Source organism: Gossypium raimondii, chromosome 2, assembly GCF_025698545.1.
Source record: "Gossypium raimondii isolate GPD5lz chromosome 2, ASM2569854v1, whole genome shotgun sequence".
Taxonomy (NCBI): domain Eukaryota; kingdom Viridiplantae; phylum Streptophyta; class Magnoliopsida; order Malvales; family Malvaceae; genus Gossypium; species Gossypium raimondii.
Genome location: NC_068566.1, coordinates 30,735,319 through 30,807,407, shown reverse-complemented (window position 1 = coordinate 30,807,407; position 72,089 = coordinate 30,735,319). Strand labels below are relative to the sequence as shown.

The 72,089-nt window shown below is 32.7% G+C and overlaps 1 protein-coding gene and 1 pseudogene across 1 annotated transcript; both read right to left on the bottom strand.

The window, feature by feature from the left end:
* Nucleotides 1-21,832: 21,832 nt before the first annotated feature.
* Nucleotides 21,833-30,620, bottom strand: LOC105789821 (heavy metal-associated isoprenylated plant protein 30-like; annotated as a pseudogene).
* Nucleotides 30,621-62,253: 31,633 nt separating this feature from the next.
* On the bottom strand, nt 62,254-64,584 carry LOC105788151 (B3 domain-containing protein Os03g0120900). Its single transcript, XM_012614906.2, has one exon. It carries the CDS (start codon nt 63,973-63,975, stop codon nt 62,779-62,781), a length of 1,197 nt encoding a protein of 398 aa, XP_012470360.1. The 5' UTR covers nt 63,976-64,584; the 3' UTR covers nt 62,254-62,778.
* Nucleotides 64,585-72,089: the final 7,505 nt, after the last annotated feature.

Sequence of the window (72,089 nt, the reverse complement as noted above, 5' to 3'; positions counted from 1 at the left end):
TGCCTCTTTTCTCACTTTGGTACTTAAACTTTATTTTGTCCCAAAATGGTAATTAAACTATCATTCTGTTACTTGGTTCAGCCTTTTTTTGTAACTGTGTTAAAAAAATAGGTCGCCACGTGGTGCCAATTAGAATGTGCCAAGTGACACATCTAACCAATCACAATGTGCCACGTGGTAATTAAGTTTATTTAAAATAAAAATATTAAATTTAAATTAAAAATAATTTTGACTTTGACCCATCATTAATTGGACATTGATTGATGTTGACCATCATTGACCGATGTGGACTGGTGTTGACCACTGCTGACCGCCCACGTAGAGATATTAGAACACGCCACATGTCTTTTTTTTAAATATTATATATTATATTGATTAAAAATATTAAAAAATCATATCTAATATATAATAATTCAAAAAAGTCTAAAAATATTTTTTATAAATTTCTAAAGTATATAAATATAAATTTTAAAAGTCAAAATAATATATAAAAATAGAAAAATTATAAAAATCAAAAGAGGTATTTAAATTTTAAATAGTTGCAAATTAAAATTTCAAATATATTTATTCTAGATAAATTTTCATAAAATTTAAATTCTAAAATTTAAAACAATATATCTAAATTCAAAACAATTTAAGTTTTTTAGAATATATAATTTTGAAAATTTAAGTTTTATTTTTCAAAATTTTAAAATCTAAACATTATTTTCAAAATTTAAAATTTAAATGCTTTTCTCAAATTTTTATAAAATTTTCAGTTTTCTATATTATTTGAAAATTTATATTTATATATTTTAGAATTTTATAAAAAATTTAAGCTTTTTTTATTTTTATATATTATATATATGACTTTATACATTTTAATCAAAATAATATATAATATTTAAAAATATAAAAGGACACTTCGCACGTTCTAATAACGCCACATGGATGGTCAATGGTAGTCAGTGTCGGTCAACATATGGTCAACTATAAATCAAAGTCGGGTATTTTTTAAATTTAAATTTAATGTTTTAATTTTAAATAGACTTAATTGTCATATGACACATTGTGATTGATTGGATGTGCCACATGGAACATTCTAATCGGTGCCATATGGCAAATGATTTTTTAACGCCATTACAAAAAAAGGATTGATCCGAGTAACGAAATGATAGTTTAAGTACTAATTTAGGAAAAAATAAAAGTTTAGGTACCAGAGTGAAAAAAGAGACATAGTTTGGGAGTTAAATTGAGCATTGAACCAATGTAGAACTATATTGTAGATTGAATATGTTAAAAAGGTTTTAATTATGATTTAGAAATTTTCTATTATAATATTTGAATTGATAAGTTAATATATTTGAATTATATTCAATAATTCAAATAAAAATTATTTTATGTTAATTACTATAATTAAAAATAAAACATTTTAAAAATTGATTAAATATTAAATCAAAATATTTTTTTAGTTGATATTTAAAAAGAGCTAGTATATAATAAATTGCGAGTAAAAAATATATTTTTTTAGCTTTCAAATTGTACAAGTAAGGTTCAAATATTTTACTAAAGGGCAATGCACTATCCTTTGAATATGGCTTGTGGTGTCTAAAATTTTTATCGGCAATCATGACTAATAGAATTCGACTAGATTGATCTGGTGAATAAAAATCTAGTGGTTGAGTCGATACAATAAAAACCAGAGAAGGATTGTATCAGTAAAATATTAGTCGGACTGATTAAAAAATCGTTTAAATTGAGCTTAAACAAATATCTCTTTTGATCATTGTACTATAGCTAAATTGGCTAATTTAGCCATATATGCCTTTTGTTTTATTTAGCCTTTTAGGCCATTTTTATTTAAACTAGGGAAATAGGCCGATTTTGGAGAAAGTGTGTGAAAGCGCATCCAACTGGACACATTTTCACACACTCTCTCCTTGGCCTTTTTCTTAATTTTGTTAGGGTTAAGATTTTTTAAGAATTAAGGTTTTTTAAGAATTAGGGTTTAAGGTTTTAAGGGTGAAACCATTAAAGTTTCTAGGTATATTTGAGGGGCTAGGGATGCGATAATGCGCCTCTGAACATATATATTTCATGTGTTATGTCGGGATAAGATCATTACATTAGAAACTCATCCTATGGAAGTGAGGTTTTGGGGTGACAGTGCTTGATATAGTCACAGGTCAAAGTCTAAGTGGAGGTCCCAGTTGGTAGTTGTAATGCGATCACCGGTTCAAGTATAACCGGGGGCCAATTGACAGTCATTATGCGGTCACGAGTTCAAGCTTTTTGAAGACCCGAAAATAATGCCTTATATATACCATACATAAGATTGATGTCATAATCATAAGGAAAAACTGAGGGATTTCCAATGTAATCAACGTAGTTTTTTTTCTCTATTTCCAAGCAGCTGGTATCTTTAACCTTTCATTCTTATCCAAAGGCTAACACTGAGGTGGACATAAGAGGGCTCTCAAGCGGAGAGTGGATATTCCATCGGAGTAGAAGTCATACTCGGGTCGGTGCAACAAAGGTTGTAGTTAATAATGGGTTGTTTAATAACGACAACTGTTATCGTCCTGAAAGAAGCATCACCTTTACTCCAACATCACAGATGCTGCTCGCTTGAGAGTCCTAATTTTCTATAGTGGTGCCGGCCTTCGGATAAGAAGGAAGTTTAAAGATATCAGTTGTATGGGGATGGAGAAAAAAATATGTTGATTATAGTGGGAATTCCCATAATTTTTCCCTATGATTATGCCCTCAAACTTCTGTATGGTATTTATAAGGCAATATCTCCAGGTATTCGAAATGTTTGAGCTTGTGGCCACATAACGACCGTCAACTGGTTCTCCCGTTATACTTTGATCATGACCTCATAACTACTGTTGATCGAGACCATTATGCAGACTTCCACCCATAACCGTATAAAACAAAATCACCCCGAAACCTGACTTCTATAGGATAGGTTTCCGAGGTAATCGTTTCATCTTGGCAGAATATATGAAATGTGTGTGACTCGGAGTGATATCGCATCACCAACGAATTAAGAATACCTCAAATCGAAAATTTTATTATTGACAATTTTTTTTAACTTTGTAGTGGGGAAGAAAATTGAGAGAAAAATATTGTAAAGTGGAGAGATGGAGACCGAGAGAGAAGATTGGTTTAGGGATGATGGAGTATGGAGGGGAGCCCCCTTTTATAGGCGTAGGAAAGGGTAAGATTCCAAAGCCCCGTGGTCGAAAACCCGTCGCAAGACCAGCATTTTCATCAAATATCTTTAAAACGTGCTTCAAATCTTACGCTGGATTCCCAAAGGAAAGCTCGCCCAACTGGATGAGATTTCTTACCATTTCCACTAAAGTCTGCAAAAAGTAGCCTGATCCCGAAAATCCGGGGTAATATTTAAAGCACTTTTTAAAGCACAAAATACCCTTTAAAGCACGCGTCTGATAAAATTATTTGATCTGTGAAACATGTCTTTGAGAACCGAAGAACATTTCATTATTATTATTCGATGACAACGCATCTTCTAAAAAGCATTTTGAAGCACACATTCTCTCTCTCCTTGTTCTGTTTTTCTATTAATGTACCGAAATTCAGAACTTAAACATACAGAAAATTCATATCAAAAATTGAAGAGTTGCATTGCGAGTGTCCTCTGCATTTCTTTAGATCACCATTTGAAGATTTTTTTTGTTCAAAATAACTAATTCGTTTTAAATTGAAAAGAGTCGACGAGTGAAATTCGTCATTTACTGCGACGGTCAAATTTGTAATATGGAAGTAGTTGTATTTGCAAGAGCCTAATTCGTGGAATTGGCTTTCAACTGTAACATTCAATTGCGTAAGCTACAGACTAAAATCAGGAGGAGAGTTGGGTTCGAGTCGGGGAAAAATTTGAAGCTTGCAATGTAAATATGTAACATCTGTTAACCCCTTTAAGTATGAGCTATGTGATGTGAAGGGCGAGCTCGAGCTAGAGGCGATCATATCATCGCACTGCTCAAGTGATAATGTTGTAATAGAGTTATATGTCGAGTTTGCCAAGGTTGATGGAGCTAGTCCATCTTCAACCATTGTTGCGGCTAATGTAAGAACTGAAGTTGAAGCAGAAAGTCTTACTATACGGTTTTGTGGTGGGTTCACTGGTTTGTTACAAAACTCCTATTATGATGTCCCTAAAGCATCAATGGGTAGATAGTCTTTGGTTTTTGGCACCGATTTAAACTTCAGTGACCATTATCATTTGGGGTATGAGTAGAACCCAAAGCACGACTCCCGGGCATGACATTCAGGTAGTGCGTTCGATTTCGAATTTGGTGGTTCAATGTCCTAGGTGAAAGCACTTATACCGGAGGGCCATCAACCTACACCAATTCATAATTCAATACAGATTTTTCCGAGCACATGAGGTATAAAAGAACTAATGACTTATACCCTACGATCAGGTCTAGCGAGGGTAGATTGAACCCTTTGGTTGAAGATCACAATGAAGGCGCAACTTAGGAAGAAGATGCAGCCGAGAAAGAATGGGTAGCGAATATCGTTGATGGATCAAAGTCAGACCCTAATCCAATTCAACAGTTTGATCCAAATTTTTTAGAACTAACAATTTTTTCTGAACTAGAGCAAGTTTCAACTAAGTCAGAACCTTGCGATTCTAACGATGATAGTTTGGACAATGAGTCAGATCCAAATCCATGATTCAGGGCATGTAAAGCTTTGTCCCACATGACCAATATCGACCTCTCCACTGAGGTTGGTTTAAAGTTCTGATAGTTAGCGTACAGAATGCCTGGCCATGCAAGCTGATCGTCAAATGTCCGAGTATTGGAAGTTAGCATGGAATACCCCAGCAAAGATGTTTTTATTGTTGCACTAAAGTGGTACAACTTCAAGAACGACGTGAACTATCACGTCACAAAATCTCAGTCAGAGAAATTTGAGGGAAAGTGCGCAATGCACGACAGGAGGTACAAATGGAAAATCATGACATCTTTTTAGAAGAAGATGAGCTTGTGGATGATAAAGAAGTATTTCAGTTCACGTAATTATGTTGTAGTATGTGCATGATGCAATCACCCGATTTCCTAATATAATATGACCTGACTGGGGTCTTCGTTTTTGCCAATAACGTAACTTTAACTCTTAGTTTGTAGGTGTAAGTTACGATCATCCAAGGGTAGACTCTGACATAATATCTAACATTAATCTACCTATGGTGAAAACGAGTCACATGCTTCTCATTCCAGTTGAATGCATCAATTTCGTATTGAAGGGGACGTGTCATTTTTTAATAACCTCATTTGTCAAACAAACATACTTTCATCTGGCTACCTTATTTCCAAAGCGGACGGCGGCATACGCTGGGCAGATAGTGGGCGGTCACGTTTGGTGCGAGGATGCTATGAAAGAAATTAAACAAAATACAACGAGAGCGAACACTGATCTGCCACAATTTGTTCTAGCAGATTAGGCCCAATTCTATACTTAACGAGCTAGTCTTATAACAAATTAAGATAGTTTTCCCCTTCTTAGGATCTAGTGAATAAAATGAACATTTTTATGTGTTTTATGACTGTCTAGGCCAATCTGGGTCTAAGGGAATACTAACATGTTGATTAAGTGTGTAGGATATCATTCGAGGGCAAAAAGACAATGGACTACTCTCGATGTTGCAATACGGAGCTAGGATGTCACAACACAGCAAGCAGAATACACAAGGATCAGTCTGCCGAGAATGTCGTGACATAGAAGAGATGGTGTCGCGACATAACCCTGAAGATACCAATAATAAAGAAAATTGCCTTCGATGTCACGACATAGACTTGAGGGTGTTGCAACATGTAATGCTCTGAACTTGACCCGATTCACTGGTTAAGTGTTACCACGTAAACCACTTAACAAAATTTCGTAAAATAGTTAACAATTTCCTTTACTTAAAATACTTTTCTGTTTATTTTTTTAAAAACTCCAAATAAAAGAACAAAGGAAAGTATTTTAAAAAATAATATTTATTTAGCATCGGACTTATTACAATTTACTACAACAAATAGATTACAAAAGACAGTCTCTTAGAGCGTAGTCCTACAAAACATTAATCTTTCCAAAACAACCACTATATGCATAGTATTCTACTTGTTGCATCTTTGGCGCATTCCTGGCGTTGCCTCTCCTAGCACTCTCACATAAACAATAATACCTGAAATATAAACATAAAACTAGTAAGTTCATAGGAACTTAGTGAGTTTTGAACACAACTTACTTTTCGACCTTTCTTGATAAATTATTCATCTTGAATATTTGGATTTTCACATGTATATCTTTGGTGAATACCTTCATATTATCAGTTGTATAATTTCATACATATACGCTACTTATCATTCATATCATATCATCATTCTTCCAACTACTTGGCTGACTCTAGGTTTTGACAGTCGATATTACCCTTTTCTTTTCTCTGTAGACAATTTTCAACGGTTATTCTCGAACAATTAATCGCAAGCACTATTCTTGGCGGATACACTTACTGTTCATACTTTCGATGGATACTCATACTGATATTACTAAATCAAATCGTAGTTTAGACCATACCTTGATTCAACCTAAACATACTCATACTAATGAGGAACCCTCTAGATCGTTCATAAAAATTATGCACATTTTTATTACAGGGTATAAGACATCCCATATAACGAACAAATTAGATTCCATTAGACATCAGAACAAGACATAATACTATATAAACATAATGAATATCAGATAACTCAGAATTCCACCTTAATAGCATGGTCACTCAGATTGACAGACTCTTACATCGAATATGCCCATATCTAAACTGACAAAAAACCACGAAGGATACCCTTTTCTAACATATTGAATCGTACTTCTTTTCAAGAAACTTCTTTTACGACTTATTCGATTTATCACAAAACTTTTCACACTAAAGCTTCAGATAGATCATATCATTAACATAAGCCTACCAAAATACGCCACTAGTGCTAGACAGAATATGCCACAAAGGCAATATACATAATACGCCACAAGGGTAATATATATAGTATGCAACAAAGGCTAAATCAGAATACGCCATAGAGGCTATCAAAATGCCACCCAGGCACCCCATAAACTGCCATGTTTGCCATATGGATTTACTTAAAATTACATCACATAAGGTTTGCCCATCATCGCCCTAGAACACGCAGAGAACCCCAGTCGATAAATGCGGCTTAACCACATTTTCCAAAATGTGCCATGACCATGGACTTTTCTTCACAACTTTCATATCAAAATTCGTGTTTACTATCCGAACAAACTTCATCGATTACCACCGCGATGACCAAACTCACATCACAACCTCTCCACACTAAAATGCACCCCATTCCCAAACATTTTCAATCTAACCTCGCATATCTAATATAAAATACACATTCAGGCAGGCTAACTAATTTTCTTAATTAAATCCTACTTCAATACATACTTCATACTCATCAACACAATCATATCTCACAGTAAACATTCCAAGCGTATACACATAATTGTTTAACATAATTACATACACCCATACACACAGTTCATTATATTCTAGACTCACAAGGACCTATATCATGAATACATACTTATTTCCATCAACCATTCATGTACTAAATCATTGTTTCCGGAACATCAATCACAAGAGACTTATCTAAAAGACTTGTAAGAGTCTATATTAAGAACTCACCTAAGGCTCTTTTATTACAGTTACTAGCTTTAGACTCAGACATCCAATTCAAACAAGCGGCAACAACTGCTTAAAGAACATGAATTCACTATTATTACCAATTTATAGAAAAATTGCTAATGCTTCATCTACAGAAAATCCTCATGCAGGGCTTCTTATTCATATCTTATTGTCTATATACTTTATAGCATCATTAGTTTTAGCATGCAGAGTTGTAATACTTACCCGAAGATGGAATAACCATTCATTAACTAAGGACCCTAGCTTCCAGCTTAACAAGAAGAGATAAAATTTAGACTTAAAAAAAAAGAATCAAAAAAGAACATTAAAGGAAGAGGGAGAAGAACCTTTTCCAGAACTCTTCTCACACATATAAATATGACTCATCTTACTTAGTGGAACTTAACAAGTGTCACATATTTCAGAATTTGCCCTTTCTAATGGCCTACAAAAATATAGAAGAAACATAATTGATTCTTTTCCAAATACTATTTAACCGTTAGAGTAGTTGGTTTATAACTAGATCTAGTTACCAAGACTTGCTCTTCATAGTACTTGTACAAACTAGACGTAATATACCTTTGGCGATAACCTACATAAGACTTACTTTCCTTTTATCGAATTCTTTCTTTTACTGAAGGACACATCAAAGGCTAAATCCTAATATACTTCCATGGGCAGATATTCAATTCGCCAAAATATTTGTACACCAGAAACTACAATCTAGCGAACTAACTACCAGAGTGCACCAGAACAAACTTCACGTCTACATGCCTTCAATTCGAATAATCCAGATTTGGGGTGTGACACGACATAACTATGAAAAAGCCAATTGAATGAGTAAAGGTGTTTTCATCTATACAACCTAAATTAACATGCTTAGTAGTCCTTACTTGACCTAATTAGGTCATAATACATATAATCTATAAAATACTTGCTGATGTATGTTTTCCATACTAACTAAAAATACGACTAAGGCAAGCGCACCAATCAATAATAGTATAGCTACGGTGAGTAAAGATATCGTATCCACGAAGATTAAAAGTATTAGTAATTACTGTTTTCTTATTATTTAGTCGACAAATTGGAGAGATGAGTTTTAAACTAAAATTACTAAACTAATTTAACTAAGAAATCAATAAAGAATGGATTTAAAAAAATAATTGAATATTAACCAATGAGAGAGACAATACCCAAGAAAGAATCCACCTAAACTTCATCTATTATTATGACTCTGAATTAAATGATTTATTCACTTCGTGTCTTGATCTGTAGAACTCCCTAAATTATGCTAATATCTCTTTCGAGATATGTTTCTAATTAAAACCCCTATCATCGCATTAACTCGATCTATGGATTCCCCTATTAGATTTGACTCTAATCTGGTAGATTTATGTCAGCCTATTTTTAGGATTGCATGCAACTCCACTCAATTATGCTAGATCTACTCTTAAATAAAGAACTTTTGCTCCACTGAATTAAGCACATTAAATATGAATTAATATATTAAAAATATTAAAAAAGAAATAGGCACACATAATTGAGAACAAAAATCAAGTATTTATCATGTAAAACATAAATTAAATAATAGAATTCATCATAGGTTTCATCTTCCCTAGGAATCTAGGGAACTAGTTCATAATCCTGAATGAAAACATCTCAAAGACAGAAAAAACCCCAAGAAACAAAGAAAATCATAAAAACTTCAAAAGAAATTAAAGGAGGTCTTTGATCTTGACGAGAATCTGCTCCAAAGTTGGCACAAATGATGTTCTTTGAGTTATTTCTTCGATATTCTCTGATGGCTCCCATATATCTTCTTTTATTGGGTATTTATGGACTTCAAAATGCTCAAAAAGCCTAAAAATTGTGTTTTTCTGCATGTTTAGGAAGCATGTTATGAAATCGCCACGGGTTGGCACATGGGCATGTACCTAGCCCATGTGGCTCTTGAAATCTGCTCTTTTTCTCTGATTTTTGCTCCTTTTGCTCCCAAATGCTCACCTAAGTGTAAGGACATGAATTAAAAGGATTAGAAGCATCAAATTCACCATTTTGCATAAAGAATCATCCAAAAATGCATTAAGAATGAGATTAAAATATGTTAGTTTTATCATTTATCAAATATCCCCACACTTAAACGTTTGCTTGTCCTCAAGCAAAATCCTCAACTCACATTAAAATTAATCTTTCTCAACTTATAATTCTCATCAATAATGTTTTGAAATAATTCACCAATAATTATGCATTCACAATTCAACTAAAAGGGCACTAAAGATTCACTCAAATCACTTAAAAGTGTTTTAGGTTCAAGAATAAACACTCAACAGTCGAACAAGATTCATTACCACAAGCTTGCTTGAAAATCAAATCCCCACCACTATAAATGATATGATACACCAATCAAAAGGTCTTTAAGAGGTTGTAATGGGGTTTAGGTTAATGGTGTGGAGAAAGGCCGAAAAAGTTGGTTATAATCAAGATCGAGTTAGTAAATTACCAAACTAGAAAAAATAAACAAATGCTGAATTATAAGCAAATGCATCAATCAAGAATATTTAAGAACAAAAACGAGTTTCTTCTCAAAATATGAATTAATTGTTCAAGCTCAATCGACAAATAACTAATTAATAAACAATATTTTTTTGATTTTTTTTATTTTTATTTCAAGAACAATAAGAAATAATTCAACAAATCAAATAGAAGAACATAACTAGGAAACTATTCAAATCAAATCTCGACAAAAAGAGGAGTCAATAAAACAGGAAAAAGTCACAACGAACGAAAAATAGGTTATGGGTTAATATTAACGGGTCAATTAAGAAAAGGTGTGTTAGGCCCATTGTAACACCTCTAAACCTTATTCGTTACCGGAACAGGGTTACAGAGCATTATCAAACTTTTAACTCAAACAATCATACATTTCGTATTCGTTTTTTAATCAAACAAAAGCCAATCAAATTCATTCATGTAGTCCCTAATATGAGCCCTCGAAGTCCAAAATAGACATTAAAAGTGGTTTGGGACTAAACCGAGCACTCAAGAAATTTTTCCTAAAATTCTAAAAATATGCTTAGAATCAGGGGACACATGCCCGTGTCTCTGCCCATGTGGACGAAAATAGACCATTTTAAGGTCACTTTTCTCACCCATTTTGACATAACTTCACAAATATTTCTTTTACTTATACCTATCTATTTAACTCTTTTCGTTGATTTATCAAATTCTATTACTAATTACATGCATATGAATATTTAATATTCAATCCACAATTCAAACTATTTCATCACCAAACCAACCCTATAAATGTCATATAAACCAAAATTTACATTACAAAAATTACCAAAAATAACGGGGTGTAGTTTGATGTGATGATCTGATCCTTCAACCTCACGCTAATCTACAAGAAATATTAAAAAATACGAGTAAGCTTAATGAAGCTTAGTAAGTTCATAGGCCTTAAATATAAATCTTACCAAACATACTAAATAATTCATTTAGATTAAGCATTTCACAACATTTCCTGCCAATCAGAACTTCGATTGATGAATTCACATAATTGAGCTCAATATCAATAACTATTTAATTTCTTTCACATAATCCCTGTAATACTTACCAATCCTTACCAAATTAAAGAACATCTAATGGATTTGAGTACATCGTTTTCTTGATGCCATAGTCCAACTATGGTCTTGCACAATTGCCATGGCCCTGCCATGGTCTTACACTCATAATGTCATAACCCAGTTATGGTATTATCATTAGGATGCCATAGCCCAGCTATGGTCTTACACATATACATTTACTGCCATGGTCCAACTATGGTCTTACGTTTAAGATGCCATAACACAGTTATGGTCTATTCATTACAATGCCATAGCCCAACTATGGTCTTACATTTAAACATTTTCATGGTCCAACCATGGTCTTATCCGTCAATTCATCTTATGTCATGGAATGGTTGTACTCAATCCTGCATTCCACTTAATTTGAACTTTTCAATTCAATTTTCATATATTTACCATAACCATATTTCAAAAACAAAAACTTGAAATAATAAATTATATCATTCCTAAACTAACAATTAATCATGAAATTTCAACCATATGAACTTACCTGGACCAATTTGTAGAATTTGTTGTAATTCAGGGACTATTCAGCTCATTTCCCTTTTACCACGATTTTCTTCGGGTTCTTGATCTATAATATAAAATTGTTCATTCATTAGAATCTAATTCAATTCTAATTAACTTCATAATTTATACCTTTCAAATTTCAAAATTACACAGTTACCCTAACTTTTACAATTTTTTACGATTTAGTTCCTCACCAATTAACTCATCAAATGAGCTAATTTTTCAAAATTAACACTTTATCTAAATATTATAAGCTACTAATAGCCTTTACTAAAAAGCTTTAATACCAAACCCTAAGATTTAATATTTTTCACAATTTGGTCCTAAAATCAATTTCTATTGAAATTACTTGATAAAATAATCATATAACAAAATTAAAACTTCAAATCCATGTTAATTCATCATAAACACCCAACACTCATCAATGGTAACTTTCAAAATTACCCATTGAATCAAAAACTAATTAATTAGATAGTTGGATCTAATTGTAAAAGTCTTAAAACACAAAATTACAAGAAAAGAGCAAGAATTGAACTTACATGAAGTAAAATAAATAAAACTAGCTTAAAATCTTCTCCTATGGCATTTTTGGCTGATTAGTTGAAGAAGAATAGCCTAGAAAAGTATATAATTCAATTTAATTAAGTTAACTTGGCAAATTTTATAATTTTGCCCTTAAATCACCTAATTCCAAGATTTATTTTCTGCTTATGCCGCCTCAGCCATTCATTGGGTATCTAATTGCCCTTTTAGTCCTCCCTTATTTACCATTTATACTTTTTAATCACTTTAGCAAGTTTTGCACTTTTTTCAATTTAGTCATTTTTAATTAATTAACGAAACTTTAATACAACCTTAATGACACTTTGTAAATATTTATAAAAATATTTGCGGCTCGATTTATAAAATCGAGGTCTCAATCCCTCGTTTTCAAAACAAATTAATCTAACAAATATTTCTAAAGCATAATTCACTAATTCATAAGCCTTCCTAAATTCACAATCGACTCATAAACACTATATAATAAAATTTACGAGCTCACTTGTCAGATTTACTAGTCTCAAACCATTGTTTCTGACACCACTAAAAATTGGGTTGTTACACCAATGGGGTTCACTAATGGGTTAATTAAAAACGTAGGCTTTTTATGGGATAAATGGGTTAAAATGTAAGTGCCTTTATCATCTCAATATATCAAAATAAACGTGTAGTCTCGACATTCATAATTGAAGCAAGTTCTAGAATAACAAATCAAGTTGACACACTCATAACTAATAATAGAATGAGTATGAAAAATGTATGCTCTAAAAGCTCAAAATCTCACAAAAAATCATGGTTTTGATGTCAAACTTGCAAATTTCAAACTTCAAGATAATACCTTAATTTAGGGAAACAACCTAAAATTTTTAATTTCGAAAAATAAGTTATCATGCTTAATTCTCTCATGTCTTAACGTTTAAATCAACCAATGCACAAATATCTACAAATTAATCCAAAACACATCAACAAAAATCCCAAATCGAAAAAAATTCATTCTAATGGAAGTATGAGAAAATCCCTTAAAGACAAGAAATAATTCAGGAATTTTCTAATAATTATATGAATAATCTCCCCACACTTAAGATGTACATTGTCCTCAATGTACAAATAGATATAAGCACGGTATAAGCAGAATATCATAAGTGAGGGAGAAAACTAAAACTGCCCTAAATATGGATGAATTCGCCAGAACTATGAAAATTGGAAATGTAGGCAAATCTAAATGCAGTGCATGGTTCCGAGCAAACTAATAAGAAAATAAACACAAATAATGAAGAAGATTAAGATGTTACAAACTCGATTAGAAATAACCATAAAAATAAAAATATAGTTCAAAAGATAATAAATGAAATAAGTCAAAGAAAATAAAAATTAAACAACTAAAAGCAAAATAAAAAATAAAACTAAAAATAAAATCAGTGGTCTTCATCGTTGGAGGCATCGTGATTGTGAGGCGCCGGTGCTGAAGAGGAGATGTGAAGGTGCTGACAGATCTGCTGCAATGTCACATTAATACTGTTAAATTGCTCAAAAAAGTGTCGCTCGAAATGAGTGAACCATTCAAAAAGGTCCTCTAAGGTGGCACCAAATGTAGCAGGATGGTGACTTAGAGATGGAGGATGAGGTGGATCCTCATGGTGGAAGGGGACATAATCAGTGAAGTCCACATGTTAATCCTTAGGATCAGAATGATATAATTGGTATTGAAGAGGATCCACTCCACGTAGTCACTTGATCATCCTTATGTGACTTATACTCGAGGACCCTTGCGGGGTCATCTGTTCAACCAGTGTGAAGGAGGCGGACTGTTCCAAAGTGTTGAGGATGCTGAAGTGTCATGCGAGGCGAGTCACGTAAGGGCCTAAACAGAAAGGGCCCTTCCTACTGCGCTCTGTCTGATGGTGGACGGCTAGGGCAATGAAATAAGCAAGAGTAAAGGTGCACCCCGTGGCTATGCTACACAAAAAATATGCATCGATTGTACCGACGACGCCAGTGCTCTCCCTCTGACCGGTCAAAGTGTGAGCCAACATGACATGAATATAGCATAAGGCCAAAGGTAGGGAAGTCACCTTCGATTGACTCGTATCATAGGGCATCATACTCCCAGTAAGGTTGACCCTGCATAAATAAGGCGAGTAGTAGATTTGTATATATAAAGTAAGAAAACCCTCGGCACGTATGAACTTCTTAGTGTAGAGTCCTAATGCAATGCCGAACTCTAGGACGCTTATATGACGCATCGTGCCACCGAGTTTGAAAGTAATAGTGCCCAGATCACCATGTGTTGACATCACTTGTTGTAATAGGAATGCCGAACAAAACTCGAGAGTAAGCTCCAAGTAGGTGAGTTCGACTATGGAGAAGAATCGGTCTTAAGGAGCTGTGGCAATCAGTGCACATACTCTATCAACTAATTGGACCTGTTTTGCAATGGCTCAATCAATGCAATGGCCTAATCCAAACGACCTTTGTTGGAGATGCTGATATAGGTCCTCTTGAGGACTCTGAGAAAATTGGAAGCATGGATGGCGTGCATCAGCAGAAGCGCCCAAGAAGAGGTCACGGCAGGAGTCTTCCGCTTCTTCGAAGTGGGGACGATGACTTTGGATTTTCCTCTAGTGTTCATCATGAAAAATCTGTAATAAAATAAAACAATCAAATAATAAAACCAAATGAAGCAAATAGGCGAACCAATCATAATAAAGGCAATCCAATAACTCATGCAATAATCGAAGTCAACATCAACAACTCGACGAAATACAATAAATCGACAACAAAAATAATATAAACAATAATCCTAGAGGAATACCAAAAGAAATAGGACTTAATACTAAAAAATTCAAGGATGGGTAGTAATAAAAATAAAATATGGTTGGAATAATCGATAACAAAAAAAGTACTAAATAATAAAATAAAAAATAATAAGTAAAAATAATACTAATACTAATAATACTAATTAAAAATAATACGAGTAAACAAGGTATCGCAAACATGTTCCACTAGGATTAAAAAAAAGAATAATGACAATACAAAATAATAATCAAAACAGTAAACAAATAATAATAAACTAATGATAAGAAAAATGAAAATAAATAAATAAACAAACAAATAACTGATTAAATAATTTGAAAAAAAAGGAGGGAAACGCAAACAGTGGGGAACTGACGATGGTTGGTGGCGGTGATAAGAGGTTCGCACGACAGAGAGGGGTCAGCTGTGGTAAAGACGGTGGGCATGGTGCGATGCAGTTGTGCGGGGTGAGGGAAGAGGGGAAATGAGAGAATAGGGAAAAAGGGCTGGTGGCTCAGGGTGTAGGGGCACGGGTTTGTCTCGTTGGAAGGAAGGGAGAGGGTTGTGAGCAATGGGGTGGCAATGGGGAGGGGTTGGTGGCGAATGGGAGAGAGGTAAGGGGGTGGGGGCAACGGAATAGAAGGAAAAAAAGAAAGAAAGGGGGAGGGTGTGGAGGTAGGGGTGGTTTGGTTAGGTGAAAGGGAGTAGGAATTATGGAAAGGAAAAGGAAAGGGAAAGGGAAAGGGAATGTGGCTAGTGATGAGGAGGAGAGGACGGACGTGGGGATGACGATGGCCGAAAAGAGGGAAATGTTCGGCGACGGCTAGGGTTTGAAGGTTGGAGGGTAGGGAGAAAGAAGACAAGCTAAGGGAAAAGAATAGGGTTTTGAGGGTTAAAAGGGTGACACGGTCGTATAAGGGCCTGTATTGGGCCACACGGCTGTTTCGCATGCTCGTGTGGATCTGTCTCAGCCCGTGTGCGTTTGAAAATTCAAACTCAATCTTCACACGGCCTCGAACACGCCCGTTTAAATAATACAACTAAAAATGCTTAAAGTTAGCTTTTGATTCTAAGTACAAGAATAAAATAAATTGTTGTGTATTTATTACAAAAACTTCATACGAAACGGAAAAACAACATAAGAAAAAAAGGAATATAAAAATTTAATACTACAAGAATTAAAGAGGAGTTATTGTTATTATTAAGAAAAAAGATTATTAGAGTTTGTGTGACCTGAATCTCGTCACTTGTTGAAGAAATAAATAAAGTGACAAAATAAACTGGACTTGGCCTTCGCGGTATGGACCATGCCGCACAAGTAGAATCTGTATAAAACTATACTTATTCTATTTGAAATTGGTTAGAATATGGTTTTTCAACCTTTAAATAGATGTAGTCGAAACTCTTCTTGTATCATTCGTTTTTCAACGTTAGTGAATTTCTTCTTCTCTGCCCGTAATTTTTTCCTGAAAGGGTTTCTAAAATTTGTGTGTTCTTATTTTTCTTATTTTGCGATCATTCTATTACCATTATCGATGTCTATTATTACAAACTAGTATCAGAGCTTTTCGGATTGCTTATCTCGATCACAGTAATGGCGAAAATGATGTATGATATTCTTTTGTTGGATCGCAACACCGGATTCATGTTGTGTTAGGTAAAGATGCAAGTAGTTCTTGCGCAGATAGATTTGGAGGATGCCCTACTAGGGTTAGATAAGATGCCTCCGACATGGACGCTTGAAGAAAAGAAGCATAAAGATTGAAAGGCTTTAACGCAATTATATCTGCATCTGTCGAATGAAATTCTACAGCACGTGTTGAAGGAGAAGGCCGCCGTTGCGTTATGGGCAAAACTGGAGCAGTTATGCATGCCAAAAACCCTAACTAGCAAGTTGCATCTGAAGTAGAGTTTTTATTCTCATCATTTGGAAGAAGGTACGTCAGTGCTCAAACACTTAACCATGTTTAAAGAAATTATCCCAAACTTAATTGCCATGGAGGTTCAGTATGATTAAAAAGATTTAGGGTTAATTCTACTTTGTTCATTATCCTCGTCTTATTCAACCTTTAGAGATACAATTTTATATAGTCGCGAATCTTTCACAATTAATAAATTTTATGCTTTCTTAGCCTCATATGACAAGATGAAGCATCTTGTGGCTAGATCTAACTCTTAGGGAGATGGTATCATTGTTCATGGGAGACAAGAACGAAATAATAATAATAATTATGGGAGGAGACATGAACGAAATCCTCGCAGTAAATTTAAGGGTAGATCGAGATCTTCAAACAGAGGTAAAACATATAGCTTTTGTAAGAAGAAATGACACATTAATTCTAAGTGCTATATGTTACAGAACAAGATCAAAAGGGAGGCGACGAATCAAAGGGGAAAACAACCAAAACAATCCGGTGAAGCTGATGTTATAGAAGACTACAGTGATGGTGAACTCCTAATTGCTTTTGCTGACAACTCTAAGTGAGCATTGAGTGGATCCTCGAATCTAGTTGCACCTTCCATATGAGTCCCAATCGGGATTGGTTTACAACATATGAAACAGTGTTTGAAAGAGTTATTTTGATGGGAAATAATGCTTCATGTAGAATCACTGGTATTGACACGATCAAAATTAATATGTTCGATGGAGTCATTGAAACACCCAGTAACGTGCGACATGTACTAGAATTGAAGAGAAATTTGATTTCGTGGAGTACTCTTGATTCAAAAGGGTATAAGTACACATCTGAAAGTGAGGTTCTAAAGATTAGGAAGGGTTCTCTCGTTGTGATGAAAGGGCAACGAAAGACTGCTAAGTTATGTGTTTTGCAAGGTTCAACTGCTATTGGTGATTCAATCGTCGCTTCCTCTTCCTAGTCAAATAATGATGTTACTAAACTTTAGCATATGCATTTAGGGCATATAAATGAGAGTGGCATGATAAAATTAAGAAAAAGAGGACTTCTTGATGGACAAGACATTAGCAAACTGAAGTTTTGTCAGCACTACATTGTTGGGAAGCAAAAGAGAATTTGATTCACCAGAGGAATCCATAACACGAAGGGAACGCTGGATTATATTCATTCTGATCTTTGGGGACCATCTAGAGTGCCTTCGAGGGGTGGTGTTAATTATATGCTGGCGTTCATTGATGATTTTTCAAGAAAAATTTGGGCATTCTTCTTGAAGCAAAAAAGTGATTTGTTTTCCACGTTTAAGGCTTGAAAGACTACGATTGAGAAGCAAGCAAGAAAATAAATAAGACACCTTCGCATAGATAGTGGCTTGGAATTCTATTATGATAAGTTTAATGAATTGTGCAAATCAGAAAGGATCGTAAGACACTTGACATTTTGCCATACTCCACAGCAAAACGGCGTTGCAGAATGAATGAATAGAACAATCATGGTAAAGGTTCGATGTATGTTGTCGAATACTTGTTTACCAAAGTCATTTTGGGTTGAACCGGTCTCTATTAATCGATTTTCGTTCGTTGCCATTAAGAAAAAGACTCCACAAGAGGTATGGTCTGGTACTCTTGCTGATTATTCTGGTTTGAAGATTTTTGGGTGTTTTGCTTATGTTCATGTTAATAATGGTAAATTGGAACCTAGATCTATTAAGTGTGTTTTTCTTGGATATGAGGCTAGTGTTAAAAGGTATAAGTTATGGTGTCTTGAAAATAGAAAAGTTGTGATTAACAGAGATTTTAGTTTTTATGAAACTGTTGTGCTGCCTAACTTATTTCTTAAAGACTCTTCCAATAAAGACCAGTAGATATCAAACACACATATGAAGTAGGTGGTGTTTCAGATCGATCTAGGATCTACAACAGAGTCTACTCCTCAAGTTAGTACAGAAACTCGGAGTAGAGTTGCTTATTTACCATAATATTCCATTGCTAAAAACAAACCTAGAAGAGAAATTAAACCTCTAAAGAGGTTTGCCGAGACTGATCTAGTTACTTATGCTTTAAATGTGGTTGGAGATATAGATGCAAATCAAAAGCAATCTACTTATTCCGAGGTAGTTACCTATAAAGATTCAAAAAAGTGGATGATTGTTATGCAAGAAGAGATGGAATCACTCCATAAGAATATAACATAGGACCTAGAGAAGCTTCCTAAGAGTAAAAGGTTATGGGTATTCAAGACGAAAAAATGGACTCTAGGAGTTGAAGAACCCAGATATAAAGCAAGGCTAGTTGCAAAAGGCTATAGTCAGATTCCAGGTGTAGACTTCACAAATGTGTTTACTCCAGTTGTTAAGCACAGTTTGATTCGAGCCTTGCTTGGTATTGTGGCCATATATGATTTGGAGCTTTAGTTAGATATAAAAACAGTGTTCTTGCATGGAGAAATTGAGGAATATATTTACATACAACAACCAGAGGGTTTTGTAGTCTTAGAAAAGGAGGACTATGTTTGTTTGTTGAAAAAGTCCCTTTATGGCCTGAAACAGTCACCTAGACAGTGGTACAAGAAGTTTGATTCATTTATGATTACTCATGATTTCAAAATAAGCAGCTTTGACAGTTGTGTTTATTTTAAGAATAACAGTGATGATTCATTTGTATATCTACTCCTCTATGTTGATGACATGTTGATCGCAGCCAAAGATAAATGAAAGATAAGAAAGGTCAAAACCCAGCTTAGTAAAGAATTTGAGATGAAAGATTTGGGAGCAGGAAAGAAGATACTTGGGATGGAGGTTCTCAAAGATAGAAAAGCATGAAAATTGTACCTAAGTCAGAAATGGTACGTTGAGAAAGTTCTTTACAAGTTTAATATGCAAAGTGCCAATCCTGTTAATAATCTATTCATAACCCACTTCAGACTTTCATCGGCTTTGTCTCCGCAATCAGATGGTGAGATTAACTACATGTCACATGTTTCATATTCTAGTGTAGTAGGATCTTTTATGTATGCTATAGTTTGCTCACGTCTAGATTTATCATATGCAGTTAGTGCAGTTAATAAATACATGGCGAATCTTGGTAAAGAACACTGGAAAGCAGTTCAGTGGATTTTCAGATACTTACGAGGTACTACTGATGTTTTCTTTTAGTTTGGAAAAACTAGAGATGAAATCATTAGGTATGTTGATTCTGATTTTGCCGGAGACTTTGATAAAAGAAGATCTCTCACAAGGTATGTCTTTACTATTAGAGGTTGCGCTATCAGTTGGAAAGCCACTTTGCATACTACAGTTGTTTTGTCTACTACTGAAGCTGAGTATATGGCGATTGCTAAGGCTTGTAAAGAAGCTATTTGGTTAAAGGGACTCTTTGGTGAACTCAGTAAAGACTTTCAGATCATTACAGTGTTTTGTGATAGCTTGAGTGTCATCTTCCTTACAAAGGATCAAATGTTTCATGAAAGAACAAAGCACATTGATGTTCGGTATCAATTTGTGTGTGATATTATTGCTCGTGGTGATATTGTTGTGAGAAAAATTAATACTCATGATAATCCTACAGATATGATGATCACTTCCTATAACCAAGTTTGAGCATTGCTTGGACTTGGTTGGTGTTCGTTGTTGAAGAATACCCTTTAGGGGTTTCACTGAAGAGGTGGAGAACTTGTTCGTTGAGAATTTGTGTCAAGGCAGAGATTGTTAGAGTTGTATGACCCGAATCCTAGTTAAAGAAATAAAATACAGTGGCAAAACAATGAGATCTTTGTAGGGCTTAAGGTCAAGGGCTGAATTTTTCTTTTAAACAGATGTAATCGAAACTCCTCTTGTATCATTCAGTTTTCAACATTAGTTAATTTCTCCTCCTTTGCCCATGATTTTTTTCTAAAAGGGTTTCCACGTATAATCTGTGTGTTTTATTTCTCTTTTCTTATTACTTTGCGATCGTTCTATATTACCATTATCGACATTTAATTTTAACGACTACTATTTCATACTAAAAAAATATTATTAATAGCTTGCAATGAGGAGTAATCCCAAGTTACTAATAAATGTCTAAATTAAAAGGCTTATATAAGATTTTATTTAATGAATAGCCATTTGAGTTTCATAATTAGACCATGTAAAGTGGGATACTTATTAATTAAATATATATTTCAAAAATAGACGATTGACATTTGGACTTAAGTTTGATGGTAGAACTTAAATTTTTCTAAAGAAGATGTGAAACAACACGATGCGATATAGGCCATTGTTTCAATGATCTAATTGGCTATTAAGGTATGACATTGGGACATCATGTGTACAACGACCCGACGTGAACCTTCGTTTAATGTAAAGAGACATGTCCCTTAACACGCCTTTTATCTGTTGCCTCTATAAAGAAGTTGATTTGTTTTTGCCCTTTTTTTATGACATATATTCTTAACAATGTTCTTAGTAAATATACATTTCTTAACCTCATATTCTTAACAATATATATTTCAGAATTGAATTGTTTATATCAAATAAATACTTAGTAAATATTTTTAGTTTACTTGAAATTTTATGTGCACTATATTTATACTCAATTAATACACATTGATGAAATTATTTTGTCACTAGAAAAAGAGAGATTACTACTAAAAAAAGATATTACAACTAATATTACGTGTTGCCTTTTGCTGTTGATGATGATGGTGATGGTGATACTGTAAACGGACAACTCTGTTTCATTCATAGTAGTACGTACTTTTTATTACATGAGACAACAAGCATTGGCATTCTCATCGTTGAACATGTTGCGGACCGTGTCATCTCCACGATGAGTCACTCGGAGGTTGCCATGCCTGTGTCCAAGGTTGTAGCCATGCTTGTAATAGTTGTAACTTTCTTTGAACTTATTTGTTGTATCTTTAAAGTAATCATCGGTAGATGTGAAGTACAATGGAGAATCGGGGTAGGGCCAGAATTCAGCCCTCTTTCCAGCCCTCGTCACTTGCTTCAGCACCTTGCTCCGGTCGACGTACCCAACAACTGTTACCTTCTCCATTCACCTTCACCGAATCGATCCCTAACACACCATTTATATTATATTTGCTTAAGCTAATGTATCTATTAAACAAGATTTAGTAGTTTCTTCTATTAAAATGTAATGTATGCATAGAATCTAACAGAGAAATACCTCTAACCTTGTAAATGGCGTTTTTTACTACACTCTCGCAACCAGTGCAGCACATCCTCACCTTGAGGTCCACGGTCTGAATGTAAATTCATGCGGGTATGTGTCAGTTACGGATATGCTCAAATTTTTTTAAATTTTCTTTTTCTTATATTTGAAATTTCATTCCTTCGAACTCCATGTTTCTATTATATGTTTGACAGACTACACCAAAACAGGCTTTTAGCGGCATTTTTAGCGGCGGTTGGAGACAAAACGCCGCTAAAGATCGATCACTAGCGGCGCTTTATGGAAAACGCCGCTGAAAATAAGCATTAGCGGCGTTTTCCAGAAAGCGCCACAAAAAACCTAAGCCCAACGACGCCGTTTTCTGAGCTTTCGAGGGTTTCGCGGCGTTTTTAAGAAAGCGCCACTAATGCTCAGGTATTTAGCAGCATTTTTGGGAAAGCGCCGCAAAAAAACCTATGCCCAACGACGCTATTTTCTGAGCTTTCGGGGATTTCGCGGCGTTTTTAAGAAAGCGCCGCTAATGCTCAGGCCCTTAGCGGCGTTTTTAGGAAAGCTCCGCAAAATACCTAAGCCCAACGACGCCGTTTACTGAGCTTACGGTGATTTAGCGGCGTTTTTAAGAATACGCCGCTAATTCTCAGGTCTTTAGCGGCGTTTTTGGTAAAGCGCCGCAAAAAAACCTAAGCCCAACGACGCCATTTTCTGAGCGTTCAGGGATTTACCGGCGTTTTTAAGAAAGCGCCGCTAATGCTCAAGTCTTTAGTGGCGTTTTTGGGAAGCTCCGCAAAAAAACCTAAGCCCAACGACACCGTTTTCTGAGCTTTCGGGGATTTAGCAGCGTTTTGTAAGAAAGCGCCGCTAATTCTCAGGGATTTAGCGGCGTTGTTGGTAAAGCGCCGCAAAAAAACCTAATCCCAACGACTCCGTTTTCTGAGCTTTTGGGGATTTAGCGACGTTTTTAAGAAAGCGCCGCTAATGCTCAAGGATTTAAAATAATTTAAAATAATTATTAAAAATGGAAAAATTAAAATACTATTATTTAAAATAATTTTAAAGTTTTTTGGATACATTACCGATTTGTTTAGTTTATATATTAAATAATTTCTTATATAATCATAAAAGAGATAGTATTAATTTTAAAATATTGAATTAATTATCATTATAGTTTAGGGTATATGGTTTATAGTTTAAGGTTTAGGTGTTACCATTTTAAGGTTTATGGATTATAGGTTTAGGGGTTATGGTTTATGGTTTAAAGGCCGGGGTTTAAGGTTTAAAGGTTATGTGTTAAGGGTTTATGGGTTTAGGGTTTTAGGGTTTAAGTTTATGGTTTAAGGTTTAGATTAACTAGTGTTTTCTAATCTGTATATTAACTAATTTCTTATATAATTGTAAAAGATATAATATTAAATTTGTTCTTCAAAATCGTGTGAAGATTTGGTTCTTCAAAATCGATATAAGCTATATCCAAGGATATCCCCATCTTATCCCATCCCGGTTCAGTATTTTTAGTGCTCGGTTCAGTTTTTTATCCGATTCGAGTTTTTTATGTGTTTTGCCTTGCCTTTTGATCAAATAATTATATATGGATTTAGGGATTATGGTTAATTTTGAGGGTTGGGATTTAAGGTTTAGGGGTTAGTAGTTAGGGGTTAAGGGTTAAGAGTTAGTGATTTAGGGGTTAGGATTTAGGGATTTAAGGGTCGGGTTAGGGTTTAGATTAATTAGTTTTTTTAATTTTTATATTAAATATGTTTTTATATAATTGTAAAAGAGATAATAATAATTTTAATATATTAAAATTATGAGTATAGTTTATATTATCGGCCTTGAGTATGTGCTAGCAACCGAGTAAGTTGTAACCGCCCGGTTTTGTTTCTCCAAATTTTTGTCACTACTCTACAAAATCTAGTTCAGCCTTCTTTATAGTAGCTAGAAAGGATCATTCTAAAAATATTTGAACGACGGGATTTGGAGTGTTAGAAGCTAGATGCCCCCTTTCGGTATTTTGGCAATGTTCCTAGGGCACCGATAGCACATGTGAAGAATCCTACAATTGGTGGAGGTTCAGTGATCATTTAAGATATTTCAAAGAATTTATATTATTAAATTAAGAGATATAATATATATATATAGATTACTTTATATATATATGCATGTATATTGAATGGTTAAATTAGGGTTTAAAGTTTATTTGAGACTTGTTAAATAATACAATTAAATAATACTTTTATATTTAAAAATATTTAACCTTAACAATTCGATATTTTTATATGAATATATATAAGTAATTACTTATTTAATTGGGATAGGATCAAAATATAAGAAAAATATAAAAATATAAAAATGAAATAAAAAACTAAAATTTATAATTTTATCAAATACTTTTAAATATTACTTAAAATTTTAATAATTATTTAATAAAAATCCTAATGAAACATAGAAGAAATAAATAAATAAAAGATGTGAGATTTAGCGGCGTTTTGAGCAAAAACGCCGCAAAAAGTTATTAATAATTTGGAGAAAACGGTGTAGTTTTTGGCTGGGAATTTAATGGTGTTCGCGGCGCAAGGGCAAAAACGCCATTAAGTTGGGCATTAGCGGTGCTAGGAAGAAAACACCGCAAAGTGGCTCTGTAGTTTAATCAAAACGTTGTTGTTTTGTGTGGCATATTAACGGCTTTAGCGGCGCTCAGGTGAAAACGCCGCAATTTTTAATTATATATTGTGTTTTTTAAATATTAATTAAAAAAACAATGTTTTAAAATATCTAAAAAACGATACCGTATTAATAGAAGAATTTAATTTAGTAGTGGCGTTTTTGTAAATAACGCCACGATAATGGGCATTAGCGGCGTTTTATTTATCATCGCCGCAAAAAATTATTAATAGTTTGGCAAAACGATGTAGTTTTTGTTTGGGTATTTACTGGCTTTTGCGGCACAAGAGTAAAAACGCCGCTAAAGGTATGTTTTAGCGGCGCTATGTTGAAAACGCCGGAAATTTTCTTTCCAGTTTAAAAAAACGTTGTCGTTTTGTCTGCCACATTAACGACATTAGTGGTGCTATGTTAGAAACGCCGCAATTGTGTCTGTATTTTCTCCCCAAAAATTCCCCCCAAATTTTTCCTCAAAAATCCCCCAAATCTAGAACCCTAGTCTACTGCGCCCCAACCATCTCTGCTACATTGCCGTAGACTGACCCATCTGTTGTCACTCGTCGACCGTCACAGTCCTGTACCGCCGCACTCCTCTGCCGTTGCTAGGGTAAATCGATCGGTAAGGTTTTCCTCGTTCTCTCCTGCACTCAAATAGTTTTGCACCTGGTTCCGTCTATCTTACAACCTCACATACTGCGCTTTACACCTTCATTGATAACTAAATGCGCAAATTGTTGATGGGTTTTAGACAATTTTTCACCATCCTATTTGGGACAGAAAATATCGGGAAATTGTTCATTATTTGTTTATTTCCTGTTTGTAGTTTAAAATAGTTTGAAACTGTTCATAATTATGGCAATTTATTCTTTTGTAATACATGTTAATTGTATAATAACAAACAGAAAACAAAAAGTCAAATTTGTGTCCATGCTCAGTTTCCCACCTCCCAATTTCAAACATTTTAACTCAAGTTGATTTGGGAGATACTGGCAAATTTTTTTTTGCTGGTTTCGTTATTGAGACACTATTTTTTTAAAAGGTATCTAATAGCTGCATTTGACATAGATTCGAGTATATGATATGAAGTATTATCATTCAAATACTACATGAATCAAGTTGACAGATTTTTGTTGAGCGCATAAAACTCATCCCTATCTAGATAACATATTTTGCTGCTGTAATATCTTTTCCTAAAAAGTAATTTGACCCAACAGAATGAATCTTGTGGGTGATGAAACTTGTCCGTTCTGTATTGACAAAAACATGGTCAAATTACTCATCATTCTTCTTTCTTTTTCGTTTTCATTGTGGGTATAATCATCTATATTGCTATATGGTTCCATAAACAATACAATTTCGCTATCTTTGAAATACATAAACAAATTTTAAAATATAATTGTAATTAGACTTTGAAAATCAATGATTAGTTATAAAATAAAGAAATGGTAGTATGAAACTAATATATAATATTTATAGTTTGAAGATAAATAAGTTTAAAGATGATGAAAAGACCTTAGTGCTAAACTTGTAGAAATAAAAAGAAAAGCATGCAACTTTAGAATCCAAGGTTTTATTTCATTTCTATTTTAGCTTTTCTTTTATCTTTTCTCTGCAAATGCAAATCAGTAGTGTAACACATATACCTTTCCACCCCTAATTCAGTGGAAGATTAGTTTAAAAGCAAAGATTGCTTATGTAAGCTATATTTAAATTTTATTAATAATAAATTGATAACTTAAATAAGTATTATTATATTTTTAATATTATACATATATTAATTTACGTATGTAAGCTATATTTAAATTTTATTAATAATAAATTTTATAATTTTAAAAAAATTCTAAATCTTATTTTCTAAATATTAACATCTATATTTTCAATAATAAATTTTATAATTTTAGAAATGACTGTAAATGTTATTTTCTAAATATTAACATATATATTTGGAATAATAAATTTTACAATTTGAAAAATAATTGTAAATGTTATTTTCTAAATATTAACACCTATATTTTAATATATCACCCATATATATGGTATGGATATGTAACTTATATTTCAATTTTTTAGAAATAAATATTTTAGTTGTATAATTAATTATAAATAAGATACATAAAAGTGATATACTTACATAACACGTAAATTACATAACCAAAAATTGTAACATATAACTTACATAACTTATTAATATTTATATACATTTTAATATATATATATATATTTAAAATTTATATATTTTTTCAAAACTTTCAAAACTTATCAATTATATCATAAGTTACGTAACTGAAATTTATCAATCATATCATAACTTATATATAAACTTACATAACATCGACGACAGCTCAGAAACTTTGCCCTTTCCAGAACAAAACTTAAACGATAATATCCCTAGTACTAGTGCACAATTTCAATGGGTTCGTCAGGATACGGATGAAGATATTTACGAATAATGATGTAGTAAGATTTTACGATTGTTTAATTATATGTAATATCATAATTTAAATCTTGGTCTTATTATATATTTCAACTATTTTATATGTGTTGTTATTGTTGTAATTAGTTATTAAGTTTTCAACTATTTTATGTGTATTGCAGATAAAAAGCCTAGAAGAAAAATTCTAAGGGGAAGCATTGTTCAAAATGATCAAAACTCGACAGAAACAAATAGTACTGAACAACAGACAGCAATTGGATCTTCGAATGTTCCGATTACACCTGAGGATCCTACAGAAGTTCAAAGTAATTCATTATTTAATTTACATGCGTGTTGACTTATAATTGATTTATTTTTCAAATTCTTATATTATAATATACCATTTGTAGCTGAAAATGGTGGGACGCGCAGAGGTCGATGACGTACGCTACTTAGAGAGTTATACGAGTTAGATCCAGTCGAGCGTGTCAAAGTTGGACGAAACAGTTTTGGTCAGCCTGTTGGATCAGAAGCTCGACTTTTAGCAGGATACATGGGCATTTTAGCACGAAATGCGAATATGTTACCTATCAACTACGAGTCATGGCATCAAATGCCCGATAGCAACAAAAACCAAGCCCTCGATAATATTAAGGTAACAAAATGTTAATGTCATCTGTAATGCTTGGGAAATAGTTTCATTTATATTTACTTTATTAACTTGTGTTTTTTGTAGGCGAGGTTTGCTTTAGAGGTCTCAGATGCTTATGTAAAGAAGGCATTGGGAAAAAGATGGAGAGACAATAAAAATACTTTGAAGAAAATTTATTATAAGACAAAAACAACCCTCGATGAGAAATTGCAAAATGTCCCACCGGGTATGTTGAGGTACCAATGGGAAGATGCGGTTAGATTTTGGCATTCGAAGAAAGGCGAGGTATGACGTACTTCCAAACTCTTGTAATTATTTTGGTTTATAGTATTTACTATTTACGTACTAAAAATTTCATAACGTAGGATCGTGAACAAGTTGAAAAAAGCAGCAGGCAGAAATAAAAAATTCACTCACACAGCCGGGTCGAGAAGTTTTGCATGTGTAGCTGAGGCGGAGGTATTTTTAATTTTTTAATATTGTCAAATATGTATAACTTTCCTTTAAATAATATTTTTACTACTATATTGTAGAAACTGTCGTCCGGTCAAAAAGTTGGACGCCTTCAAATTTTTGAAATTACACATAAGAAGAAAGATAGATCTCCCATGACTCTTGAAGCTGGTGAAATAATAGTACGTTTACTTAATACGATTTGACTTGTTTTAGTTATTTATAGTGTTTATTTTCTAATGGTTTAATTCATTGCTTGTAATGCGACTATTGTTATGTTGCATATGTTTTTAATATATATTGCGTTCCTAACTATGTGATTTATTTATTAGGAAAAACTAAAGGATAAAAAGCGAGTACGGCGATTGCTTCTAGTGATAGTTCTGCTTATCTTGAAGACATTGATAACCGATTATTATCAAGTTTTGGGTCCCGAAAGGTATGGTCGGGTTCGATTTCAAGGATCTTTTGTTAGCCCAACCCAATATTTTGGATCCATTTCATGAAATACATGGCTTCGTGGAGTCGCTCAAGTCAAGTTCAGAGGTTAAAAGACCGGATGGCTCGGATGTAAGCGACCACGTTGAAGTTCAAAGGAAATATGAAGAACTCCAACTACAACTTAAAGCGTATAAAGAATAGGAAGCAAAGAATGCGAAGAAGGGAAGCAAAGGCTGCAGCGAGAGAAGCAGAGCAGAGCAAAAAGTACGACGAACTCCAGCAGCAGCTTCAGACTATGATGAAGATGTTTCAGTCGCAACTTCCGCCGCCATAGTGTATTGCATAAATATTTTTATCATTTTAACATTTAACATTTTTGCAAAAATAATATGAATTCACTTTTATTTATTGATATTAATATTATTTTATTCGTTTAATTTGAAATATTATATAAATTTATTACTTTTGGCTGGTTTAGATCTCGTTGCTTTTGATTAGTTGCTACAGGAGGGCTAAAAATGAAAATTTAATATAAAAAATCCCAAAAATAGTGGCATTTTTAGAAAAGCGTTAAGAAGACCATGTTCTTTAGCGGCTTAGAAAAACGCCGCTAAAGACCATGTTCTTTAGCGACGTTTTTCTCTAAGCGCCTCTAAAGAACATGGTCTTTAGCGCGTTTTCTAAGCGATCTTTAGCGGCGTTTTTGTTTATAAACGCAAAGCGTTTATGACGTTTTAGTTAACGGCCTTTTTTCCTAAGCTTGTGGAAGCCTTAAATACCTTTAGTGGCATTAAAAAACGCCGCTAAAGGCCTAAAAAAACGCCGCTAAAGACCTGTTTTGGTGTAGTGACACATATGTGAGAATGCACTAATACTTGGAGAAAACAAAAAATTCTAGTAACATAGCTTTTGATTTTAACACTAAAGATTTGAGTAACATAAGATTATTCTGCAGGCATGTTTAAATGAAATTAAATGGCTGTTCAAATTAAATTCTGTCCTAAACATTTCATTGTAACATGAGAGATAGAGGTAAGGTTTTAAGTGATATGCCAAATAAAGGCCCCTTACTAAAAGTGAGATTGTATGTTGCCCCTTTCATTTAAAAAATGAGTTAATTAGTCTTTGTACGTTATATTAAAGAGTAAATTGATCCTTTTATTTAAAATTTTCATTCATTTGTATTGTTAAAAATTAATGCGTGACTGATGGAATAATCAAATAATGACATGTGGCGTGTGGCGTGTCACGTGTACCTCATACTGATGTACAAGCACCAACTTTTAACAATAAAAATGGATGAAATATTTAACAGAATGATTAGTTTGCTCTTTGATGTAATCTACAAGGACTATTTTGTTCAATTTTTTAGTAAAGAGAGAAAAATGCAATCTGACACTTAGTACAATGACCTTCACGGTACTTTTTCCAAAAATATTATGTAAATAATAGGAATATCTTGTTTCAAGGATAAGCCTTCAACCAAGCAAAGGAAAGCAATAAAGCAGTGTGCCATGAAGAACCATGGTGAAAGATGAAGGTAAACAATTAAGATACATAGATGGATCAATACACACACAGACAAACTTTGGGGGAGGAAAGGGAAACCCGCAAAGAAAGGGATTGACCCTTAGGCATGTTGTAGTAATTGATGTTGCTACTGTCTTGGTAGGCTAAGAAACAGTATGAAAAATGGCATATATAAAAGAGCCAAATGTTGTGGCTCTTAAGGTAGCCATAGAAATAAGTCTGTTCGAGCATATAAAGAGAAGGACAAGGAGAGCAATTGATGAAAGACCTAATCCAATCCCAGCCTCCGCATCTAAGTGTTGGTAATATATTCCAAAGTAATCTGATACTATCCAAAAAAAGAATCATTCCTTGTGCTTATATATATTTATAGATCGTGGTTCCCACTAATATATGGAAATTATAATAAATCCTACGGTAAATTACACCCAAAGTCACTAATTTATTAGTAAGTCTAGGTTTTGGTCACTCAACTTTAGAAAAGTACAAAATGGTCATTGAACTATTTGAAAGTTTTCATTTAAATTACTAGACTGTTAAAATTAATGTTGTATGGCCTTCTCTATTCGCACTGCTTGTACCAATTGAAACCTCTCATTTCCCTTTTCTTCTACAAATCAATTTTTTTTCATGAAACAACTTTGAACGTTATAAACTTGTGAAGCAAATCCAAACAACCTTCTTTTTCGATCTCCAAAATTGACCATAAGATCGACTTGGTTCTAAAGCATGTTCTTCTACTCATTATGGGTACTAATCCACCGTACCGATCGTCAAATCGTCTGTTGAAACTCACTAGTCGGACTTTTTAAAAATTAAACTTAACAGCCCAGTGACTAAAGTGATTTAAATGAAATTTTTCGAATAATTCAGAGACTATTTTGCAACATTTTAAAGTTGAGTAATCAAAACATAAGCTTACTAATAATTTAGTGATCTTAAGTACAATTTACCCTGAATGGTATGAAAGTTTCATGTTAACGCTCGAAATGTGTGGGTCAAGCTAACATAACATGACTGATACTAACACATTGAAAAGGGAATATCAGCTGATTTCTGATATGCATGAGGCTTAAGGAAAGATGGGTTTTGATGCAAAAGGGGAAAAATATTTCTAAATTCTCATCTTTTGATACAACGTGCTAAGGATATTTTATTCAAGCCTTGAGAAAAAGGGAACCTTTACTTTTTTGCCTACTAGTAGCCATGAAAATTTCAATCGAGGATTTTAAGACAGAACAAATGCATTGTTATTCCACACAAAGAAGCAAATACCTCAAAATAATGTATCCATAGAAGATTTTATAATTTATGCCATTGTGGCTTATTCTGCACCACCTTTTTGGTTACTGATTTTCACAAGGTTCGATGCTTTTACTTTGTTGTTAAGTTAGTGACAATTTGTTGATTACCAATGGAATCGTCATTTTGTTTATTAAAGATAACAACAATCTTTTATTCTCCTTGCTTTTAAGATCAACTTTATAATTAATTAGGAAGAATCAACTCCCGTTTCTTTTTTATTATTTATTTTTAATATAAAAAATATTTTATTTAAATTTAAAAAGTTATAATTGATGTTCAAGACTAATTATATTTAAGATTCAAACCATCGTTAAATTCGTGAAATACAATAAAAAAAAGTTTATCTTAGGATTCCTTTAGATTGGCGGTGTGTTTATCTGTAGTTAGTGTAAAAATAACAGTGGTGGTGAGATTAGATATTGTAGCATGCGACAAAAAGAAAACTAAACGTATCGCATTGAAAGTAAATGTCCATCCAAAGAAACCCTAAGATATCACATTTTTTAGACCCGATAATAACATATACCACATCATATTATTTTAATGTTTATGAATAATATAATACATTAAGAAACAGCAAATTAATTCTATTACTATTATTTAACTCTAACAAACAAACAAATAAACAAAATTAAATACACAAAGGGTAAGTCCCAAGAGGACTCAACTAAATTTCAACTTTATATTTCGTATTTTGTCTGTGAGATTCAAGATTTAATAAAAGAGATTTATCTCAAATTAATATGATCCTAAAAGCAATATTTTAGATACAAGTAATAACATGCCACGTCATGTTTTTAGACTGTATGAATAATATAATGCATAATTAACTCTTATTACTATCTTTTAATTCTAATAAAGAAACAAACAAAATCAAATACTTAAAAGGGTAAATTTATTTTTAAGTCCCAAGAGGAGTTAAGACTAAATTTTAAATAAATTTTAAATTTATATTTTTTGGTGTGATTTTTAAGATTGCGATTTAATAAAATTAATTTATTTTTAATAAGATTTTAAAATTCCTAAAACTCTAAACCCTAGACACTAAACAGTAAAACTTATACTCTAAATATTAAATCATAAATCTTATTCGACCTTAAATTTTAATCCCAACCTTAATTTAGTTCTTTTCCTAAAAGTCTAATCCTTAAAATTCAAAAGTCTAAACTCATCGTATCATAAACCATAAATCTAGTTTAATATAAAAATTCATATTACTATAATTATTTGTTATTTTTATTTAATTTATAAAAATTAATTAAGGTTAAAATATTGTTGAAAAGAATTGATCTAGTATTAAAAACGGAATGATATTAATTAATTTCTTTTAAAAATGGACTAGCACATTTTTATTAAAGACTTATTATCCCAATATAATTTAAATTTATAAAGAATATATATTTGTATATAAAGCACCTGAAAATTATAAAGATTAATAACTCTACATCAAGAGAATAAAAAAGCTCAAAGAAATTTGCTTAATAAATGTGCACATAATTTGGGAAAAATATTCTAATCGAAATTTAATGGCTACCATAAAAATTTAAATTTTGAAAATTTAAGGATAAATTGAGATAACACCATTTCGTGTTTACATATTATATATAGAAATAATTATATTTATCTAATATAAAAATAAATTAATGTATTTATTTCTTTAAATGTGTACAATTAATAAAAATTAAAGTTTTATGTATATATTTCAACAAAAATCAAACTTTAATGTGTATATTTGCACAAAAATAAAAATTTTGTATTAAACTGTACAATGAATCAAAGTTTATACATGGTTTTAATTCTTATCTCAAAATTTTATGATGGAAAAATTTTAGAGAAATAAAATATTGGTAAAAAGAATTAATGAGCAAAAATAATTTTTTACAATGAAAGGAAATCGAGGAAAATTTAAGGTTGATTGTGTAAGGAAGGTGAAAGTTATTTTGTCGAAAGATTTTCATTTTTACTTTGATTTTACTTTTACGGTGTGTGTCTCTCCTTCTATGGATTCTTTTTTTTTTCACCTTATTTATATGTAATTTAAAGGAAATAAATTAATAATTTTTTATAGATTTAAAATATTTTAAAAATTTTAATCTTATATTTTAAAATTGTATCTTGAAATTTCTAGTTTCATAATTTAATTATTTAGATATAAAATATAATGCGATCATAATTTAAACATTTTGGAAAGTTTTTAATTTTGTACAATTTCTTTCTTTTTTTGTCACCTTTAATTATGTTGAAATTCATTTCCTATTTAATAGATGCATATTTAAATTCTCAAAAATAATCTTCCCCCACGCTATAACTTGAACTCACAACATGAATAATGAGAACATTTATAACCAAATGGGATGAGGTAGGAGTGAACAAAATCCGATTCGATTTAAAAAACTCGATAAAATATTCAATTTTGAATTCAATAGTTCGAGTTATTTGAGTTAATCGAGTTATTCGAATCAACTCGAATAAGAAAATTAAATTTTTCAGTTTAACTGAATATGAATTACACAATTCGAGTTATCCGAAAATCCGAATAAGAAAAGGTAAAACTATGCCGTTTTGATAAATATTTACCTTTTCTAAATTTAAAAGTCAAAACTATTAAGTTAAAAGACAAAACCATTATATTGTTTATGTAGTTAAATAATTTTGTACTTCGTATACTAGTTAAATAATCGGCCCATATAAACGCAACATTGAGTATAAATAATAGTATACGTTAACTCGACTCGACTTGACTCGAATTTTTTTGACTCGATTCGATTTGATTTGAAAAAAAATTCAAATTGAGTTCGGTTGCTAAAATAGGATTCGTCAACTCGACTAACTTGAAATTTTTTTACTCGATTTGACTCGATCGAATACTTACCCCTAACATGAGGTTCCTAAAAAAAATTAGAGATGTATTTTAATTTTATGATATTTGAAAAATTAAAAACCTTTTCAAATACTTTGCATATGATACATTTCAATACCATATTTATTTATTTTGCATCTCACCATGACATGTTGATGTTATTTTTTAATTATAAACATACAAAATGTAAACAAAATTACTTTATATTGAATAAATTATAAACTTGTTGGAGGAGTACCTAAGTCTATATTGGATTACAACCATGAAATTCACTAAAATTTTTAAAATTCATTCATTCCATTCAAGTTCAAGAGCCACGAGACTTGCCTCAAAGATGAACCATTAACAAAGCCAACATTGAATCCAACGTATCAGCCCTCTAATGCACATTTTCTTTCTTATCCAACTAATACAAATCTTCCTATACATATATATATATATATATAAATATATATATATATAATCAATTCAAATAATAAAAATAAATATGTCAAAGGATCAATATAAACATTATACCTAAAACATGAAAAACAAAAATACAATAACTTACTAAAACATATACTACAATGAGATAAAAAAATTACCATGAGAAAATAAATTCGTATAAAGGAGAGACTTTTTCTACATAAAATTTCCAAAAATGACTAAAAACTCAATTACTCATTTACACATACCATAACTCCATGAAAAATTCATCAATTTTTCTACCTACAAAATTTTAGATGTGTTCATAAAACCACCTTGCTAACTTGAATTGCCAACACATATATTATGCAAATTCCTTCACTATAAAATGCATTATATAGTAATAAAATGAAAAGTTAGAGATGTTACACCCAAAATATAGGAAGTTAGTTGTAATGAATAAATAAGAAATAAGTTTTAAGCTTGATGGTTAAGTAGCTTGTATATTCTTTAAAGGTTTTTGGTTCAAATCACATGTCTCTCATTTTTTTCCTTTTAAATTTTCAGCAAACTAGGATGAAAAATCACATTAAGATAAATATTAAATAGAGTAAAATTTAAATAAGAATGAGTAGTAGTTTAATTGGTTAAACATGCTTATTTTTCCCTCTTTTGCCCAAGTTCAAACTGCATTAATCTGGGTTAGCGATGGATAAATTTATTTTGGGTTTTGGGAAAAGATGGTTTGACATATTACGGTATGGAATAAAGTGGGTTTGTCCCTATTTTTTCCCTATATTATAATCACCCTTTTTTTTTTCTTCTTTCTACATTTCTTCATTTTTTTCTTCTTTTCTCCGTCTATTTTCCTTAGCAAGTCATGTAGAGGGAGAGAGATTTGAGTGAGTTCTTACTATTTTTCATCCTTCAAATCTCAAAGAAGGTAAGGGTCTTGATCTAGCTTTAATTTAAAGTTCCATGGAAAAAAATCTATGTTCTTTAAGAATGAAGGTGGAGGTTATTGGGTGTTTGGGAGTGTTTGAGTTTGAGGAAGTCTCTACCCATCTTCTCATATTTTATTTATTTATTTATTTAAAGCATGTATTTTTGCATCCTATCGACTCTTATTTTTTGTGGGAAATCTTGTGTGTTACATGATTATTAGTTAAAGAGGCTGGTGAATCTTCTAAAGCTAAGGGTAAAGGCAAAGTGGTCGAGAGCTAGGCAAGAAACTTTGTTGGTGTTCTTCTATCAAGGTGGTACCCTCTAACTCTTCTATGCTTCTTGATAAGTCATAAATATGATGCTTGTGTGATAATGCATGCATGTTATATGTATTTGGGTGGAAATCATGTTTGGATAATTTAAAATGAAGCTAAAAACTTAGTTGTGAAATCTGCCAAAAACAAATTATTACATGAATAGTAAGTTTGAAAATTTTCCATAAATTCTGTAAAAATAATTAAGAATGATCTATACTTTTTTGTAACCGAGAGTCAGTCTAGTTTTGTTTAGAACAAACAGAGATTGATTTCATTTGTATTTTAAAAGATATGAATTTTTGAGTGTTGAAAGGTCATAAAAATCTGGCGACAGAATTATTATAAAATAGATTTAGCAGTGACTTTGAAAAATAACCAAAAATTTCAAAATATAAAATTGGAAATGAGCCTTATATCTCTATAACCGTACAGAAGCCTAGTTTCGTTTAAAACAAACGGTGCTTGATTTAGAGTTATATATTAAGAGTTATTAATATTTGAATGAGAAAATGTCAGAATGTCAAGGTAACAGGCTGCCACATCTCATTAGTTAATATTTTAGTTGGAATGATAAGCAAGTTGAAACGAGTATGAGACTCAAATGTTATGGTTGTATTTTTGTGATTATATGTTTGATGCTTTGTTTGCGCTCAGCCTTCGGAATCTAACCTAACTAGCGGCCATGAGTGGCACTTGAGATAACCTTACGGACACCTGAGATTATTTGACTAGCGGCCATGAGTGGCGCGGGACTATCTGGATACCCTATTCTTTGAGCAATATGTACAATCTAACAAGTTTGACAAGTTTGATATGCAAGTGATTTGATTATGTAAATTTAATGACTCATGATTTTAATTATTCGATACTCATGTCATGCTTCTATGTAAACATTTGATTTGCATGCTTATATTTATGAATTGCTTGAAATATGGTAGATTTGTTGTGTACCACTAAGCTTGTAAAGCTCAATCTCCAAATTGTCTTCATGTTTAGATTTGTAGACTTTTGTTCATCTCCGAGGAACATCATCGGCGAGAGTCTTCTAGCATCACATATTTAGAGTATAATACCTTATCTATTAGTGGGTATTATATTCCTAAGGCCTTACTTGTATTTTTTTGTAGGTCTATAACTCATTTATCATTTTTGTTATTTTGACTATTTGGATATACAATGATATTGGAGCTCCACATATTTTGTATAACTACTTTATTACTATTTTCAGTATAACTATGTATAGTATTTTTCTCTGATATAAAATGTATTTCAATTTTTTAAATTATTTGAAAATTTTTGTTGGGCTGCTCCGGTGACCTGATGTAGCGTCGTATTATTCGAGTACCCTTGTATTCAGGATTAAGGTGTTACAAAACCACCCCTTACCCAAGCTAAAATTTTGGGTAAATTACCCTATAACCCTTAAAAGTTTGGAAACCTAGATATTTAATCATTTTTCCTAATTACCATAGGATTTTGATTTCTTTTATATTTCAACTTGAATTCTCCCTACTTTCCCTTTAAATTATTATTTTCTTTTCTCCTCTTTTTCTTTTCATCAAATTGGTCATTCCATTGCTAAAATTATTTTTTGCTATCGATATCAAATCAATCATCGATAAATTGATTCTATACTGATTGTTGAGTTCATCATTGATAGCCTCTGTAATTCCATCAAGTTCGGTACATGCATCTCGATCTAAATTTTAGGACCCCAAATTTCGTAGAATTTGTATCCAATATTGATTTTTCAAATCAATTAGTCGATCTTTCACGGTTCTTGACGAATCTTTCTTTAATATCGTTGAATCTTTATAAATCTTAGAAAAAAAACCCTAACACATGTACAAATGTCATTTGAAGGACCTGTTATAGGTGCATCGGTTTAGACTTGAACATGAAGGACATCACTCGGAATCACGGTGAAAGGTGTGTGTTTCTTTACAAGTGAATCAGGGCAAACCGTGCCTCGAGATAGGGCTACATGAGTGTGTAGACCACACGACCCCTCACACGGCCATGTCCCCTTGAAACCCTAGGTTTTTCAATTCTCACATGGCCTAAGACCTTCCACACTGCCTGCCACATGGTTGTGTCTCCCTTATAGGATGATTTTGCTAATACCGCATGGTTTCATCTTGTTACACGACCTGGACACATGGCCATGTAACACCTCCACACGGCCATGTGTCCCCTGGTTTGTAAATTTTATAGTTTTGCCCAGAATTTTATGATTTGTTCATTTCAACATCTGATTGATACCCAAACTATTTTAGTTTATTATATTATTTAATTAAGTCCCTGATATTATGAATTATGTTAGAATCCATGAATTGACTGGTCGTATTAATATGATATTTGTAGATTTACATGAATTGTGAACAATATGTATGACTATTGTTTCGGTGTTTGCGACTGTACGTATAGTATGCTTTATAACACTGTAACATCCTTAACCCGTATCCGTCGTTGGATTAGGGTTATAGAGTATTACTGATCAACCAAAAACCATACAGCAACATAACATTCAATAAATTAAATATATTATAAATCATTCAATCACATATATTTTGTCCTTAAATCGAGCCTTTGAGGCCCTAAAAATAACTTGAGAGCAGTTCGGGACTAATTTTGAACAAATCAGGAAGTTCAGGAAAAAGTAGTAAAATTTGAAAATAGGGGACACACATCCGTGTGGAACCTCCCAGGCCTTGTAATTTTCAAACAAGGGACACAAATCCATTTCCCAACCCATATAGGGTCAAACGGTCGTGTCACACGCCCGTGTGCTAGGCCGTGTAACTCTCTAAGTTGCCCCACACACCTGTGTGCCAGGTCGTGTGCTAGGCCGTGTAACTCACTGACTTGCATACAAAGGAACTCTCAGATGACACACAGTCGTTTCGCCAAGCCGTGTGCCTCACACGACTGAGTCACATGCCTGTGTCTCAGGCCCTGTGGACCCAAACATTACCTAAATTCAAGTCATCCCTAAAACCATTCCATGCATAATTGTTCAACCATCCATGCACACCTTAAAGGAATCTAAACATCACCTAAACACACATTAAGATACCATTTCAAGATCCTAATTCAACTAACCAATATGCCATTCAAAGGCACCACAATATACCAAAACATAACATACTAAAACAAGTCAACTTTACCATATTTCAAGTATCATAACTTAGTTAAACTTCTTACCAAAATATACTACATATTGACTAAATTTCCAACCATTCAAAACATATCATAAAGGAGCCCTATACACAAGCACATGAAAGTGACTAATATAACATATCTTGGTAAACATTGAAATGCACCAAATCATTATAACCTCAAACATACACATACCAAAAACTTACATTAATATGTCCACTAAGTTCCATTTCAAAATGACTTATATATGCCATTAATAACCTCGATCAAAATGTTCAAAAATTACCAAATAGATTGCTGGATAGTGTGATAGGTTTCCGACAAGCTTCCAACCAAATCGAGTTTTCAATGATCTATAAAACAAAGGAAAGAAAACTACGTAAGCAACAAAGGCTTAGTAAGCTCGTATAAACTTAAACTCAACTTACCATTTCTATTATATAATTCATAAATTAAACATAGTTTAACACCAATGCCATAAGCTTGGCAAAGCCTAATCAACATCACCAACCCAAGTTAGTAATATTCATCAAAAATATTTAAAATAACTATAAACATGTAAATTTCTATATATACAACATCATGTAATTCATAATTCCTTCTACCATGTCATGATTTAATCCATTTTCATACTCACCATTTCGTTCCCTTTCCTTACCCGTTGAACCATCTAGAATTACATCAGATACTCGGAAAGCTCACACGAAGTGTGTCTTTACATATAACTGTAACATTTATTTTGCATTATTACTTACACGAGCTATGAAATGGGTCTGCTCACACGAGCTATGGGTCAGAATGTAAGCTACACAATGCTGCTCACACGAGCCGTGGAGTATCCACAACAAATGCAGGACCTCAGTCATCGGTAGGACATTCAAGACCATCACTTGAAACATGAAATCCCTAATGACATGTCATTTGTATCCTAATCATTTGTATCTTAAGAATTCCTAAGGTTCAACCGGGACTTAACATCCGTCAATTAGTCATAACATTGATACTTTTTATATATTGATTCTTCTACGCTAAACATAACATAATAAATACTCAACTTAAATAGAATTAATACAAATACCGTTCATACGAACTTACCTCGATGACTAAGATGTAGAAGTTAGATTGACTAATCCGAAGATTTAGTTTTTCCTCAATCTAAGTCCGAACATGGTTTATCTTGATCTAAATAGATAATTTCAGTCAATTAAGTACTTCTAGTATTCAATTTAATCCACATTTCATAATTATGCAAAATTATTAATTTACCACTAATATTTTAAATTTTTACAATTTAATCCTTAAGCTTATAACTAAAAATTTAACCATTTTAACCTAAATCCATGTTAACCATAAGTACAAGGGACTTTGATACAACCCATATTTACCATAATTTCACAATAAAACCCTAGAATTTATACTTGTAACAAATTAATCCCTAAATGTCATTTTCATAAAAAATCACTTTACAAAACTTGTTTATTTTTCAACAAGGGTTGATAATCTATCAATTAACATCAAGAATCATTCCAAAGCATTCATGGAAAGTTTCTAAACCTTTAAAATTTTTACAAATTAACCCCTGGGCTTAGCTAGATTAAGTTAAAATGATATAAAAAAACATAGAAATCGTTAAAAAAGGGGCCTCGAAATCACTTACATGCACACACCTAAGCTAACCAAACCTTCAAGCCCTAGATATGGCTATTCTTCCTTCAAATTTTGGTGGAGAAGATGAATAATGAAGGTGAAACAAATTTTGTTTTGTTAATTTAGGTTTTATTTATTTATTTACCATTTTAACCTTAAAAAATTGTCATAATTACAATAAAACCTTACCATGTACATCCACTATCTCATTTTAAATGGTTTATTTACCATTCAAGTCCTTTAGTTTAAGGTTTCGTAGCTAGTAAATCCCTTTAACAAATAGAACTCAACTTTTAAGCTTTTTATAATTTAGTCCTTTTTACTTAATTAACTATTCAAATGTCAAAATTTCTTAACGAAACTATAATGTGACCCTAATATTATCTCGTAGACACTAAATAAATAATAAAACAATAACTCACTCATTGAAATTGTGGTCCTGAAACCATTGTTTCCAATATCACTGAAAACGGACTGTTATAGACACCATTGAACCAAACACTTAATAAGCATGACTTCTGCTACTAAGCTGATCTATTATAAGCATATTACTTGTTACTGTATTGAACTGTTATAAGCATATTAATTGATATTGTATTGAACTATTATAAGCATATTTATTGCTACTGTATTGTTCTATTAAATACATAATTAAATGTTACTATATGGATCTTTTGAGCTTGCCATATTTTATTGCATGGGGTGGGACTATATGTACGGAGGAAGTATTAGCAGCCTGTCTCTGCCTTTTATGTAACAGCCCGTTTTTTAGTGGTGTCAGAAATAATAATTTCGGGGTCACAAGTCCGATGAGCAAGTTCATATAATTAGTATTTAAATTATATGAGTCAATAGTAATTTTATTATGAATTTTGATATAAGGAATTTTAACCAATAGAAGTAAAAGTTAGTATAAGTGGTTCGGTTCAAAAGTCAAGTGTTATTGAAAACGAGGTATTAGGACCTCATTTCCATAATTTAAGGCTGTAATTTTTATTAAATATTTACAGAGTCATATTATATATGAATTGAGGTTTGGTCTAGTAATTTTGATGATTTATTGCTTAACTGCGGTAAAAGGATTAAATTGTAAAAGAGGTAAAAGTTAATTGCTTTTGATATAAAATAGTAAAGGGACCAAAATGGTAATTAAAACCACGGTAAAAATGTCCAAGAAGTGGCGGATATGATTAAATCCGCTAACTTTTGGGCTATTTACTCATTTAGTCCTAATTAGTTAGGATTCAATTGAAAATTAAGTTTTTTTAGTTGGAATTTAATAAAATTGAAGGACCAATTATGTAATTAAACTCTCGTTGAATGGTAAATATACCATTAGAAGGGATAGTGGACAGTATTAGGCTTATAAATGTTGAAAATTATGAGTAATGGCAAATTAGTAAATTGGTAATTAAATTAAATATAATAAAGAAAACAAGTTAACATAATTTTTAACTTATCATCTTCTTCATAATTTTGAACTGAAACCCTAAGAAGCCAAATGAGGGAGTTCGATTAGCTTTGGTTCTCTATTTGGTAAGCAAATCTCACATGTTTTTAGTAATTTTTATGTTTTCGAACTCGTATTAGTTTAACTTAGCTAACCCGATGACTAAATTGTATAACTGTCAAATGTTGAGGATTATGCCATTGATGAAATTGAGATGTTTATGAAGTTTTAAGTTAGATTATTAAGCTTGATTATTAAATAGGATTATTTTGTAAAGTGATTTTTGATGATTTTAACGTTTAAGGACTAAATTGCTAAAGTGGTAAAATAGCATGTACTTGAGGTGAAATAATTGCAAATATGGACTGTTGGGAGGTCATACATGATTCGCTGAATTGTGTTTTAAGAAAAAAATGGTTAAATTTCATATTTGGGGCTTAAGGACTAAATTGAATAAAAGTAAAATATTGGAGGCAATTTTGTAAAATATTTAAAAGGACTTAATTGCTTAAAACGAGTTAATTTTACTGTTAGAATTAGTTAGTTGAATTGAAATATTATTTTAGATCAAGAATGAGTGAAAAATCGAGGAAAAGATAAAATTATCAAATAGTCCTGTACATTTGTCATTGTTGCAATTTAGTCAGGTAAGTTCGTTCAGTTTAATTTTATTACATTTAAAAATTAAATATATGAACCTAATTGCATAACGTTAAATTATATTGATGTGTGTAATTGAAAATGAAAATAATGAATTGATATTACGTCGATCACTGATTGAGATACTCTGAGCCATTACTACAAATTAGTCCTGAAGTTCATTTAATATGAACTTAATTATATTTCTAATTGTTTATGAATGTTAGATCTTAAATGATGTAAAATTACTAATATTAAATTGATTTGTTCATAGAATAGGAATTGTAAAAATTTATGAAAATGTCCTGATATCAATGGAGACAAGCTACATTCGCACGTAAGACCATAGCGAGAATATGGAAATTATTCAAACATAAGACCATGGTTGGACCATGGTAGTGTATATATGTAAGATCATAGCTGGACTATGACATTCTAATGATAAGACCATAATTGGGTTATGGCACTGTAACACCCCAAACCCAGCCTGGACGTTATGGCCGAATCTGGTGATGTCACATGGTAGTGTATTTGAAAACGTAACTTGTGTTGGATAAACCATAACTTCGCTTAATTCATTTTTCGTTTAGAGTTTATCTTTTATTAATTCTAAAATTGTGATTTTTAGTTAATCGTTAGTTTTCAGGATATTATACGTTGCGGAAGTTTTCCTTTTAAATATAAAATCCAAATTTTAAGCGAAAATCCATAGAGGCCTTTATTACAGTAAAATACCCCAAATAAAATTTTAAAAACCTAATTAAATACGAAACAGTAAAAAGGGGTCGTGTGGCCACCGCTGAGTCCTCCGCTGTTCCAATCCGCCTAAGTCTGGGGATCATCTGTACAGATAGAACAGAATGGTGAGTTTACGAAAACTCAGTGTGTAATCCCCATATAAACAAGCAGTCAGAATGCAATCATAGTCTGGGCTTAAGCCTATTTCAGTACAGTCACCTCACTTGCAGTGCTTCCAACCAAGATACCCAAGTTCTCAGACACAGTACAAGCTATATAGGAGTGAGTGGATCCTATATCTATCAGTGCAATATAAGGTACATTATAAATAAAGAACGTACCCGCGATAACGCCCAGAGCATCTCTATCCTCTCGGGGACGTGCAGCATAAACTAAAGTCGGGTGTCTCACCTCAGTATGACCAGCACATCTACCCGTTGCTCTTTGACCACGGCCCAACCCAATACCACCTCTGGCCTGACCACGGCCTCTCGATCGCTGCTGAGCTGCTCCAGGTGGTGGTGCAGTACCAGTACCCGAAGCTTGCATCTGATCGAACCTCTGCGGACACTCTCTAATACGGTGCTCTAATGAACCGCTCCTCAAACAGGCCCCAGTTCTTTTCCAACACTCGCCCAGATAGCATCTACCACAGTCAGTACACGGCGACTGTCCAGTAGCAGCAATAGGAGCCCCAACCCTGATCGGCCCATCAACTCTAACCTTTTTCTTAGGCCTCTGAACGAAACTCGAAGGCTCTGAATCCCTCTTGCTCCTACCTCTCTCTCGGTTCTGGCGTTCAGCGCACTTCACTTCCTCAACGATTTTTTCCTTATCAACCAGTGCAACAATGTCTCACTCCATCTATGGAGCTATCAAAAGCCTCAGATTATCCATGAGGCCATCCTCGAAATGAACACATCGCTCGTACTCAATCGCCAGCATACCTTGCGCATAGCGACTCAATCTCAGAAATTTGGCTTCATACTAAGCCACTGATCTACCTTCCTGAGTTAGATTTAAGAACTCCCTCCTACGGGCACCCACATAACTGGCCCCTACATACTTCCCCTGGAAAACAGTCTTAAAGAACTCCCAGGTCAGCCGATCGGGCTGAGTGCCCTCCTTAACAGTGAGCCACCACTGATATGCCTCATCACGTAGCAACGATACAGCACCCTTTAATTTCTGCTCGAGAGTGCAGTCCAGATCATCCATAATCCTTTCTGTGGCCTCTATTCAATACTCAGCCATATTAGGGGCAACTCTAACAATACCCCTGAAAAGCTCAGCTCCGTTAGACCGGAGTCGTTCCGTAACCGACCAGCGGCCTCCAGCTCCAGTATTGGGCCCAGCGACCCTCTCTAAAATCCTCAACATGGCTTAGGACAGTGCGTTGTCCCCAGTCGCTCGATCATGAGACCCGGCCTCAGCCACAGGTGAAGTCGGTGTCTCACTAATATCCAAATTAGGTAGATTGTCAGATGACGAAGACCCAGCTTGAGCACCTCTACGGCCTCTACCACGGCCTCTTGTACTCCGTCTGCGAGTGCCCCTGGTGCTCATTGTCTAGTTGCGTTTTATCTGCATTAACAGTTTTATGCATCAGTTTACAGTTTCAGTGTTTATTAACAGATATTTTATAAAAACAGTATCAAAAGTGTAAAGTTTGTTTCGTACATCGTAGTGTCAATCAATGTATATCAGTTTTACTATAGTCTCAGTATACACTATTTTAATTGTTTTCAGTACAGTCTATCTATAGTAGTCTCAGTATATACTACCTATAGCAGTTTCAGGATATACCATCAAAAACAGTTTCAGTTTCAGTTTCAGTTTAAACAATTCACAGTGTCAAAAAACTTACTAGATCGGCATCGGAGACTCGGTGTACCACACTTTTGGTAAAAACATTTAGAAATCAATTCTCAGAAATCACATCTTAAAAACCTACATCCATAGCCGAGTTTTGCAACCTGGCTCTGATACCACTAAATATAACACCCCAAGCTCGGCCTGGACGTTATGGCTGAATCTGGTGATGTCACATGGTAGTGTGTTTGAAAACATAGTTTGTGGTGGATAAATCGTAACTTCGCTTAATTTATTTTCTGTTTAAAGTTTATCTTTTATTAATTCTAAAATTGTGATTTTTAGTTAATCGTTAATTTTCAGGACATTATACGTTGCAGAAGTTTTTCTTTTAGATATAAAATCTAAATTTTAAGCGAAAATCCATAGAGGCCTTTATTACAGTAAAATACCCCAAATAAAAGTTTAAAAACCTAATTAAATACGAAATAGTAAAAAGAGGTCGTGTGGCCACCGCTGAATCCTTTGCTGCTCTGATCCGCCTAAGTTTGAGGATCACCTATACAGATAGAACAGAAGGGTGAGTTTACAAAAACTCAGTGTGTAATCCCATATAAACAAGCAGTCAGAATGCAATCATAGTTTTGGCCTAAGCCCATTTCAGTAACTGTTTCAATTTCAGTTAGGGCCTTAGCCCATTATAGTATCAATATTCACTACAGTAACAGTTATGCAGTATCAATTCCTACCCAGCCAGCCTCTACACTCTAACTCCGTCCAACCCTACACTCCATGTGGGGATATAATCAACCCATCTATCCCTACACTCCAAAAAGTATTGGATGCGGCACTAGACAGTAGTTTGCAGCTGAGCTGCTAGTAAATTAAGCTCGAATCCTTTCAGTACACTTCCTCCGAACATTATAATCTCCAACCCAATGCAATGCAATATACAAATATAACATGCTATACATAATACCATGCATGTAAACTGGGCATACAGTATCAAATGAATGGGTCATCATCATACTTAATCATATTAGTCATACAGTCATTTCAATCAATTAGGAGTCTAGGTAAGCTTACCGACCCACAGTAGGTCCACAGTTGACTCGGGAGACCCATGCAACCTTAGCAATAAAATAGTGAAAATAAACCTACAAGCTCATGATGTTCGCCCGTGTGGGCCCACACGCCTGTGTGGCCCACATGACCCAAATTGGCCTTGGTCATGTAGATCACATGGCCTGGCCCAAAAATCTTTCACGCCCATGTGGTTCACCCGTGTGGGCCCACACGCCCGTGTGGCCCACGCGGCCCAATTCGGTCTGGCCCGAGTATTGCACGTGATCAGCCTCGTCGATCACACACCCATGTTCGATCACACGACCTACTACACAGACGGTCATGCGCCCGTATGGCGTCAACAGCCTCACTTTTCAGCTTTTCGCCGTTTTCCATTTACAGTTTTATGGTTACACAACTGTAGTTTTTCGATACCTAAGCCCTCCTGAGCACTTGAATACCTTCAATTGACCAATCCAACACCATAATCAATCATTCTTTATGATTAAACAACAAATCCCTAAACCAACGGACTCATCTAAAAAGCAATGAACACTTACTGCAAGGTTTCTAATCGACTTGCTAAGAAACAGTACAAAGGGACCTCAATCCACACGGTATGCTGCCACCAGAACCCCATAGTTAGTTTACTAAAAATTACTCAATCAAAACAATGTTAACAATTTACCACTTACCACACGAGTGGCTAACTTTGGCACAAAAAAGAACAAAATGCACTCAAGAGTAAAGGAGGAGAAACGACAGTAAGTGGAGAATTTTGGCTGCAAACAACAAAAAGAAGAAAAGACAGAGGGAAAAACAATCAGTAGAAAGTCGAATAGCAAAAATCAGCACCAAAGAACTAAGAATAGTCGACCGAAAGTTGAGAGAAACAAAAGCCAAAATCAAAATTAGACTTACCGCGTGCGCAAGACTCAATGTCACGCTGAAGAACTATATGAATAGAGAGAACGAAAGGGAGAGTGGTACAAGAAAAACCAAAATTCGGCAGCAAGGTGGGGAAGAAAGCAAATACAGATCAAAAAGGAAAGAAAATCACAATATTTCGGCAAGGAGAAGGTAGAATAGCCGTTAGAAGAAAGAGGAACACTTTGGGGTTTTTTGAAATAGCAAAAAGAAATGAAATCAGATTTGGATAATCCCCAACCTCTCCTAATTCGCTTCTAAAAACTCTCCTACTATCATTTCACAAACTGTCCACTTCCCACTACACCTCAAATTCCTTATTTTCCTCCACCAATCCCACAACTACCGAAAACCCCCCATTATCCTCCTAAAAATCAGCCACAACATCCCCACACTCCTTAAATACCCAGAATTTCAGTGAAACTACTACACTCATATGGCTCAAGCAGTAAAAATAAATCCTCTTAATCGCGCAGAGATTCGAACCTCAGACCTCCAGTCACTTAACACTTCACCTAACCACCAGACCAATAGGCCCATTCTGACATACTTTACCAACATTTATTTATAAGCCTACTGACTAGCGATAGGGCTTTGTTCAGAAAAATAAAAAAATTTTCCCAAGACAAGGCTTGAACTTAAGACCTCACACATACACCTAGAGCACTTAACCATTGAAGCAGATACACAATTGTGTCATAAATACATAGAAACAAATATGCAAACTTTGGGGTGTTACAAGCACTATGGACGTAAGACCCTGGTTGGACCATGACAATGTTTATATGTAAGACTATAGTTGGGCTATGATATTCTGATGATAAGACCATAACTGGGTTATGGAACTATGAATGTAAGACCATGGAAGGGCCATGGAAATGCATATGTAAGACCATAGTTGGACTATGGCACAATAGGAAACGTGTACCGAGGTTTCAATCATCTTTATAGTATTCATCGGATGGAAACAAATGATGATCTAAATTTGATGTGTGAAATGGTAAGCATTTTGTAATAGTATATATGTGTAAAAGTGGTAAATATTGTATTATTATATGTTAAAAAGATTGTGCATTATGATAGTAAGAAACGCGAATGTTATTGAAATGTGAAAAATTGATTTGAACTAATGTTTGAGCATTACTCACCTATTGGGAGTTGTGATTGATAGGAATTTTGATAATAATCTCATTGATAGGAAATCTATTTATTAATCTTTTAGTTGAATTATTATTATGTTGATTCGGTAAGCTTTACCGTTCAATCGATGAACTTACTAAACTTTGTGAAAGCTTACTCATATTATTTGTTTTATTTCTTGTAGATACATTTTGTGGATCGGGAGATCAAATCAGCTCAAAGAATCACACTATCCGGGAATTTTTGGTAGACTTAGATTTTGGTTTGGTATATATTGCATGTAATAGCACTCCTTTTAGATATGATGCATAAGTACTTGGTTTGTACAAATTATGCCTTTAACTTGTGTTTTTGTGTTTGGATAACCTATGTAGGTATGCATGTTTTACTTACGTAGAATTTGTTGATCAAGAATGAACTACAATGATACTATGATGACTAATGATATGAAATGATATAGATGTAAGATTTTGATGTGTTAGTTGTGCTTTGTATATGAAAATATGAAAGTGAATTGTAATGAAATATTGAGGTGTTTATTATGACATATTGGTTAGGCTTATGATTGCTTATATTACATGAGTAGATTGATATTGAAGGTGTCAAATGACCTGTTTGATTGTATGCTTGAGTATGTTTAGGTATGTATGCATATGGGAGAAAAAAAGAGCATGTTTTTGGTCAATTTTGGATACACGCGGTTGTGTGTCACACACGAGTGTGTGCCCTGAGCGTGTTTAAGTGTAGTATCCATATGAGGGTATTTCAATTATTACATGGGCTACCACACGATCTACAACATAACCGTGTGGATTCATTTTGAATGATACACAGTTTGGGATACGACTGGCCACACGGCCACGTCCCTGCACCACACGGCCTAGTAGTGTCACATGGTCGTGTGACCCTTGTTTTGAATTTTTTTAATTTTTCCCTGAATATTTTGATTTGTTTCGATTTGATCTCTGAATGTTCGTAACTTATTTTTAGGGCTTCAAAGGCTCGATTTAAGGCCCATAAATGTTTAATTTGTTTCATGTTGAATCTTATTTGAATTTATGAAATTATTTTTATGATTGAATGTTAATTGAAATGAAATGTTTCAACTTGTATGGTAACACTCCATAACCCTATTCTGATAACATAACAGGATATGGGTGTTACAGTTCAGTGGTTTATCTACACCATATTAGAAGCTTTTATTTGCACTGATTAGTGGTTTACCCACACCGTATTAGTAGCTTTAAATTGCAAATGTGTTGTGCATCGACAACCTACTGGCTTTTTTTTTTGTAAAAAACTGTTTTATTAAAAAATAAACTCAATGATTCATCCACCATTTTTATTATTAGTGGTTTATCCACACCGTACTAACAGATCATCTACAACGTTAGTGGTTCATCCATAATGTGGTGTAAAGGTAGAAGAGTTCTAGGAAACTCCTACTATAGAGCGTAATGGAGTTGGGTAGGACCTATTCTGATGGATTGGTATTGCATTGTATTCATAAGACATGCACATGGCTATGAACACTGAGAAGTTATGTTGATTAATTGATTTGAATTGCCGATATTCTATATTGCTAATTAATTGTGATTTATTCTATGAATTAATATTCTGTATTTTTTTTCCTATTATTTGCACTAGTTTTCTTGTGATTGAACTTACACTAAGCTTTATAGCTCACTCCATTTTTATTTCCATCTTTACAGATAACCCCCCAGGTTAGGAGGCAGACTCGGCATATGGATGGCTCGACTAGAATCAACTTATATTAAGAAGTATTTTAAGATTTTCTATTTGAAATTTCAGTTATTTGGAGAACTGTATTGCTTTATTTGAATTATGGCATGAGACTTCTATTTTGGGTTTAGTTAAGCATGCATGATATTTAATTTGAACTTAGGACAATGAAACATGGTTTAAGATTTAATTTAGCTCAACCTATTCTGATTTCACTTAACTAAAACTAAAGTCAATTATCACTTTTTCGCTACTAATTTATAAATAAGTATTGAGAAGTAAATAAATCAGAAAAATTAACTAAGTTTCCAATCTCATGCGTTATACTTAAATAGGCTAAAGTTTCTTCTAAGATAAACAAATGTTTTAAATTGATTGTTTTTAAACTTTGATTGCTATTAGCCATTTCAGTGGCCAATATAATCTCCCGAATTAAAGTCTAACGTCTAGGCTGCATTGGGGAGGTTACAAGAGAAATATTAAATTAAAGGATATTGAATATATAAAGTATTTATATAAAGGATAAGTATTTTAACTTCCCCACCACCAACTAATTTATGCAACAAACAAATGAATAAGTATTTGTACCTTCAAAAATTTAAAACTAAAATTGATATTGAATATACAAAGTAGCTTTAAAATATTTAAAAATTTTGTAACTTAAGCAAGTTGAAAATTGAAACTAGAATTGAAAATATTTAAAAAATATATTTAAAAAATTTGTAAGTTTTTAATTTTATATTTAGGACATAAATTTTGTAATTCAAGTGAATTGAAAAACTAAATAGATAAAATAAAAGTTATGAGATGTGATATAAAAATTTAAAATTGAAATAATAATTAAAGTGATTAGATTTATTTATCAGCATTAACTAAGGATTAATTTTATTGAAACTTTAATTAAGGAATTAATAGTATTAAAACATAAAAAGTTATTTTTGGTGAAGATGTACACTAATTGCCTTTGTTTAATTTTATTTTCACTCTGCTCTCTCTTTGTAAATATAAACACTAACATCGATTCCTCTGTAATAATAGACGTCGATAATGACAATAGAATGATTGCAAAATAAGAAAAATAAGAATACACAAATTTTACGTAGAAAGCCTTTCGGGAAAAAACCACGAGCAAAGGAGAAGAAATTCACTAATGTTGAAAAACAAATGATACAAGAGGAGTTTCAACTACACCTATTTAAAGGTTGAAAAATCCTGTTTTAATCAATTTCAAATAGAAGAAGTGTAGTTTTATATGGATTCTACTTGCACGGCATGGTTCATATTGTGGGCCTGGAGTCTAGTTTATTTTGCCGCTTTATTTATTTCTTCAACAAGTGACGAGATTCGGGTTACACAAACTCTAATAATTTTTTTCTTAATAATAAAAATAACTGCTCTTTAATTCTTGTAGTATTGAATTTTTATATTCATTTTTTTGATAAGGTCAATTAATATGGAACTTACTATTTTATTCTAAGTTATGTGTGGAATTGTATTAGATTCCTTATGTGTGTGTGTATGTGTGAACAAATTTAGAACATTAGTAAATTTGGCATATATGGCTAGTATGGGTCGAAATGAATTGTTATGAGATATTTGGTTATAATGAAATAGTACATGGTACAAATGTGAAAGTCTAAGTATGTAAAGGAAACTTATCATGAATTTTCTTATTATATGCAAGTGTACACAATCGTTAGTAAGTAATATAGTAGTGAATACTAGAGTTATTGTCTCCATAGGAACTGATTTTAAAACATAAATTACAAAATTAACAAATGACAACTTGGGAAGAAAATACAAAATTTGATTGAATGCAAGAAAAATATTCAAAGCAATTTAGAAACATTAACACAAATTGTCAATAATGAAATGGTAAGCTAGAATAATTAATTCCCCCTAATATGCAACTATTGGTAGCAATGTTGCAGCAATATAACAACTTATTAACCCGAAATCAACAGTTTATAAGCTTTTCTCGAAGTCACTATGTTCAATCCTTTAATTAATTTAACATATGTCTATGCTAATTTAATGTCAAGAATACAATTGTAAGCGCCATTCCTACAAGATTATGCACGGTAACAATATATGTCTATATCATTACAAATTTAAAATTAAAAAAATTAAAAATTCACCATTTAAGTTTTACATCATTAATCACAACCTTTTCAAAATTAGCAATTAACTCAATTACCCACTAATGTTGATCAAGCAACAATGACCATTAAACATGAATAACACTTGAATGAATAAACCCCATATTGCATCAAGCATCCTTAGCAAAGTAAAAACGATTAAGAAATAATCAACCATGGTTCAAGTAACAAAAAGAAAAGAAACACAATTCTAAGAGAAAGGTGAAAGATTTTGAGCCGAATAAGGTGGTTCTCCTCAAGTCATTCTTCTCTTTCTTCCTTTTCTTATCTTTTTCTTTTCTAGCTTGCTTTCTTCAGAAAAACGATGTTCTTCTATTCACCAATTGGCTCTCCCCCCCCCCCCAATTTGTTCTGAAAATGAGGTATTTATATCCCCCAAAAGATGGTAACCATATTCCTTTTGATTCTTGGTCATCATCAACACTTGATTAAGAGATGGGTTAAGCCAAAAAAATGATGTGAAGCTCTTTAAATGTGAGGTCTCCAATCTATTCTAGTCAAGCGTTGCAGCATTGGGGCTTTAGAGTCAAATTCAACATCTTCTTTTCTCCACATTTCTAATGTTCTGTTAGCCACCTTTATGAATAAAATTTCACATTTTCAGTGTCTTATTTGGAATAAATACATTCTTAAAATAAAAACTTCAAATGTTAACTACTTAACATAAACATAACTAAAACTACTACAAAAGTATTCTAAACCACTTTTATATTGATTGAAATATAAGCTTAAAAGTAAAAAAAATAACTCTATATTTTACAAACGATGCCTTGAGATTAAAATTGTTTTCATACTCTTTGAGAGATAGAGCACGAGCATATTGAATCCCTACCTTCAGATTTCGTAACCACATGGCAAGAGTTGGTTGAATATTTTTTGATGAAGTACTTTCGCCCAATAAGAATGCCAAGCTCCACAATGAAAATTAGTATGCTTAGATTACATGTAACATCTAATGATTATGGATATTGTTATTTTCTCATCTTGATTATGTTTTGAGTGTTATGTTCTAGCTAACAATATGCCAAACTAAGGTTGCATTTATACTTGCATAACATTAAGGTAAGTGTAGTATTTTTCATTAGAACTTACTAAGCATTCTTAATGCTTACCTTAGTTGTTTCCCTCCATTGTAGATCGTCACCTTGCGAAACTCTCCAAGCTGGATCAGTACGAAGCTCACACTATCATCGAATTGGTAGTTATATGTTTATTTTGGTTTAAAGGTTGTGGCATGTATGTAAAGGCTCTTTAGTGTTTAATTTGGTATTTTAGAGTTGATAGCTAAATGGTAAATGTGGTGATGATTGAGTTTGAATGTTTGGCATGATATATATAACTTACTGATGCATATTTTAGTCATGTTGATACTATGAAAGTGATAATCTTGCTCTTGAATGATTTGGCATGTTAAGGTTTGAAAATTGGACTATTTGAAATAACTAGATTGGTTGATAAATTAAAAAGGGTAAGTTGAATGTTACATATGGTGCATAGTTTAGTGTATGTATGGCTAGTTCAAGCCAAGTTCATTGGATTGCTTTACTCCTAAACGTGTAGATGAATGAATGATTGAATGGGTAAATGATATGTTTTGAGAATGCATGGTTGATATAAAATTGCATATACCAAAGGTTGGATAGTTGAATGGTTATTCTTGCAGTTCGGACCTGACAATCGGGTCGGACGAGGGGTGTTACACCTTGGCCCCTCAAAAATGAAAATTTCAATTCAATCCTCTTATAAATAGAGAATTTATAAATTAATATATAGTGAAATTGTACTTTGGCCCCTTAAAATTAAAATTTTTCAATACAGTCCTCTTATAAATAAAGAAATTGTTAATTAATATATAGTAAAATTATACTTTAGCCCTCTAAAAATGGAAAAATATATGGTTAGTCCCTTCAAAAATGATGAAATTATAAATTAATACATAATAAACTTATATTTTGATCTATGAAAATATTATAATTAAATTTTGGCCCTTGCTAAAAAAAATTTTGGATTCGCCCTTGGTACCAATACACAGATCGTGGAGCCAAAACTGTTTAGAATATTTGGTACATGTATCATTACAAATAGGCTAGGTATTAGTACTTGTCCCTTGTTTTTAATATTTTGGGCCCCGAATATCGTTCTAAGGCTTGTTTTTCACTTAATTCAAATTTATACATATATGCAAACAAATTTTATAATTTCAATTTTGTTTGAGGTTATTCCGAACACCACTATGGTAGTATGCATTCGATCGTCTTCTAGGTGAAGTATAGAGTGTTACTTGATCATAATTCTCCACCAATTTCATGTTTGAGTTGAAGGATTATTAAATTTCATTGTATTGAGATGTAAGTTTCTAGTAGGATAATAAGTTGAAAATAAAAGGATTCATTGCAATCAATTCCGAAACTAAGCAGTGAATCACTTGGTTACCACTTAGGTTGGCAGGCACTAACGAAATATTTCTTGAAAAATTGTGCATCCTCCAAAAACATCCCCGAAGTCGACAAATCCAAACCAACCTTGTTCATCTTTGAAACTAGCCATAGGCATCAATTGAAGCATCACAATATTCAACTAATATCAAACTGGCTATAATTATAAGAGAGAAGGAATAATGACTTCTTTAGCCCTCCAACTTTATAGAAAAAGTCATTTTAGTTCTTAATTAAGTTTTTCTTTTATCTTTTTTAGCCTTTAAATTTGTGTTTTTTTATCAAATCACCTCAAAATAGATGAAAATGTTAACATTTTTAACTTTGTTGATGTGACATACATGTGGATTGCCACATAGATGACACATCAACATTTAATTAAAATTTTAAAATTCAAAAATTATTTTTAAAAATTAAAAATCAATAAAATTATTTAAAAAGTATAAAAATCATAAATAAATTAATTAAATACTGACATATCATCCACGTGTATTTCACGCCAATAAAATTAAAATACGTTAACTTTTTCATTTATTTTAGAGTGATTTGATAAAAAAATTTAGAATTAAAAGAGACGAAAAAATAAATAGAGGGCTAAAATGACTTTTTCTATAAAATTTGAGGGCCTTGAGAAAATAAGGCTGCGGTCCAGCAACCTAACCCAATGCATCAAAGAAAATGTTTGGGGTGGTGGGTTTTAAGCCTTCTGTTCCATAACGAACAGGGTTATTGAGAACAAACCCCCTAATCACTTGAAGCCCTGCAAGTTCACTTTTTTATATTCGTATCAGCCCATTAAGCTCGTAGCTTCATGGGGATGTATACACCAATCCATTTGCACATAGCCCACACTCATTATTTTTGTCCTATATAGTCTGACAAACGTATTTAAAATAAAAAAGCTTCATGTGGAAAAACCTTGAAAAACATACAAAGAATGGTTACTGTGAAGAAAGGTCATTTATCTCTCATTTACTACAGTGGTACCACAAAAAGCTAAGGTTTTGAATACCCAGTTGGGAAGTACAAGGACAGCCCATGCAAAAAAACAAAACCAAGGCTAAAAAGTAACTACTCATCCAAGTAGGGGACCCCTAACTCACTGTGCCAACACACAACCGAATACCCCCAGTGCAAGCAGTTTCTCTCTTTTCCTCTCACAAGAACAAAAAAAAATGGTCCATCCCCATCTCATCATTATTGCATTAGAAGAAGAACAAGAACAAGTTAGAAGATGCTATTGCCATTTGCCAGTCACATGGCAAAAGGGGAAAAAAAATTGCAGGAGGAGGGTGAGTGAAGAGTGAAGACAAAGCAAAGTTGTAAAAGGAAAAGACACGAGAAAAGGAAGATAGCAGGTGGAATGGACATACACATATACAAAGGAAGTGATACCTTAGCTTTCTGGGTAGCCGGCATTAATTGAGGGAGAGCCAAGTGAAGGACAAAAGAAAGAGAAAAAAACACTGAGCCCCTATGACATCCCCAGGTATGTCAGAAACCTGCAGTTAGCCCCACCTCTTCCCTTTTGCTTATGTTCTGTAAATATATATACACATTTACTAGCCCTATGCATAAAAATATATAAGAATATATTGGAGTTGTCCCTTTAGTCTTTACGGCTGTTGTGGACCCAATGAGTTGTTGCTGTCAAACTCCATCTCTATATTTCACTATAGTTGCAGTGGTTTTATGGGATCAGCTGCCACCCTTTTGCACTGTCATTGTTAATGCTCTGTCTACACAAAAGATTAAATCATTAAATAAAATTCATTAAGTAATCAAATTCCACCCATCATTCCATGGAGGAGAGGATTGAGTTAATTAGAGCCGTGAAATGATTGATATTTTGGATGAGAATAGGCAGATAATAAAATCTACTTTACAAGACGCATGGAATATGGAATGTTAAGGGAAAAGCAAGGGAAGCGTGCCTATTCGCTTCACTTTCTCTTTTCTCTTTTGCTTCCTCTTTAGTTTTTCACCATGGAAAAAGTTTTCCCACAACAACGTCATTGCTAGGGTAATTTAGATCATGTTATTATTTATTTTTACAAAGGAAAATGTAGCTCATTGGAAAATTCTCAAAATTCACGCATAACATGTTGGAAGTAAACGTGGATAGTTGTTACTTAATTTCATTTTAATATCCCGTTCAAATTCCGTTTTGTTCTCCATGCCTACTTGGACTTGGTATATTATGGCCAGCTGTTGAAACAAATTATGTTCATTTAATGTCAAATCAGCTCAAGTTTGGCTTGGATTTTGTGTTGACTTCGGTGTACACGACTCAATTTTTTTAATAGAAGTAGCATAAATGACTTAATTTGTACATATATATTTTTTAATTATAGTAATTTAATCAATTATACATGTTAAAGTTCTGTGACTTAAGTTCATGTTAAAGAAATAAAATACAGTGATAAAATAAGGGGATCTGTGAGGCGACCCTATTACTCAAGCAGATCTTATATAAAATTGCATAAGCGAATTAAATGAGAAGTACACTTCTTCTATTTGATATTAATTGTGCAAGTAGAACCCGTATAGAACCTCTCTCCTTCTATTTGACATCGATTAGAATAAGGTTTTTCAACCTATAAATAGAAATAGACCAAACTCCTCTTATATCATTCTTATTTCAACATTAGTGAATTTTTTTTCCTCTGCCCGTGGTTTTTCCCTGAAAGCGTTTCCACATAAAATCTGTGTGTTCTTATTTTTTCTTTCTTTTTGCTTTGCGATCGTTCTACATTGCCATTATCAACGTTCATTTTTTACAGTACATTTTTTATATATAATAACAAATTTAATCCTCAAAGTTTACACATTCTATCAATTTGATCTTGATTTAACAAATTTAGCCCATAACACTTACACATTTTATCAATGTTTTTACATAATATATAAACATCAAGGGCTTAATTTGTTTTTATATCAATCAAAATTATATAAAATTGACAAAAAAATATTAATGTTTTGATTAATTGTCCTTAATTTCTCACTTTCAAAATTGACAAGGACTAAATTACTTCAATTTTTTTGAGAAAGATTAAATTACTTAATATTGAAATTGAAAGGGTCGAAGAGTGTTTTACCAATTTGTTAATAATAACAATAATTTAATGATTAATGTGATGAAATTAAAAGTTTTCAGCATACATGAAAGTTGATTTTTTAATAATTAAGGTGTAGGGGTAAAGAGATATTAAAATATATTTTTATATGTATTTAATTTTAAAAAATTAATTGTACTAAACATCTTCAAATTAGTACCTCATTTTAAATTGGCCCTCAAGCTTTAAGACATTTTAATTACATCCTCATATTATATACATTAGGTCATTTTATTATTAAAATCGTTAAATGACACGTCAAATCTTATGTAGCTAAATTTAAAATAAATTTTTAAATAAAACGTTCGATATAACTTTTAAAGTAAAAAATAAAGCAATTAAAAAAGACGGTGTGAATGATAAAGCATTTGTAAAAGCTTTGGTAACATCAAAACCAAGATCTTTACAATATTCATTTAGTATTATTAATTTCTTTAGATTATGTAGTATAAAATCTAATATATAATTTAACAATTAAATTAATGGTTTTAATAATGAAAGGATTTAATTGATATAATTAAATATTTAAAGTTCAGTAAGATGTTTTGGTGCAATGTATTATTAAAAGATTACACATTTAATGTTGATGTTTGAATAATTCAAGCCATAAATGTGAGATGATAATAATAATAATAATAATCATCTTATACAGGAAATGGATAGTGAAGGGTATCACGGGAACGTAATGAGATTAAATCCAAAGAAGGAAAAGAAATTATCAAAGCTAAACGTGGTCCATGTTGTTTGCACGCCTCCTCTCTCTCTCTCTCTCCCTCCAAAGTTTTTGGATTTGCATGTCACTCAATATTTATTTTATTACCCACTAATTAACATAAATGTAAATGTGAATATGAAAAATATTTTTTTTTTAAAAACCCAAACTCTCATCTCTTCTTTTTAACCCTTAATTCTACAACTATGTTTGAATAGTAGTGTGGGGAAACTTGGTGCCATGCACGGCATTGCATTACAATGCACTCTTTCTCACTCTCTTAGCCTGCCATCTTTCCATTGTCGTTTATGTGCTTCCTTTTTGTTCATATATACAAGCTGGTACAATTTTACATCACCACCTATCAAATGACTGACTGCAGTCGTCTTACAGGAAAAAAAGGGCAACTGAGTGAGTGCAGAAACGAAAAGTTGAAAATCCCCAAATCCCAGAAGGCTGGGGAGACTGCAAGTACTGGAAGGGGTTAAAGGGTCATTTCAGGAAAGGAAAAAAAAGAAGCTTGAAAGATATATGGGAAGGGAAACCATGTTGGCAGGAAACACAGTCCATGATCACAATAGATTCTATTCACATGAAGTTGATGGTATTGAACAGTTTGTATGGGTATTTGCCCCCTGAAATCCATAATTGAAGATACTGTATCTATGAGACTATCATCCATCCCTATCCATAATTGATGATATTTTTGAATTCCACTCTTTTTTTATTAGACTGTTACGAGTTGAAGATATTTTAAGTTTTGACCAAAAGGACTTGAGTTTTATTCTAAATTTATTTTACTTTTTATTCATAAAAACTTTTTAGCTTTCATTTTTTGAGAATATTTGGACATGTTTCACTGTACCTTTGTGTATATCATTATTAAAAGTGGATTAGGCATATAATTAATGCTTCAATTTTCAAATCTAATTCTGGTTTTATACTATATATGAGTGGAAAGTGAGAATGAGAAAGGATGGATTAATTATCCAAAATAGATGAGAATTATATTCTTTTGTAATTCTTATAGAATAGTCATTTTGCATATGTTTGGTACCTCTCAACTAATAATTTGGTAGAACACAATAATTTCAGTGATTTCCTAAATATACAAGACAAATCCAAGCACATTTCTACACTCGCAATCTAATTGCTATTTCTTTATAAATATAAATAACTTTTACTAACAATATTGATTATAATTTTTGGGGAAATCTATGCATATAAACGTTGTTTGTATTTTTCTAATATTGATGATTTATAACATTAATTGAATCAAAATATGACATCAAAATCTTTTTAATATAAGACTCAACCAGAAATTTTGTAAAATTTTAAGTGGACATCCAAAATACAAGGAATTGGTATGAAAATGAGAAAAATAGCATATGCGGAATGTAGGACAATGGATATCACGAGCTGGCATAACAAACCTATCATGTTGTCTTCGTTCTAATATAATAATATTATTAAATCTCCTCCAAATTCTATTCTATTTAACATATAAACAATTTATTTTATCCTCGCTCCAATTAACTCATCACAAAATGGGGGGGGGGGGAACAAACGACAGAATGCTTTATCCAATTTGCTGTCGTATATTTTTAGTGATCATAGCATATATAGTTAATTTAAGCATTTTTCAAAGCAACAAAAAACACATACTATATATATAGTTAAAAATATAATTAATTACTCATCCAGTTTATATGCATATCATGGGCATGTGTTTTTTCTCAGGGAAGGAATTATACGTAGAAATAAGCATTAGTGACAAGCATTAGGTACTTTCAAGGAAGAATTAGGGTTCAAACTTCTATTATGAGGATAATCACAAATCCAAAAGGAAATAATTTTTATTAATAGTATAAGGTTTCCAACATACCTTGATTCCAAAAGAAAATGGTGTTACAGTATAATGGTTTTTGAGAAGCAATGATTACTTCTTTTACGCTTCATGTTTTTTAGAACCATAATACTGTTTCATGTTCTTTTAACCTTAACCTAATTAAGGTTCAAAAAAATGCAGCTATTATGGTTTTTTTAAGAAGCATTCATTACTTCTTTTTTGCTTCATGTTTTCTTGCTCTCTCTCTCTCTCACTCCACAAATGGAAAATTTTAAGAGCACAAGTTCCTCATGTTTACAGACCAAATATAATAACTTAGTCCTGACTAGTTTATTCATAAACATCCAAATGCATGTGCTAGGCTAATTAACCATCATAGTATAGCATACGACAAGAAAACATGAAGCAAATGAAACTGATCAAAGTCAGTCCTCAGGGTTAAACAAAATATATGATGGGGGCAAAAGTTGATATGTTTAATCTAGGGTCCTGATGTTGAGAAGGTGGGAACAGCTTAATATGCATACTCCAAAGAACTGAAATCAGCCTAACCCTAGACAGGTTCAGCTACCATTCAATATATATGAAGGAAATTGAACTGATGATGAACTTTGCAATATATAAAAGATGAAGTTTCTTCTGTCTCCTGAAAAAGGGTCTTTTTTTTGTTACTAATATTGGCCTTGGGTTGGGTCTAAGATAGGTAACAAACTAGGGAAACTGTGGTGAAGACGTCATTAATAGTTTCAATCAATTATTACGACTAATGTGACAAGTTGCAGTCTAATCTGATATATTTCTTTTACAATCATATAAAATGAGATTGTGGTAATGTTCGGTGGCCATTACTTTTTTTTTTTTGGGGGGACTTTTTAAACCAAAAAAAAGAAAGATAAAAGGTGATCCTGCTCTTCTACTTAAGCTGAGACAATCTAAGTATTGATGAAAAAACAATGATGATAAGTATCAGAACATAAGCACATGGTAAAAGCTCCACCATGTTTGATATCTCTTGACTACTTGACCACTATGCAAACTATGCAATGAAAGCAAAAGGTGGAAATTACTGCAGACAAATTCTTCTAAAAGAAAAAAGTAAACATGCAGTGCACGCTAATAAGAACAGGAGGATGAGTTCATTCAATGCATAAGGGGTTTGATATATATATATATATGACGTGAGAAAAATCCTATACCTTATAAAAAGCCCTGCAAATTTGACTGCACCAGCTGCATGCTGTGTCCAATGAAGCAGCGACAAGAGAAACTGAACAACCTAGCAAGGTAAAAAAAACCCAAGAAAGAGAGCAATTTGGATTTACATCAGATGGCTAACACACTCTCTGCTCATTTACTGAGGAGCCAGCAAAAAGGTAGTTATTAACTAAACCACAGTGGAGTGTGTGAGAGAGAGAGAGAGAAAGAAAATTAAAGAATTTTTACAAGCATAATAAATGTCACTGGTTACGAAGCTATGGGAAATAAAGATAATTTTCAGTGGAACCACAATGGGGGGGGGGGATACATTGAGAGACCAAAGCCCTACAGAGAGACCAAACATGAAATCCGGGGCTTCATTGATCTATGTCTAATTTAACTATCTATGTCTAATACTTGTGTTTTTTTATAGACAAGTTCAAATCATCTCATTTCTAACTAAAATCTTCACAGACACCCAAACCTTGACTTCAGTTGTGTACTAATTAAGCTGTAAACCAACCACCTTGAAATCTGGGATTTTGGTTCCCTTCCTCCCTTTTTTATTTATTTTTTTAGTATAGGAAAGGCTATGATCACATATCAGCATTTGCATGTTTCCACAGCCGGGTCTTCTCCCTCATAAGAATTAAGAACTGATAAATTGAAGAAAAAAGTGGATTAGCAGGTAGCCTTTGCAGAATGTAGGGTGTTTTACGGTGGGGAATTGATAAACTTGTCCTGGTGTTATATATCAAAATCCAATGAAAAGGAAGCCTTCCCTTTGTTGGCACTAAGAAAGTCAATAGGGGGTAGTACTGGGGTGCCATTGTAGAGCCTTAATTGAAGAGGATGTTGGGATGATGAAGAAAGTTGTGGATTTTGCGATGCCATTGTAGCATTTGGTATTGTAGTTGTAGATAACATATCAGGGTTATGCGACTCCGGTATGGGGCATTCCATGTTAACCCCGAAAAGCCTTAACCTCTTGGCTGCTGCTGCACCCGTGCCTTGGACCACCGGCACCGAATCAAACACAATTGGCTCTACCACTCCACCTGGCTGCTGCTGCCACTCCATCGTTGGGGCTGCTGCTGATCTAAAAAACAATACCGATCCCATTGTACCTCCTGGATTCACCACATTGTTTCCAGTTGGAAAACCACCGTAGTAGCTGTTCCGATTCAGAGGGTTTATCTGTGACAATTGAAAGCGATCTCTTGCTGTTGGTGGTGGCCGCATTAGTAACGGGCTCCATGGGGTATTTGAACGGTGCAAAGACAAGTGGTGCGTATGGGGATGGAAAGAAACTGGGTCTGGTCCATCAGGTCTCCTCCTCCAATCGATAAAAAGACGGTGTTTCCCCAACTCGCCGACCCCTCTCTGGAAAGAAACTATATCGCCGGCATCAAGTTTCTTATCCTTGACGAAACGGCTCCAACCTTTGGTCATAACATAGCTTTGGCTGCTGTTCCAATAAGAGTACCTGAACCTCCACGGCTTCCCATTCCTGTCCTCGAAATTCAACAAAAGGCCTTTCTCATTGGTGGAAGAATCCAAGGGGAAATGCTTCTCGGCGTGTTGTTTTGGGATAACAAGTCTGTTCAGTTTCCCTACATCGCTTGGGGTAACTACTTTGTCGAACAAGTGTTCTTTCTCGATGTTGGCAGCACTTGCACTAAGGGTTGAATCAGCTTCAGTACTTGCAGTTGCAGTTGCTGCTTCGTTATCTTCTTCAGGTTCGTACCTGTTGTTCAACCAGTTGGGACTCATTTGACGGTGGTGACCGTCGTGAATCTGATGAGCCTGTGCCTCCCATCGAGTGTTGCTAAGAGGAGGAGCCATCTGGGTTTTATGCTGAGAAGAAGAAGATGAAGGAGAAGAAGATGATGAAGAGTATGAAAAAGGAAACTTATTACCTTCTTCATTAAACCCAAAATCCATGACTTTCCTTCGAGATCTAGACACAATAAAGATGAGGAAGATGAAGAATCAAGTATCAACCAAACAAAACCTAAAAACAAAGTAAAAAAAAAAGAAAAAAAAAGTGGGGACTAATCGAACTAGTTGAGATTAGAAAAAAACAAACAGACAGACAAAAGGAAGAACACCGGGAACTATGCCATGTTGCTACTTGTTATAATTTACTAGTAGAACTTTAATTTTCCTAGGGTTGAACGACTATTCAGGAGAGAAACAAGTCTTTTAGCTTAAGCTAAAACAATTTCATCTCTCTCTCCCTACAATGAGAAGAAAGTCAGTGATTCCTTCTTTGACCAACGAGATGATCCAACAGCCAAACACGAAAACAAGACTTGGAGCACAAAAATATCACACACATCCTTCTTCCAACTTCATCTAGTTGTTGACCTTGAAACAAGAGATAAACTATCGCAAGAAAAAGAAAAAGAGGCTTTAACTTTATTTTTTTATATATATCCAGGGGGAAGAAGCTGATGAACCTCCCTCGAACCTTCTCCGGCTACCTTTCTAATTTATGTTATTGAGGCTTAATTAGGCCTTTTTTTTTTTTTACTCTGGGTTTTCCTTGTTAGAGAGATTGAAAGGGAGAGAACATGTTTAAGTAATAAGTTTATACGTAGGGACCCCATGTATTACTGGTTGGGGCTCATGTGAGCTTGTCACTGTCATAATCCCGGGTGCTATGCATATTATTTTAGTAATTTTATTTGTAGGATTAAAACTATATATTATATAAAGCCAGCTGTTGTGTATATTACTCTTTTCTATCTTTATTCTTACACATTTTTTTATCAAATTCATATAAATATTTTCATAATTGAAATGGTGATGTAACTATTAGTATGTAACTGGAACTGGGGGGGGGGGGGGTTAGGGTTTTGACTTGAAAAAAAAAAAAAGCTCTTTGAATGAGGTCCGTACAGGCCACTATGCTATGGTGGCCACCCAGATGGAAAACGATATTTATCATCTTCAGTCAATATTTAGTCCCTCAAAGGTATATGGAATTAAACAAAAATAAAAGGAAAAATAAATTAAAATAAAAAAAGAAAAAGAAAGGATTTCTTATTTCCCACGGAATTGGTGCAGGCAGCGCATGCAGTCTCAAATGGACCCATTCAATTTAGCCACGGCTTTTATAATTGGCTTTTTTTTTTGTCTGTTCTTCAAACCCTATCTAAATCTTACAACCAATCAATTCCTTATCACCAAAACCTCAAAAGTAAACACACTAATTTAACTTCAATCACATTTTAAGTGTCCAAAATTTTGAGTAAAAGTTCAAGCGCAGCCTTTTGTATTAAGGGATCGGTTGTATTTTGTTCACTTTACTAAAACATGAGTAAATTAATTCTTATACGTTATAACAAGGTGCACGTGATACATCACGTCTAACTGTTTGGTTATAGACTGTTTACACTGATATTCTTGTGATTGAACTCACACTGAGCTTCATAGCTCACTCCATTTTTTCTCTATTTTTACAGATAACCCACCAAGTTAGAACACGAACACGACATTCGGAGGGACTCAAATTGGTTTTTCTATTAAAATATATTAGATTTATTATTTGAAATTTTCCATTATTCAGAAACTGTAATGTTTTATTTAAACTGTGGCATGAAACTGAAATTTTTTAGGGATTATTTAGCATGTATGACCTTTAATTTTGATTAGGTTATTAAAATTAAGGAATTTAATTATTTATGTATGAATACAACTTCTATTAAAACTAAGTTAGGTACCAACTTGACAACTGAGTCCATTTTAGTCCCAAACTTGAAACCTATAAAAGTTTGATGATGTGGCATTATGAGATTGTGCAACATCATCACTTGAAAATTAAAAAATATATATGAATTTTCAGGTGATGATGTGATACAATTTCAAAGTTTCACATGGCACTTAAATTTGACAACTGAGTCCATTTTAGTCCCAAACTTGAAAACTATAAAAGTTTGATGATGTGGCACTATGAGATTGTGCTACATCATCACTTGAAAATTTAAAAAAATTATATGAATTTTCAGGTGATGATGTGGTACAATTTCAAAGTTTCACATACAATATTTTAATAACCAGGCATGTGGTTGAATAGGTCAAACCACTAATTCTCGATTCAACAAGTTCGATCGATTCAACCATCGAACCAATACCAATTACATAACTAATTAAAACTTTATAAGAATCTAAAAAAATTACAAAAAAAACTTTTGTAAATGTGTTAAATTATCGATTTTTGTCCCAATTTTCAATTTTTACTAATTTCAATTAGTTTTTGAGTCAATCAATTCAACCCCTTTGTTCGAACCATTATATTGGTTAGTTCTCGATCCATTTGATCTAGTCCTTGTTCTAGTAACACTAGTCACATAATCAAATCTTGATAAAATCTAAGCTCAGGGACCAAAATTGATCTAGTTGCCAAGTTCAAAGACCAAACTAGATTAAAAAAGTACAAGTACCAAAGTATATAATCCCTATGTTTATAATGGGCTTAAACATAGTTAAGCATGACTCTCTATTGTTAAAAATATGTAGGTGCTAGAAAATTTAGAAATTATGGTAGCCTATCTGTATGCATTGTGTGAGATTGATGAGCAAAAGGATCAAATGAGATATTATAGTTTAAAAGACATGCTCAAGTGCAATGGGGATGGCCAATATGTATATTTTGTAAAACTAATGAGGAGAAAAACTATGTGATGATATATTATGTAACATCCCAAAAATCGGGTTAGAAGAATTGAGTTAGCGAAACCAAGAGTGCTTACACCTTGATTTTGAGTTAGGACTTTGAGAATTTTGCAAAACAAATTGATTTGGTTCAATGGTTAAGTGCTTTGGTTGTGTGTTTGAGGTCATGTGTTCAAATATTTATGTAAGCAATAAGAAAATACTTTTATACTATTCCGTAAATTAGTTTAGTTTAATTTTATTTATTTATTTTATTAACTTCCTTCTCCCATGTTTCCAAAAACGTTTCTCTCTCCTTCTATTTTCTTTTCTTTTTATTTTTCTTTTCTTCTAAAAATTTCTTTCGTTTTTACTTTCTGGCGTGGAATAGATCTTGTGTGGGGTTTGATCTTTTCTCCCAGTTATGTTCTTAACGTCAATAAGAGTTTAATTACTTATATCGCTAGTATGATAGTTTTTCTGTTGGTTTTTGAGTTCCATAGTAAGGGATGATTCTTCCTTAGGGGTTTGTTAATTGGTTGCTTGAATCAGGAGAGGACTAAATGACGTCTAAGGTTCCTTTAGTGAATTAAGAATCAAGTCTCTGCTGTCGGTTTGTCGGTATGTTTCAGTCTGGGGTTTGGTGTCGATAGTTCTTCGACATAGCTTTGGTTTGGATGCTAATTTAAACAATTTGATTTGGTTTAATCTTCTGATTTGGTCACTGTAACGTTAGTTTTAGGTTCAGAATTCATCCTTGTTTTTTCTATATCGAAACTGTATCAGGTGTGTACTGAAAACCTGATTTTCTGTAAATTTTCGAACGCCAAAAAATATGGGTGTTGACTCCACACGGCCGTATGGTAGGTCGTGTCATTCACACGATCGTGTTTTAGGTCGTGTAGCTTGCTATTTTGGAATTAGAGTCAAACGGGCCAGAGACCTGGGCACATGTGAGAGGTATTTTGCGATTTCAGTCACATGAGCGTGCGCTTAGCCATGTGTTAGATCGTGTAACTCACTGTTTTGAGCCACAGGGCTGTCTGCCAGGCCATGTGTGGTATTAGGAGGGCCAGCCATCTAGGCCATATGAATTCATGCGGGCTTGTGGCCCAAAAATCGATATTTTTCCCTAGGGCCATAAATGTCGTTCGAATCGAACGTAGGCCTTCTATAAGGCCCTTATGATCTAAAATAAGCTATTAAACTTGATATTTGATGAACTGTTGATGTAAAATTCGTTATTTGTTTGTATGTCTGATATGATATAAGCTAAGTAAGTATGATGTGTTAGCAAATAATGTACTTTTGTTTGGTACGTGTTTAAGGTATGTGATTTATTCAAGTATGATTTATGCTCTGTAAATTTTGATGATGCGTTTTTCTGTGTTGCTGTGTTGGATAATAACATGTAACATTTGAATAAGGTATTGTTTTTGATACTGATTCTGATTTTGATATGTAACCATACATGTGATTTTGTGGCAAATTTGATATGAATCATTAAGATTTGATCAATTTGTTCTACTAAGCGTGGATTCACATGCCTTCTGTTTCTATTATTGTACGATAACATGTCCTACATACTTATCATTCTGATTCTGAATATGCATGCCATGACACATTGCATGAGGTTTGGGTTAATGTGAAAGGAAGAAGTTTTGGCAGTTTAATAATCTACATTATCTGGTGGTTTATCCACAATTCTATTTTGGCAGCTTGGCTGCAACATAGTGGCTTGACCACATATATCTGATCTGGCAGTTTTAACTGCAATTTTAGTGGCACTGCATACAATTATTTGTTAGTGTGATTTGGTTGTATGAGTTCTGAGAAAACTCTATTTTTGGTGTGTTGCGGAGTTAGGTAGGATGGTTTTTGAAAAATATGCATTTTGTTCCTGGAAAACATCGCATTGGCACAATCATACATACTTTGTTCTATTATACGATCGTTATGAAAATCTCTATGATATTCTAATTTGTTCTGTTCTGGTTATATGATCGTTGTGAAATTCTCTGCGTTACCCTGATTTATATATTGTGTTTTGTTTGATCTTTGTTTGAGTATATACACTAAGCCTTGTAGCTCACACCCCTTGTTTTGTATTTTTCGCTTCAGGTAACCCTCTGACTTAGGACCAGACGGTGTGTGAGAGCTCGAATTGTTTTTGCATTGAATGTAAAAATGTGAATTTCATATTTATATGTTTTGCGCTTTTGGGTCTGTAATCTGTTATTCTGTTTTTAAAACTCATATTGGGTTTGTTAATTCGTCAGTAACTGTCATTTTCAAATGTGAAATCGCAAAATCACTTAAGTCGACAAAACATATTCGATTTTCAAACCAAGACTTTGGAAAATGTTTTTCCACTGCAAATCGAACAATGTTTTGAGCGTTCTCAAAATACTTTTTGGAATCAGTTTCTCTACAGGTTGATGTAACCCTCCAGATTTGACTATAACTTCTAGGCCAGGTTTGGGGTGTTACATATTACAAATTTTGAAGCATGGTTGGACAACCATGGTAATTAGTGGGTCACAGTGAAATGAGTGTAACTGGCGCACCCTAATTACAATATCCAATTCTTAAGGGAAAGTTGAGAATTAGAGTAATTACACGAGTAATTCTAAAGAATTATACTCAAATCCAACTATCCTATGACTTTCCAAACATGTTCATACATGATTTATGTTTTAAAATTTATTTTTATACAATATTAATAGCACTTTAATCTTAGGATATACATTTTATTTTAAAATATAATTATGTTATTTTCCTAATCTCATTTCAATAATTTGAAAATTTTATTGACGAGAGATGATTTTGTATACAATTTGACCTACTAAATAATTAACTAAATTACATAGTATATATTTTAAATTATTTATACTAAATTTAACTAAATTAGATAGTATTTATTATTAATTATCTATACTTGATCAAGGGCCAATCAAAGATAACAAATAGTATATGATTAATGTCAGAGAGAATAATCCAAAAAAATATGAAATGCTAAAGTAATTAGATAAAATTGCATGGGATATTTATTTTCAAATTAATTTTATTAGTAATCATATTGCTTAATACTTTTTGGATTAACATATTATATAGGATGATTTGATTTTATGTTTTGTTACTTGTTTATGAAAATTTTCCTGTAAGTATTATTGAAAATTTTATAATAACTAATATTTTTTAGAATTTAAAACTATGTAGTTATGTACATATAATTTATATTGCTAAACATGACATATAAAATTACAATGTAATTACACTCTATTAGTCAAACACGTCTAGGGAATAAGAATTCATTGCTATAATAAGAGGGTGTAATTACTACACTAGTAATTATACTTTCATTCAATTACTCTATGGTGTCTAAATGCGGAATTTTATAATAGAGACTAATGTTAAAGAATTCATTTATGATGGAGTTTGTGAATTTGTTAATTAGGGGAAGATTGTTGTTTCTTAACACATTAATCGTTACATTGGACCGTGAAAGTTATGGGATCTGTTTAAAGAAATGGATTGTTAAGGTACAAAATTGGTGATATATGCTTCTTTATTGTATTTCATAAGACAAAGACTATGCCACAGCTAGTTTGGAGAAATCAAACATGTCCATGCTTTGGTGGTAGTTCTTTTTGTTACCTATGTTTCATTTCCTATAGCCATTTTTACATGCTGGTGTTAGATAGTCTTTTGTTTTTTTATGTCTCAGATGTTTTTAATTTCTAGGTGTTGTATAGGGGTGTAATCCAGCTAAGTTGAGCTCAAATACAACTGAGCTCGAGCTTAACTTGAAATTTAGAGTTCAATACTCAACTTGAGTTTGATCAAACTTCTAATTTTAAGCTCAAGCTTGACTCGAGATAAAATCGAGCTATTCAAGCTCGAGCTCAATTAAGCTCATTTACCAATTTTTATACTCAAGCTCGAGCTCAGCTCAATAATTAAGTTTATGGTTAATAATATATATATAAAACATGAAATGTTCGATGAGGCTCGCTAGTCGTTCGAGTCAAATATTACTAAACTCGAATTTAGCTTGACCAATACCTCAAGATCAAGCTCAGCTTGATCATGTCGAATTGAGTTCGAATTTTTTTAGTCGAACTTAGATAGCTTGCCAGGACCAATGTATCACTTACACCCTAGTTACAGGTTGTCAACTCTTAAAATAGGTATTTTGTCAGTTGTATGTCTTATTCAATAAAGTGGATTATAGAATAAAAATAATAACAATAAAAGAATTGTCATGTATTTATTACATTTGTTTTTGTTAAAATTTTAATAAGATTTTCAATCTAAAAATAACTATAAATAAATGGAGAGCCCCTTCCAGTATGCTATTTTATGTAATTGAATTATATAGGAAAAGGAAAAATTCATTTTAACTGCAAAACTGAAAAGAAAAATAGTAGCTCAAGTTGTTATAATAAATTGTTTGAAGTAAATTCCTTCATTCTATTAAATATGAAAATCAGCAACATAACATCAAAAATGATTTTTATTTTGGTGATAGATAATTTTATTGTTTCAATCATATTAAATATGATTTTATGACATAAAAAGTACAATATTATATAATCGATCCAAAATATAAAATTTTATGAAGAGATTCAATAAATTATATATAATTTCATTAAATTTTAAAAATAAAAAGCACGAATTGAAAAAATAGATCCTTTAGGTATGAAATAAAATTTGTAATATATTTATGAAGCTTAGTTCTTGCATTTATATTTAAGAAATAGCATCTAAAAATATGATATTTAAATTTCAACATTTGCAACTCTTCTCCTCCTAAATTTCAATATAAAATTTTGACTCATCATAATAATATTTATAATTAAAATAATGGTTTTATATAAAAGTATATTTTTATTTTTCATGAAATTATATATTTTATAATTAAATTTTTTACACATTATTATTTATAATTAATTATTTTAATTGGTTAATAAATTAAGGATGAATTTTATATATTATAAAAATAATTAAGTTATTATATTTTTCATGTTTCATTATTATATATAAGAACTTTTATTTAATATTTTGATCCATTAATTAGATGAATACATGACTGTTTTTAATCCTATCATTTTTACTTTTTGAAATAAAGATATAATTATTTTAACATATATGTTTTTAACATTTCAATTGATGCGTGGATTTTTTTTTAACAATCTTATTATAAGTTTTGATCATATATGCTGTTTTTGATACAATGCCCTACAACTACCCATAATTCCTCTTTAACCCATAAATAGGAGAATAATACGTTTCAGCGTACTCGAACTCATATCCTCCTACATTAACAACAATACTCATACTAATTGAGCTAAAACTCAATCAACTGCATAGATTATTTAAAACATACTATAGTACCT

Excerpts from the sequence above, each read along its gene's own strand:
- LOC105788151 (XM_012614906.2), bottom strand. The coding sequence starts at position 63,975 with ATGGATTTTGGGTTTAATGAAGAAGGTAATAAGTTTCCTTTTTCATAC.